Below are 72,089 nucleotides of genomic sequence, written 5' to 3'. Positions count from 1 at the left end.
TTTGTTACTGTTTGATGTGTCTTTTGATTTTCTTTTTGTGTTGTTCCAATAAATCACAAAACCACTTTAGAGATTGTGAAAATGCCATATAGCAATTTTCGCACCTCTTACCAGAGGTGGAAGACTCAGAAAAATAATTTCGAGATTTTTCATAATACATTTCTATTTTTCCCCAATTTTTGTAATTATAATGGCCTAAAAATAGAAAAAAAATATTTCTGATCATCCAAAATTCATGAAAAATTACCAGAACCTCTTGTTGTACATTAGGAGCCTACATAAACATTTTGATGATTTTTCTCTTCTGTATACTATTTTTCTCCTATTTTCTAAGGTTAAATACACTTAAATACACTTAAATACCCAAAACCGGATTATACAATATGAAAACCACCTTTGGTATTTTTCCCAGATTACTTACACTGTAAATGATGTTACAAAATTTTTAGGGAATTTATTTTAACTCTTTATTATTTATTCTTCAATTAATGATTATTTAAGGGGATAAAACAAAGAAAAATAGAAATACCAACTGAAAAATATCTTTTATATTTTTTCCAGCTCCTATATGTATAATAACAGTAAAATAAAAAGTTTGAGTAATTTTGGAAACTGTTCTCTATTTATTTCAATTTTTATTGGAATAAATGTTCAAAAATCATAAAATTGGGTTAAGCAGCTTGGAAATCCATTTTTTATATTTTTCCTAGCTTAGTAATGTGTAATAACAGTAAAATAAAAAGTTTGAGAATTTTTAACCTTTGAATGCTATTTTTCGTGAATTTATGTGGTTATGAAGGCTTAAAAACTTGGAAAAATAGTTAACCATATCAAAAATTCAAGGAAAAATTTTCTGAAAACCTCTATTGTATTTAGAATGAAAATACAAGGTTTGACAATTTTTGGAAACTGTTTGATGATATTTTACATTTTTAGGAATCTAAAACACCTTTAAATGTGTTGAAATATTCTCAAATTATATTACTAAATCTGGAAAATTAATATCCAAAATTGTCTTAATCACATGACTTATAGAATTTCACCATTTCAGAAAAATTGGAACCAATTAATATAAAACCGATATTAGAACATAAATTTGGCATTTCTCTATATGTAGAGTTTAGTATATTAGCATTAGATTTCGATTAGAGACTCACTAGCGAATACCATTATTGTAGGAATCGGTAGTGGTACACGTGGAACGTAGTTCAAGGCACCATTTGCATCATCTAAATGCATTGTGAGTATTCACGCACTCCCCTATTTTCAGTTCTTATGTTTTGGGGTGGAAAAGCATGTCCCGAAAAACTATTATTTGAATGTTGTATTTAAATTGATTTGTATCAAACATGATTGCTATTTTATTGCTATGTCTCTCTATGTATGTCTATGCAACACGGAACATGAGAACTTATCGTACTAAGGCCCTTCCCTTATCTCTAACCATTAACTCTTTGAGCCAATGGTCATTATGGATAGCGCTATTAGGAATTGACAACTCCTCACTCGCCCTATTGCTGGAGTGCATGATACCATATTCATCTATGGAACGATAAGCATAGATCTTGATAGGGCTTCAGTCATAGGTTTGGTTGAGACTCATTGTTTGCTCATACACATACAAACTCGTTTCTCGTTATAGCAATAAACTTGTTATTAATTATAGCAATGAACTTTGTTTCTCATTACAACAACGAACTTTTATTACTGAAAACTTATATACATGTTTTAGCAATGAAATTGTTTGCTCCTTGTAGCAACGAAATTGATTGCTCATTTTAGCAATGAAACTTGCTTACTCGTTTGCGTAACGAACTTTATCTTCCATGAGAATATGAATGTTGCATCTTATTTGGGCAACATACTTTATCTCTCATGATGACAAAGAACTTTGTTTTTACAAACTTATTTACTCATTTTAACAATATACTTTTATTATTGGAAACTTTTATCAAAACTTTGATTTCAATTCATGGAACCAATATTATTTTGTTTATCTGTGAGTACTCACCAACTATTTTTATAGTTGACGCTCGTTTTACATGCTTTTTCAGGAATCATCGAGTAAGTGGCACTTAGGGACACTTCACTTTTAGGAGCATTCGCATGTGTTGTATTTCAATTTACATTGTAATTTCTTTTAAAAGTTGTTCAAACCCATTGTAAAATTGTAATGATTTTTAATACTATGGTTGGTGTTGTCTTTTAACTTTTGCTATGAAACCCTTTATACTGCCACGCCTCGTGTTTCCGCTTTAGCGGGGTGGGACAGTCAAGGACCCAAGACAGCGGCAAAAGCAGTAGGAGTTGATGCGACAACTTTTCCTTTCAAGCCGGTTTCAGCAGTTCTTAACAACCCTTGAAGTTTGCTTAAGGTCACCTCGTCCTTGTTCATATGATAAGTCATCTTGAACTGCTCATAACAAGGAGGTAAATAGTGGAGGATAATATCAATGGCCAGCTCTTCATCGAAGTTGACATTCAACTTGAGCAAACGATCCATGTATCTTTGCATTCTTTGCAAGTGGGTCGTGATGAACTCTACATCCTTCATTTTGGTCGTGATTAACGAGGAAACTATCTCGTACCTTTCTTGACGTGCACTTTGATGGTACTTTTCCATCAAATCTTGGTGCATGTCATAAGGCCAATTGTCCTCGTAGAACTTTTGAAGCTCGGGAGTCATAGTGCCCACCATGATGCATGACACCTTTGTCGCTTCTTTGCATCGTGCCCTATACTCGGTGATTTCTTCGGGAGTAGCAGTAGATTCATTGATCTCGATGAGTTCTTTGTCGAGATTCTATTCATTGTCCTCGTACCTTATGGCCATACAAATATTGCGAATCCAGTCGTTAAAGGTGGATCCATCAAATGTGACCCTTCCACAAATGCCCAAGAGAGAAAGTGGGTTCGAGGAGTTGGTGTTGGAGGAGTTCGAGCCTGACATCTGAAAAAGAAAAGAGACAAAGTAGATTAGATAAGAATCCTTAAATGAAATATTAAGGCTACCACCCAACACAATATTCTACAATTCGGAAGAGGGATGTCGTAGTCCAATTGTAAAATATTTGAAGGTAGGTTAATGACGATTTATCAATTTCCACCATGAAAAACGAAATTGAACATTAGGTTTTAAATGAATTGAAATTCATAGATTTTTTGAGATTCATTGAACTTTTCAATGACATATTTAATCTCGGATATACCCTTCAAGTTTGTGACTGGGATACCGAAGATCACAAAAGGTGTGAATAACCATGTAAATGTGCTCGGTACTCTCGATGTCATTTATCACCTAATCAATGTGTCGGTTAAACATACACGCTCCATTGATCTATGATAAACATAGAGCTACCCTTTGCTACCCTTGTTACTCTAAGTTAGTGTGCCGGTTAACCGCATACGCTCCACTTACGACTTGGAGTGCAAAGTGCAATTTCATGGAATAGCATCTTTTTCACATTTTGCCTAAAGTAACTAAGATTGGGAATTTTATGAAAACATTTAGTTACTTCATAATAATTATTATACTTATTAATGAGGAATTAGTTGTCCTATCCTACCCGTTCGGCTAACGACCCTCCACCAATCAAGGAAGCGGTGGGTGAGAGTGGACACCTATTCAACCGCCATTTTATAGGCAGTTTCCTTATACCCCCTTATAGGTCGGCTTCGTGAATGAGGCCTACTAATGGTAAGACTGACTTATCTTATATATATATATATATATATATATATATATATATATATAATAATAATAATTAAGCTTGTAATATTATAATAGTATAAGGGTTGTATTTTAAACTTTGAAAACACTAAGAGTTTTTAGAATTTAATATTTCAAAATTAAAACTTTTAATCAAATTTTAAATTCCAAAACTTGAGGGCAAATTTTGAAACTTTTCAAAATATTTTAGATCAAATTTTAAAAAGAAGTAAAATAATCATATAATTTTATCTTTTACCAATTTGACCTAATCTAACTTTATTTGGCAAGATAATTACAATTCAAAATTTACAAATAATTAGTTTATAATATAATCTAGTAAGTATCTTAAATTTTGACCATTTTCTTCCAATTAGATTAGGATATCCATTACCATAATATAAAAATCGGATTTTGACAGAAAAAATGTTTTATGGTAATTATCCAAATCTAATTTAGGCTAAAATTCCAAAAATCCTGCAGTCAGACGAGTCAACTCGTCGGGTCAGGCTTTGGACTCGTCGAGTCCCAATATGGACTCGTCGAGTTCATTTGTCAGGGGCCAGAAATTGATTTCATTCATCTTTGAACAATTGAACCTAGCATCAAATACAACAGAAAAACAACCTAAGCTCTAATACCACTGATGGGTTTTGAGCACTACAACATCCCTATGGTGTACATGCAACCCTAATGTTTCGGATATATGTTTTTCTCAAGTTATACATGCAAATCAAAATATCCAAAGCATGAACCCTAACTATCATACAATTTTCAGAAATCAAAACACAAAACTAAGTTAGAAGAATACCTTTCACTTGTAGCTTGTAGATCTTGACCTTCAAGAGCTTAGTGCCTCAATTGTTGCACCTCAAATGGATCACAAACAGGAAGTAGCAAGTTGGAAGAATATGAGAGAGGTTTAGGAGACTCAACATCGGTTGGTATTCCTTTTAGGGTTCTAGTGGCCGATTTTAGGGATCCAAGGGGTTCCTTATATAGTTGAGCTACTAGGGTTTCAGGTAAAACCCTAATCCAGTCGCTTAATCCTCAAGTAGCCCACAAGATCCTTCCAGAAGGCCCTATGGATGAAATCTATGTGGACTCCCTCATAGAATTTGTCCATCCCTTCCTTAGGGATCCATAAGCCCAACTTTGCAATTATCTTATAATTACAATATCAGTCCCCTTAATTCAATTAGTCTCTTTTGATCACCAAATTAATTTCTGATCAATACGAATTAAATAATATGATTTCTCAATTAATATATTATTCTTATAATATATTAATAAATCATTTATCAACCTCTTTCTCATAATTCATCTTATCAAATTGCTATGGTGAAGGCAACCCAAAAGGATCATGCTACTATCGGGTCAAGTACATACCAATTATAGTTATGGGCTTAGACACCTAATCCAACACGATTTGCCGACACCGTGGTCTGATCTCCGAGGTATGTGATTCGCTGAACCATAACAGGGAGGGCCCTGTCTGTCGGTCCTCCGTGACTGAGGTTATAGAAACCTCGCTCTATGTCGTATGGAGAATGCTGATGTTGCTACTGATGGATTTTGAGCATTCTAACACTCCTATGGTGTACATGCAACCCTAGAAACCTTGGATCTATTTTTTCTCTAAGATACATGAAAATAATAATTTTCCAAGGTTTACTTCCTAACTAGCATGTTATGAGGTACTTGAATCAGAAAACACTAGTAGAAGAACATACCTTTTGTTGCTTGGATTCCTTGAGAACCTTTTGAGCCTAGCACCTCAAGTGTGATGCCTCAAATGTCTCACATAACACCACAACTCTTGGAATAACCTTGAGAGAAGTTCACTAACACTCAAAATCGGCTAGCCCTCTAGTTCTTTTTTTAGTAGTCCGATTTTGCTAGTCATGGGGTCCTTTTATAGTTGTGTCACAAGTAGGGTTACAACATGTAAACCCTAATTGACATGGCTTTCCATATTCCATGATCCATGGGTTTATAACCTCCATGGACTATCCATGGAGCACCTTATGGGTTTTAGCCCAATTCATATAAACCATGGATCATTAGCCCACTATAAAAGAGTAGATGATTTACACAATCAACCCAATATATTTAATTAGTTTCTTTTTGATCACTTAATTAATTCCAAATTAATTCTTGATCAATACTAATTAAATAATATTATTAATATATTAGAACTTATAATATATTAATAAACCTTAAGTGTCCTTTCTCTCATTTAGTCTATCCAAGTGTTGCAATGTCATGCAACCCAAATGGACCATGCCAACCGGGTCAAGTACATTCCAGAAATAGTTATGAACTTAGACACCTAATCCAACAGTCTCCCACTTGGATAAGTCTAATAACTATAACTGCAAGAATGACTTCAGGAACCGATAAGCAATCGTAGCTCTTTCAAGGTCTCGCGGAACTGAGATGATGATGATACGCCATTTAAGATAAGTGATCATATAATCCTCTATTCTAGATATTAGCCAGACAAATACATGGAACATTGTCTTACTTATTGTCCAGCAGTTTGTTTCCCGATTTCCGATTTGTTTGGCAAAGAACTTAATCGAACACATCAATTTAGTTCTGACCGGGCCCGGTACATAGGTCACAACAAAATCATCGAGGGGCCCAGATATCATTTCTAATCCAATAAGGAACAGATAAACTTCGACTCATATGCTTGTTCTACTACTTGTTGAATTATACACAAAGGCACGTTTTATAACATCGAGTTACCAATGCGTTTTCGTACAATCAATGTATAACCAACTCATAGTCAACAACTCATATCTCTAGGTTTGAAGACTTATATGATATTACCATCTCACGATCACTCGAGATAAATTCCATGAAGTGATACAAGTGAGTGTGGGTTGAATCCAATACTCAGAACTTATGAGCACTCATGAGTGTTGTAGCAACTCTTGCAATGTCCAACATCTTAGACATCTACAAGCCAACTCATGACAGTCTTGATTCATATCTACTTCCAACATACGACCGACTGTGGAAAATTTGAATAATATGATATACCATAACATAATTATTCTGGAAGTCAAAACATGCAAAAATGAAATGATAGTAAACGATTGACAGAAGATAGCAACACTTTACTTATAAATAAACAACAACTTTTATTTATCATCAAATGTCAATTACACTTTACAAATTTCAAAGCTATCCAACTACTAAAACTAATATCATCCTTCAGCCCTATGCGCCTCACATGCTGGAGATGCTTAACCCTACCCAGTCCCTTCGTGAGGGGATCTGCTAGGTTCTCATCCGATGATACCCTCTTTGCCACGAGGAGTCCTTCTTCTATTCGATGTCTGATGAAATGGTATTTTCTGTCAATGTGTCTGGATCTCCCATGATCCCTTGGTTCCTTGGCTAAGGCAACTGCACTTTCACTATCACAGAAAATCTCCATAGGCTCCTTTATAGCTGGTACAACCCCAAGGTCTCCAATGAAGTTCTTTAGCCATATATCCTCCTTTGCTGCCTCGCTTGCCGCTATATACTCTGATTCGCAAGTTGAATCAGCCACTGTCTCATGCTTGGAACTTTTCCAAGAAATTGCTCCTCCGTTTAAGGTAAAGACCTAGCCTGACTGAGAGCGGAAATTATCCCTATCAGTCTGAAAGCTAGCATCACTATACCCTACTACTCTCAATTCATCACTCCCACCGAGGGTAAGGACCCAATCCTTAGTCCTTCGCAGGTACTTGAGAATGTTCTTTACCGCAGTCCAGTGAGCCTTGCCAGGGTTCCCCTGATATCTGCTGACCATGCTCAACACAAAGGCCACATTAGGACGAGTACAAGTCATAGCATACATGATCAAGCCTACAGCAGAAGCATATGGCACTCGACTCATCTCTGCTATCTCAGCCTCTGTACTCGGGCTCTGAGTCTTACTCAATCTGGCGTTACTCTGGATCAGTAACTCTCCTTTCTTGGAATTCTGCATGCTGAACCTATTCAGCACCTTATCCAAGTAGGAACTCTGACTAAGTCCAATTAGTCTTTTACTCCTGTCTCTCAAAATCCTTATCCCTAGGATATAGGCAGCTTCTCCAAGGTCCTTCATAGCGAAACACTTCCCAAGCCATGACTTCACTTCCTACAGAGTTGGGATGTCATTTCCTATGAGTAGTATGTCATCCACATACAATACCAAAAAGCTAACTATACTCCCACTAGCCTTGACATATACAAAGGACTCATCTTCGCTCCTCGAAAAGCCAAACTCTTTGACTTTCTCATCGAAACAAAGATTCTATCTGCGAGGTGCTTGTTACAATCCATAGATGGATTTCTCAAGCTTACACACTCTATTAGGGTACTCTGCGCTGACAAAACCCTCTGGCTGACTCATTTAAACATCCTCAGCCAACTTTCCATTAAGGAAAGCGGTTTTGACATCCATTTGCCATATTTCATAGTAATGAAATGCAGCAATGGCTAGCATAACCCTAATAGACTTAATCTTCGCTACCGGTGAAAAAGTTTCATCATAATCAACTCCCGGAGTTTGAGAAAAGCCCTATGCAACCAGTCGCGCCTTATAAGTGTGTACATTACCATCCATGTCGGTCTTCTTCTTGAAGATCCATTTGCACCCGACGGTCTTTCGACCTGGTACATTGTCAACCAAGTTCCAAACTTGATTATCACACATGGACTGTATCTCGATGTCCATAGTCTTTTTCCATTTAGCAGCCTCAGGGCCTGCCATGGCTTCCGTTTAGCTGTTAGGTTCATCCAGACTTACCAGTGTATTATCACTGATAAGTGTATCACCTTCCGTAGTAATATGGAAACCATAGTAATGCTCAGGTGCATTCCTAACTCTCGTGGAACGCCTCGGAGGTACAGACTCGTCAGTCGGATCAACAGGAGTTTCCTCATCAGGTTGATTGCTAGGGTTTGAGGTTCCTTCACCACTTGACTCTTGAACTTCTTCAAGGTCAATTTGCCTCCCGCTGTTTCCTTGGCTTATGAACTCTCTCTCTCGAAAGACTCCCCTCCTCGCTACAAAGACCATATTATCACTGGGTCTGTAGAAGAGGTAACCAAAGGATTTTTGTGGGTAGCCGATGAAAATACACCTCTCACTTCGAGGTTCGAGCTTATCGTGAGTCTCGCGCCTCACGAAAGCCTCGCAACCCCAAATCTTAATGTGGTCCAGATTGGGAACTTTTCCAGTCCACATCTCATGAGGTGTTTTGACAACCTTCTTTGTATGGACTAGATTAAGGATATGGGCGGCAGTCTCTAAGGCATACCCACAAAATGAGATTGGTAGAGAAGCTCGACTCATCATGGAATGAACCATATCCAACAAGATTCGATTGCGCCTCTCAGCCACACCATTCAACTGCGGTGTCCTGGGAGGTGTCAATTGCGAGACAATCCCACATTCCTTAAGATATTCAAGGAACTCTGTACTAAGATACTCACCACCTCGATCGGATCGAAGCATCTTAATGTTCCTGCCCAACTGATTCTCCACTTCCTGTTTAAACTCTTTGAACTTTTCAAAGGTTTCTGACTTATGCTTGATTAAGTAGACATATCCATATCTACTATAATCATCTGTAAAAGTCACATAGAAGCGGTTAGCATCCCTTGTGGCGGTTCTGAAGGGTCCACACACATCGGTGTGTACAAGATCCAACAAACCTTCACCCCTAGCACAAGTACCAGTGAAGGGTGACTTTGTCATTTTTCCAAGTAAACAAGATTCACAACTATCATCCGACTTTAGGTCAAATGACTCCAAGACTCCATCCTTTTGGAGTTGGCCTATACGTTTCTTGCTTACATGTCCAAGACGACAATGCCATAATGATGCTTTATCCAACCTAGTGGAAGAATCGATACACAGCACATTATTTCCTAGGTTATCTACAACCGACACAGTTTCATACACACCATCACAAGGTAATGCTTTAAAATAAAGAAAATTATTAAAGAAATCATTAATACCACCACATTCATTATCAAACGAAAAGGTAAACCCTTGTTTGTACAAACCATGAAAGGAAATAATATTCATCGCCATTTCAGACGAGTAACAACATTTATTCAAATCTAATGTAAACCCATTACTTAGCAACAAAGAGTAAACTCCAATCTAGGTGACAGGTGAAGCTTTCCTATTCCCCATGATTAAGTTTATCTTCCCATGCTCCACATTCTCACTTCTTCTTAGTCTCTGCAAATCAGTACATATGTGAATACCACAACCTATATCAAGGACCCAAGAATTAGAATAGGGTTAGTTATTAGACAATATAGTGTAAATAACTGCATGGTTGGGTTTCACTTTCCCATCCTTAACATCTTGCAGGTACTTTGGGCAGTTTCGCTTACAGTGCGACTTTTCATGGCAATAGAAGCATTCAACCTCTTTAGGGTTAGCAGAAGGAGTGACAGAACCTTTCTTGGTTCCACTTGAAGAGGAGCCATCAAGGGACTTTCCCTTGGTACCCTTCGAAGGGCTCTTCCTCTTCTTTCCTTTGCCTTGCCCGATTGCCAAGACAGGGGCCGCAGTAGGAGTAGGAGTGGTAACAACCGATTTACCTTTAAGACCACTTTCGGCGGTCTTCAAGAGTCCTTGAAGTTTGCTGAGTGTAACGTCCTCCTTGTTCATGTGGTATGTCATTCGGAATTGATCATAACACGAAGGTAAGGAGTGCAAAAGGATATCAATTGCCAACTCCTCGGAGAAGTTCACATTTAGTTTCAGCAAACGGTCCACATACCTTTGCATTTTCTGCATGTGTCTCGTGATGGGTTCACCATCCTTCATCCGGGTTGTTATCATGGAGGAGATGATTTCATACCGCTCTTGACGAGCACTCTGATGGTAGCGGTCCATCAAGTCCTGGTGCATCTCAAAAGGGTAATAGTCCTTATAGGACTTTTGGAGCTCGGCTGTCATTGTGGCCAACATGATACATGCCACTTTGGTGGCATCTCTTTCATGAGTCCGGTATTCAGCGATCTCCTCAGGAGTAGCAGACGACTCATCAAGTTCCTTAAGCTCCTTGTCGAGGACATATTCCGTGTCCTCATACCGAGTGACCATCCTGATGTTCCTGATCCAATCCATAAAATTGGATCCATCAAAGAAGTCTCTCACAAAGGTTCATGAGAGAGAAGGAGCCGGTAGGATTTGAGCCAAAAGCAGCATTGTTGGAAGACATCTGAAAAGAAAAAAGGACAAGTTTAGATTAGATATAAAGATAGTCCTTAATAAGACACCCAAATGTAATATTAAGGCTAGGACCCAACACAATATTTTATAACATAGAAGAGGGATTTCGTAATCCAAGCTATAAAATATTTGAAGGTAGGTGAATAACGATTCACCAATTTCCACCATGAAAAACGAAATAAATTATTAGGTTTTAATTGGTTTTGAAACTCCTAGATTCTTTGAGATTCATTGAACTTTTCAATGGCATGTTTCAATCTCGAGTGTGCCCTTCAAGTTTTGTGACTGGGATGCCGAGGATCACAAAACAAGGTGTGAAGTAACCATGCAAATTACTTGGTACTCTTAATGTTTATCACTCAATCGATATGCCGGTTAACCACACGCGCTCCACCGACCTATGATAAACCTTAAGCCACCCTTTTCCTACCTTGTTAAGTCCAGGTTAGTGTGTCGGTTAACCACACACGCTCCACTAACGACTTAAGCAAAGTGCAAAGTGTAATTTCATGGGTTAGCACCTTATTAACATTTTCCTAAAGTAACTAAGATTGGGAATTTATAAAAACATTTAGTTACTTTACATTCATCATACTTTTAATGAGGATTAAAGTCATTGTCCTACCCGTTTGGCTAACGACCCTCCACCAGTCAAGGAAGCGGTGGGTGAGAGTGGACACCCATTAAGCTGCCATTTTATAGGCAACAACCTTATATCCCCCTTATAGACCGGCTTCGTGAATGAGGCCTACTAACGGTAAAACGACTTGTTCTTATACATATATATATATATATATATATATATATATATATTATTAACTTATAATATTATAAAGTATAAAGGTTGAATTTTAACTTTTAAAATTCTACGGGTTGGAACTAAAGTTTTTTAAAGTGACTTTACATGTTCCAAAACTTGAGGGCAAGTTTTGTAGCTTTCAAAACTTTTCATATTTCATAACTTATGAGTTAATGGTTTATTAAAATGAGAGTCTTTTCATTTTATGTAACCTATGTGTTTATTAATGGACTTTAAAAGGGTGACTTTTGGTAATCCATAACTTGAGGACAAATTATGAATTCCATTAAAACACATCAAGATCAAGAATTAAACTAACAAACTATTTGCAAATAATTCCTATGATCTTCTAAACTCATAAGTGTATGAACATTCATATCAACAATTTCAAGAATCATAAATAAACCATACAAAGCTTGAAATTTTGATAATGACCTTTGAAATTGTATTAGAATAATCATTACCACATCAAACACAAATTTTAAGGTTCAAAAAACAGTTTAGGGTAATGATCCTCATCCAATACCAAGCAAAACCCCGAAATTCTGCATATTGGGGCATCACCACGTCGTGGTAAAGACTGCCACGTCGTGGTGAGCAGTCAGATGCAAAAAATGCAGAATTTCAACTTTTGAAAAAACATGTAGCATCAAGTATCAAGAAAACAAACCTAGGCTCTGATACCACTGATGGGTTTTGAGCATTCTAACACTCCTATGGTGTACATGCAACCCTAGATACATTAGATCTATGTTTTCTCTAAGATACATGCAAATAATAATTTTCTAAGGTTTACTTCCTAACTAGCATGTTATGAGGTACTTGAATCATAAAACACTAGTAGAAGAACATACCTTTTATTGCTTGGATTCCTTGAGAACCTTGTGAGCCTAGCACCTCAAGCCTGATGCCTCAAATGTCTCACACAACACGACAACTCTTGGAATAACCTTGAGAGAAGTTCACTAACACTCAAAATTAGCTAGCCCTCTAGTTCTTTTTTTAGTAGTCCGATTTTGCTAGTCATGGGGTCCTTTTATAGTTGTGTCACAAGTAGGGTTACAACATGTAAACCCTAATTGACATGGCTTTCCATATTCCATGATCCATGGGTTTATAACCTCCATGGACTATCCATGGAGCACCTTATGCGTTTTAGCCCAATTCATATAAACCATGGATCATTAGTCCATTATAAAAGAATAGATGATTTACACAATCAACCCCATATATTTAATTAGTCTCTTTTTGATCACTTAATTAATTCCAAATTAATTCTTGATCAATACTAATTAAATAATATTATTAATATATTAGAACTTATAATATATTAATAAACCTTCAGTGTCCTTTCTCTCATTTAGTCTATCCAAGTGTTGCAATGTCATGCAACCCAAATGGACCATGCCAACCGGGTCAAGTACATTCCATAAATAGTTATGAACTTAGACACCTAATCCAATAGCTACTTGCTCCACCTTTCCACGTCCTCCGCCAAGTGGGGCGTGGGTCCCTGGTAGCGCACTCGATATGCGGGAACTTGGCGATGTAAGGAGGATTTTATGACTTCGGACTCTGCGTCCGAGTCCTCCTCTCCTTCTTCCTCTTCCCCTGGATCCTCTTCGATCCACCCACCATTTCCCTGGTTAGGGAAATAGGGGTCTCCGGGCATGTGAAATCTTGCCATGATGTCCGTGCGAGAATGGATATATGAGAAATACATGGAAGGCTTAAGTGTATGATCCTATAGTATTCTAAAATACTCCTATAGTATTTTTAATCTTTTTGTTTGATTCTAGGGTTTCTTGGTATTTAGGGTTGGTAAGTTTTAGATTTGTTGCCCACCACGACCATTTCCTAAACACATGTTGATCATATCTCGTATAAATATAGTTGATCAGGTTATATTTATCCCAGATATGATTACATAACTGTCTAGGCTTAACCATAGTGTTTAACTCCTCTAAATACTTTTATACGGTTCTTATTATGACATTGTTTCTAGTATGTATGCATGTACGTATACTTTTTAGAAAAATACTATTATATTTTAAAGTATACTTCTTAGTCAGAGTGTTTTAGCCCCATTGTATTTATAGTTGTATATCTTACTTGGTTTGATATACTTAGTTCACTATAAACAATGCTCTGATACCAATCTGTCACAACCCCAAACCAGAACGACGGAAATGTCTGGGAGCGGATGACTTTCATGTACAGTATCATAACAATTGAATAGTAGTGATCAAAGCATTACAACCATTGTATTGAATATTTAATAAGTTTACATTGTGCTCAAAACATTGTTTACATGATATCATATGCATATGACAAAAGTAAATAACGTGATACGACGACGTCCCATCCTCCAAAAACTCTCTGCATACCTGTTTACTGATTTCCTGAGAATACAAGTGATTTTGAAAAGTGTCAACAATTAAGTTGGTGAGTTCGTAAGCGTTTTTGTATGAGAAGGATTTGTAACTGTCTCGTGTAAAAAGGATGGTGTACTTCCAGAAAATCCAATATTCTCTATAAAAATGAACTGTAAGTCTTGAATACAAAGACTAAAAATGTGAGAAAATGTTGTACTGGGAAAATAGTATTAGTAAGTTTAAGATTTATATAAAACTACTTGAATGTATGTTATCCTCGTTGTAAGTCATAAAATCCCAAGACTAAGAATGTAAGTAATGTTGTACGGGAAAGTAGTATTAGTAAGTTTTATCTTTATATAAACCTACTTGAATGTGTGTTAACCTCGTTGTAAGTCTTAACCCAAGACTAAAATGTAAGTAATGCAGTACTGGAAAATAGTTTTAGTAAGATTTATCTTTTGTGAAAACTATTTGAGTGTACGCTAGCCCATAAACCAAATGTTTTGTTAATACCCTATGTGAGTTATTATAACCATACTAATGCGACTAGTTGCCTGAATGACGTGCTTCGGACGTCGGAACTGTTACGACATTTGTCACCCTAGACTTGCTGGTCTAACTGTAGCTAACAGCTGAGGTGTGGGGTTGTCAATCCCATATAGATCTATACATAAGTGTCACGCTCTCCCTCCAAGAGACTCTGGTTATAATGCAGTTCTTAGTTGTGTACTGTGGTAGGTACGATGAAGCCAAATGTCTCACAACCAGTATCAACCGGTTTACGCCTATTGTACTGAAAATTTGTTTTCTTGTAAATGAAATAATTATACCTTTAAATAATTTTATGTTTCTTCTGAAATGGTAGTGTAGTTTTGTGACTCCCAAACTATACCAATTATAGTTTATCATGTTTGTTTGTCAAGAACATTTATATAATCATTTATATAAATACATAGTAATTATCTTGTCTAGTTTCAAAATGTAAGGTCAAACATCATTTTTTGGGTGGTAACCCACGAAATGTGGGTTGTTTGAAGAGTTGGTGTGAAGATTTCCAAGCCTAAACACTTGGATGTGGTTGATGAACCCTTTGAAGATGATATTATCCTAATAGTTTTAACACATAATAATGTGTGTAAATATGATGGAACTAGCATGATAGTGTATAAAAAACACTAGATTAGCAAGAAAAACTTACCAAGATACTAAAAATAAGCTTGGAGATTTAAATCCTTGGAAGCTTGGACTTGGTTCTTTGAGAGAAGGGATGAAGGGAAATGGAAGAAGTTGAAGAATGAGATATGGAGTGGGTGCTTTCTGTCGTGTATAAAAAGGAGAAGATGAGGTGATGTTTACTTGGATATTTGTTGGATAATAGCATAGATACCTTCTGGGTGAAAATTAGTGTTGGAAAAGATGAAATATCCTATCACGAAGTCAAACCTCCTTTTTCTCTTTATTCCACCGAAATCACCTTGGGAAGGGGTCAAATGGGTGATTTCGGCCAAGGCATGACCGAAATCACCATGTACACCATGTGATTTCGGTCCTAGTGGTTTTGGTCTTGGTGATTTCGGCCTAGGTGTGTTCTAGGCTTATGATTTCGGTCCTACACCATTCTCTCATGCTATTTTCGGTTTTGGTATCACCTATTAAAGGGGTTTTCGGTCCTAGTGGTCTTTAACATGGGATTTCGGTTTTGTGTTACCCACTAAAGGGTGATTTCGGTCCTAAGCAAACGGAAATCACTAGATTGGTGGGGTCCTAGGCCTTAAATACTGTAAATGCAAATGGAAATTTTTATAATTCTTAGTCTATCTTGTCAACTTTCAAGTGTTTGTTACGATTATGATTTTCAATATATATATATATATATATATATATATATATATATATATATATATATATATATACTTATACAACCAATGCCCTTTTGGCTTTCAAAATTTTATTGCAACAAGGTTACATTGTGGTCGTACTTATACATAGATACATTTCAAACATTGCTTGACACAAAATTTGCCAGTTGTCACAATTTACATCGAAATGTCATGTTCCGGATCTTAAAATTTCATTCTGGAAGCCTCTGGAACGCGAGGAACTGTTTCGAAACACGATGAACTCGTCCGGAACATGAGGAATAGGTCCGAAACTGGTCTGGAATATTGGTCATTTCCATTTCAGAATGAAGTGATAACACCTTTTTTATTTGTGCAACACGACATGATTTTTTATGCATCAATTACACTCTCATGTAAACCCAAAATCGGCGGGGAAATTCTTGCGGCATTTAGAGACAAACCCGAATGAGAGACTATGTTCTGGAATACATGTTTTGGGAGGTGGTTAGACATTCCTAATGTAGATGGGGATCCTTTGCTTCTACATTACGTCTTTTGCCACGAAGTTGTCACCGACCCCCGAAGCCAAGTACATGGAATGGTTTTGAGATTGGGGTTATGAGCTGTCTTTTGGGAAGAAAGAATTTTGTCTCATCACCGGCTTCCGGTTTGGTGATTATTTTCCTGCTTCTGCATCTGGCGCCGCCTTCCGTTCTCATGTCTTTCCTATGGTCCTGACGAATGTCTCGGTCAAATTAGACCTTGTTATGAAGGTGTTTAAACATTCACTTAATGAGTTATCGGACGAGAATGCAGTCCGTGTATGTCTTCTATACCTGTTAGAGAAAGGTTTCAATGGGCGGTTGGCTAAACAGCCTGTTACATAAGAGTATTTCGCATTGTTATTCAACCTTGATGAATTCAACATGTATAATATCGTTTATTTTATAACTACTGATTATAATTACTTGTCGTTGCTAATATTTTTTAGAAATTTAATTGTAAACTAATTTTTTATATGGCAGATATCCATGGAGGGAGGGGGATAATTTGGGATCAATTGTACAAACAGCTATTTATTGTATTCAATAAGGTTGACAAGCTTATACATCGAGATGAACCGAAAGAGAACGGACCTCAAAAATTGACCTACACCCTATAGGGGTTTTTATACGCTTTTAAGGTAAATATATGATAAAAAATTATTATTTATTTTTGTTTGCTAACATTCTAACAGATTTTATTTATTTGCTTGCTAAAATTATTATTTATTTTTGTTTGCTAACATTCTAATAGTTATTTATTTTTGTTTGGTACCCGGCAACAGAATGTGATCTGTCACTCCCCAAAACTGAAATGGCGGAAACGTTCTGGGGTGGAGGACGTCATGTGTAGCATCACAACTAATGAATAATAGCAATCATAGCAACACAATCATTACAGTGAATACTTAAATAAAAATGTTTACATCAGTTTGAAACCTTGTCTGAAACTTGTTTGAATTACATCAAATGGCTTTGTAAGGTATAAACATAAAACTCTTATTGCTCCAGCTTCTCAAAAATCCAGCAAGTACCTGTCTACTGATTTCCTGATAATACAAGCAGTTTAAAAATATCAGCATAAAGCTGGTGAGTTCATAAGCGGTATTTTGTAATGAAAACTTGTTGATGAGATCGCAAAGGTGTTTGTATCGTTTCAAGAAAATCCGATATTTTCTTTAGTGAAAATGTAGTGTTTTCAATTCTGTATAAAACCATGAATGTTCGTTACTGAAAACTATAGTGATATGTGAAAATAATGCTTCATGTGACTAGCTAATGCTAATCATGATGCATAAGTATTTCGTACGTGAAACCATTGTATGATCGATTCTGTTTAAAAACCCTGGAAATTCTCCAGTTGTAGTGTGTATTAGTTCTATTTAGTAAAATAAAATTGTTGAAGAATGACAGTTTGTAAACCAAGAGTGATTTATACATATTGTGAGTCGTATAACCATACTTGATATGACTAGAGACCTTTCCAACGTTCTTCAGGCGTCGAGTTAAATGACATTTGTCACCCTAGGCATGCCTGCCCAACTGTAGCTAGCAGTTCGGGTGTGGGATTGTCAGTCCCGAATAGATCTATTCACAAATCTCACGCTCTCCCTCCAGGAGACTCTGGTTATACTATGATAGGATTTATCCCTGTACACCTGAGGGTACAGTATTGAAGTAGCGCCTCACAGTATCGTACAATCTAGTTTACATGTAGTGTAGTAGCGTTCTACCGTAGTGAAAATCCGTATGTATACCGTATGTAGTGATAATTACAGTTATGAATACCATGATAAAGTAGTGATGTAAACTGTAAACTGTAAACTGTTTCTGTCTTAGTGCATATGTTTAGTAGTGAAAGTTTCTGTACTTGTTATGTTTAGAAAATCCCAAACTATACCGATTATAGTTTGCATGTATAACGTAGTAAATATCGAGTCCGGAAAAACTATGCAATTTTAGTGAAAACGTCCCTTATGCTCAACACAGTACAAAAGGGTTAAAGTATGAGAATTGCATGAGTTTTGAAAACATTTATGTTTAGCTTGTATTCCCCCCTGAAAACATTAAAAACACGGAAAATGTAGGGGTATGAACTCACCTGCAGTGAGTAGTTTGGATGAAAGAGTGGTATAGGATGCTAGATGCCAAGTGGAAACTTGAGCACACACAGATCCTAATAAGCATACAAGGACACAAATGAATATAATTAGTGTTTACACAACTAATCAAGTGAGTGAAACACCATAGGGGCTAGGAAACACTCATATAGAAGTGTTATAACCACAAAGGATTGCATCTAAGGAGTTTAAGGCCACCCTATTGTGTTTACGGCCAGGTGTTCACGGCCACCAGGGTTTACGGCCAGGTGTTTACGGTCACCAGGGTTTACGGCCATGAGTTCACGGCCACAAGAGTTTACGACCGTAAATTCATGATGATTTGTGCTCGAAAGGGTGTTTTTAAGGTCTTACAGTCCACAAGGAAGTGTTCTAGCCTTAAGTCCAAGCCTTAGGAAGAGTTACGACCCCATTTGCACCTCTAATAAGGGTTTACGGACAAGGGAGATGCTCTTGGCCGTAAACTCACTTTAAACAGTGTTCTTGGATGAATTCAAGGTGCTAATCATGGTTTCATACTAGATATCAAGTATAAGGAAGTCATACTTACGATTTGAAGGCAAGAAAGGGTGTTTTCAGCCCAAAACACCTAAGTATTCTTGATGTTCATGAGAATCTTCGAAGATCTTGACTCAAAGATGAAATCCATGGATGAAATCAATGATGATTCATGGAGAAGAGAAGTATTAACACTTAGATGGAAGGATTTACTTACATTATGAGAGTTTTTAAAGCAAAATCCTATGATTTCTTCAGAGAGTTTTCGAGTTCCAAACCTTAGAAAGGAAAGAGTGCAGAAAATGAACCAAACATCCTACTTATAGGTGGAGTTTACGGCCATCAGAGTTTACGGCCAGCATGGGTTTACGGCCGTAAACTCATGGGTCCTGGCCGTAAACTCCTCACTTGAGGGTTTATGGCTTGATTGATGGTTTGGAACTTTAGTTGACCCATTCTAACACTTGGTCCCTTGATGTACTAAGCTTAGAACGCTCAAATAGACTCTAAACAGTGCAAGAAGTCAATAAAAACAAGCTTAGCATTGATAAAGTTGACTAAATGTACAAGGTAGAAGTTCCGGGTTGTCACATCATCCCCCCGTTAGAGGGAATTTCGTCCCGAAATTCAAGGATAGAGTACAATCATGAATTTGGAAAGAGGTGAGGGTACTTCTGCCTCATTGAATCCTCGCGCTCCCAAGTGAATTCAGGACCTCGCTTGACATTCCAGCGAACCTTCACTATCGGGATGCGGCTCTGCTTCGTACGCTTGACTTCCCGGTCCATGATTTCAACAGGTTCTTCCACAAAGTGTAGACTCTCGTCCAATTCGATCTCGTCAAGTGGAATCACAAGTGTCTCATCAGACAGACATTTATTGAGGTTCGATACGTGGAAGACGGGATGGATGTTGCTGAGCTCTCGGGGTAACTGGAGTTTGTATGCTACGGGACCGATCCTAGCAAGGATCTCAAACGGTCTAATGTACCTTGCGTTTAGCTTTCCACGTTTTCCGAAACGTATCATGCCTTTCCAGGGTGAGACCTTCAAAAGGACGTTGTCACCCACCTGAAATTCCAAGGGTTTTCGTCTCTTATCGGCGTAGCTCTTTTTTCTATCTCGCGAGGCCTTCAGTCGTTCCCGGATTTGTATAATCTTTTCAGTTGTCTCTCGGATGATCTCAGGACCAGTGAGAGTACTGTCGGGGACTTGACCCCTGGCTAGTTGCGTGTCACCCACTTCAGCCCAGCACAGAGGGGATCTGCACTTACGGCCATAGAGGGCTTCAAACGGCGCAGCCTTGATGCTGGTATGGTAGTTGTTGTTGTAGGAAAACTCGACTAGAGGAAGGTGAGCGTCCCATGACGTGCCAAAGTCAATGACACAGGCTCTCAACATATCTTCCGATGTCTGGATTGTTCTCTCACTCTGTCCATCTGTCTATGGATGATAAGTCGTGCTCATATCCAACTTAGTTCCAAGAGCCTTCTGTAGCGATTGCCAAAATCTCGAGGTGAACCTGCTATCTCGGTCGGAGATAATGGATACAGGTACCCCATGAAGGTGAACTACTTCTCGAATGTAGATCCGCATGAGTCTCTCCATCTTGAAATTTTCTTTGATTGGCAGGAAGTGGGCGGATTTAGTCAGTCGATCGACAATTACCCAGATGGCGTCGTGCCCACTCGGAGATCTGGGTAACTTAGTGATAAAATCCATTGTTATCCTTTCCCACTTCCACTCAGGTATTTCTGGCTGCTGAAGTAAACCTGAGGGCTTTTGATATTCCACCTTCACCTTGGCGCAAGTCAAGCACTTGCCCACGAAGGTTGCAATTTCCGCTTTCATGTTTGGCCACCAGTAGAGTTGTTTGAGATCCAGGTACATCTTATCTGAACCTGGGTGAACGGAGTATTTCGTCTTGTGAGCCTCATTCATGACAACCTCTCTGTACCCGCCGAACTTTGGGGTCCAGATCCGGTTCATGAAATAGTACACTCCGTCTCCCTTGATCTCCAAGTTCTTGTCCATTCCCCGCAAGGCTTCATTCGCCACCTTCTCTGGTTTCAAGGCTTCCAGCTGAGCCTCTCTGATTTGTGCGGATAAATGGGAATGAATAGTCATCGTTAATGCTTTCACCTTTCGCCCTGAATGCTCCTTCCGACTGAGGGCATCTGCTACCACGTTGGCCTTGCCGGGATGGTAGCGAATTTCGCACTCGTAGTCACTGAGTAACTCTACCCATCGTTGTTGCCTCATGTTTAGCTCCTTCTGATCGAAGATGTGCTGCAAGCTCTTATGATCGGTGAAAATAGTGCACTTGGTTCCATAGAGATAGTGCCTCCAGATCTTTAATGCAAAGACCACGGCTCCCAACTCTAGATCGTGAGTTGTGTAATTGACCTCGTGCGTTTTCAACTGCCTCGAGGCATAGGCGATAACCTTTCCTCGTTGCATGAGCACACAGCCTAGGCCCTGATTGGATGCATCACAGTAGACAACGAAGTCTTCTGTCCCTTCGGCCAGGGACAAGATAGGTGCGTTGCATAGGGCCTGCTTCAATGTTTGAAACGCAGTGTCTTGCTTGACTCCCCAAATAAAGGTTACATCTTTCTGTGTCAGGGTAGTTAAAGGCTTAGCGATTTTGGAGAAGTTCTGGATGAATCTGCGATAATAGCCTGCGAGACCCAAGAATTGTCGGATTTATGTGGGTGTCTTTGGTGCAGACCAATTCTCGATCGCTTTGATTTTGGAAGGGTCCACGTGTATGTCTTCCTCTCTTACCACGTGACCAAGGCAAGCTACTTTTCGGATCCAGAATTCGCACTTAGAGAATTTTGCATAAAGCTTCTCCGTCCTTAGTGTTTCTAACACTAGCCTCAAGTGCTGTCTATGATCTTCTTCGCTTCGGGAATAGACGAGTATATCATCGATGAACACAATTACAAACTTATCTAGGAAAGGGCGGCACACCCGATTCATCAGGTCCATGAATACTGCTGGTGCGTTGGTTAGACCGAAGGGCATTACTACAAACTCGTAGTGTCCATAGCGAGTTCGGAATGCTGTCTTGGGCACATCATTCTCGTGAACCCGTAACTGATGATACCCTGATCTTAGGTCTATCTTCGAAAAGTAACTGGCTCCCTGAAGTTGGTCGAAGAGGTCGTCGATTCTGGGTAGGGGATATCGGTTCTTGATGGTGAGCTTGTTCAGCTCTCGGTAGTCGATGCACATCCGAAAGGATCCATCCTTCTTCTTTACGAATAAAATCGGGGCTCCCCAGGGTGAGGAACTCGGCCTTATGAATCCTTTCCTGATCAGCTCATTGAGCTGGCTGGATAACTCTTGCATTTCTGTCGGCGTTAAACGATAAGGGGATTTAGCTACGGGAGTAGCTCCGGGGATTAAGTCGATGCGAAACTCGACTTGACGCTCGGGAGGGATTCCTGGAAGATCTTCGGGGAAGACATCAGGAAAGTTGCAGACTTTGGGAAGACTCTCGAGGTCTTTAACTTTTTGTGTCTCATCGACAACATGAGCTAGGAATGCATGGCACTCCTTCCGCAGATACTTCTGGGCCTTGATGCATGAAATGATACGAAGGCTCGAACTGAGTTTATCACTGAAAATAGTGAGGGCTTCGCCAGAGGGAAGATTGAGACGGATAGCCTTCTCGTAGCAAAGGATATCAGCACGATTGGGGCTTAACCAATCCATGCCGATAATGACATCAAAACTCTTAATGGATACCGGCATAAGGTTGATGGAAAAGGAATGACCGTCTAGAGTAAGAGTACAGCCTATGAATATGTCGTTAGTGCTCTCTTTCTTTCTGTTAGCCATCTCGACGGTAAATGTTTCGGTTAGAGGTTGGGATTTACATTTGATTAGATGTTTGAATGCATGACTAACAAAACTCCTCTCCGCACCAGAATCGAAGAGAATGCATGCATAAGAGTTGTCAAGGAGGAACGTACCCGTAACAACGGTAGGATCAGCGACTGCTTCCTCTTGGCCCATCGCCAGCACTCTTCCTGTATTGCCGCTCGTTGTCACTTTGGGGCAGTTTCTTTTGAAGTGCCCAACCTCTCCACAACCATAGCAGGCTTGACCAGCACCGGACCCAGGAGCCTAGTTGGTTGGTTGAACAGGTGTCTTGCAGTATCAAGCTGTGTGTCCCTTCCTTCCATAGTTGTTGCATTTCAATTCACGGCAGGGTCCGTGATGATGAAAGTTACACTTGTTGCACAGGGGTAGGTTTCCAGTATAGCCACCGGTAGGAGCTTGGGTGGTTGGAACAGCAGTGGGAGTAGCAGTAGGAGTAGTAGCAGCGTGAACTACCACTGTTTGTTGCTTCTTGGAGGGCTCCTGAGGAGACTGGACCTTGCGTTTGTTCCAAAATTTCTTCTTCTTCTCGCCACTCTCCTTTTGTGGCTCGACGACCACTGATGCCTCGTCCAGATCGATCCCATGATCGATCAGAGTCTGTGCCAGATCCTTGGCGCTCTCAAACGTGGTCGGTCTAGCAGCCAAGACATTTCCTTTGGTTGGTTGTGTCAGTCCCCAGATGTACCTCTCGATTTTCTTGCTTTCCGGGGTGACCATTCCCGGACAGAGGAGAGCCAGATCACAGAATCTAGCGGTGTAGGCAGCGATGTCGGAACCCTTCATCTTCAAGTTCCAGAGTTCGTGCTCCAACTTTTGCACTTCTCCCCTTGGGCAGTATTCCGCAAGCATGAGTTCCTTCATTCTTTCCCAACCCATGGCATTAGCCACTGGCAGGGTTAGGGTTTTGACTCGACCATTCCACCAGGTCAAGGCTCTGTCGGTAAAGGTGCAGGCGGCGAACTTCACCTTGTTGGCTTCGGAACAGGCGCAAATTTCGAAGATGGATTCGATCTTCTCGAACCATCGAGTTAGAGTGATAACACCTCCATTCCCGTCGAAGGGCTTGGGTTTTGCGGTCATGAAATCCTTGTAGGAACACTTCTTTTGATGTCCCTGACTTCCGTCTTGCCGCTGGGGGTCGGTTCCACCTCCAGCCCCACCAGAGTTCACTTGTGTCATTGCTGCGGTTACAGCGGCGGTAACTGCTGCCTGGAACATGACGGGGTCGAACTGAGGAGGCGGTGGTGGTGGTGGAGTGTCGTCGTTTCTTCTGATGGGTCTTGGTCAGGGAGGCATCTTGTTCTAGAAACAATCAGGAAGAAGAGGATGGTAAGTCCTCGAGATATATATAGAACAAGATATATCTCATCCTGATAATAAAATGTTCTACCAATCGATAAGCACAGAAAATTTACTAATGCAATTAAATTATCGCTTAAGGAAGAAGAGGTAGTAACACTTGGAATGAATCTATATACAGAATTTGGCTCTAGCTAAAATACTCCTATAGTATTTTATGATGAATGTTGGTCATGTCTCGACTGAATATAGTTGATCAGGCTATATTCACCCTAGACATGATTACATAACTGCCCAGGTTTAACCGCAGCGTTCCAACATCCAACTACTTTTTGTTTTGATCTGCTAATGTCACGAAGCCTGTTATGTATGCATGCTCGTATACTTTTTATAAAAATACTTATATTTTTGAAAGTATACTTTTAGTGTAGAGCACTTAGGCCCCTTAGTGTTTATAGTTGTATACCATGTAAGGTTTGGTATACTAGTTCGCTATAAACAAGGGCTCTGATACCAATCTGTCACACCCCAAAACCGAAATGGTGGAAACGTTCTGGGGTGGAGGACGTCATGTGTAGCATCACAACCAATGAATAATAGCAATCATAGCAACACAACCATTACAGTGAATACTTAAATAAAAATGTTTACATCAGTTTGAAACTTGTTGATGAGCTCGCAAAGGTGTTCGTATCGTTTCAAGAAAATCCGATATTTTCTTTAGTGAAAATGTAGTGTTTTCAATTCTGTATAAAACCATGAATGTTCGTTACTGAAAACTATAGTGATATGCGAAAATAATGCTTCATGTGACTAGCTAATGCTAATCATGATGCATAAGTATTTCGTACGTGAAACCATTGTATGATCGATTCTGTTTAAAAACCCTGGAAATTCTCCAGTTGTAGTGTGTATTAGTTCTATTTAGTAAAATAAAACTGTTGAAGAATGACAGTTTGTAAACCAAGAGTGATTTATACATATTGTGAGTCGTATAACCATACTTGATATGACTAGAGACCTTTCCAACGCTCTTCAGGCGTCGAGTTAAATGACATTTGTCACCCTAGGCATGTCTGCCCAACTGTAGCTAGCAGTTCGGGTGTGGAATTGTCAGTCCCGAATATATCTATTCACAAATCTCACGCTCTCCCTCCAGGAGACTCTGGTTATACTATGATAGGATTTATCCCTGTACACCTGAGGGTACAGTATTGAAGTAGTGCCTCACAGTATCGTACAATCTAGTTTACATGTAGTGTAGTAGCGTTCTACCGTAGTGAAAATCCGTATGTATACCGTATGTAGTGATAATTACAGTTATGAATACCATGATAAAGTAGTGATGTAAACTGTAAACTGTAAACTGTTTCTGTCTTAGTGCATATGTTTAGTAGTGAAAGTTTCTGTACTTGTTATGTTTAGAAAATCCCAAACTATACCGATTATAGTTTGCATGTATAACGTAGTGAATATCGAGTCCGGAAAAACTATGCAATTTTAGTGAAAACGTCCCTTATGCTCAACACAGTACAAAAGGGTTAAAGTATGAGAATTGCATGAGTTTTGAAAACATTTATGTTTAGCTTGTATTCCCCCCTGAAAACATTAAAAACACGGAAAATGTAGGGGTATGAACTCACCTGCAGTGAGTAGTTTGGATGAAAGAGTGGTATAGGATGCTAGATGCCAAGTGGAAACTTGAGCACACACAGATCCTAATAATCATACAAGGACACAAATGAATATAATTAGTGTTTACACAACTAATCAAGTGAGTGAAACACCATAGGGGCTAGGAAACACTCATATAGAAGTGTTATAACCATAAAGGATTGCATCTAAGGAGTTTAAGGCCACCCTATTGTGTTTACGGCCAGGTGTTCACGACCACCAGGGTTTACGGCCAGGTGTTTACGGCCACCAGGGTTTACGGCCATGAGTTCACGGCCACAAGAGTTTACGACCGTAAACTCATGATGATTTGTGCTCGAAAGGGTGTTTTTAAGGTCTTACAGTCCACAAGGAAGTGTTCTAGCCTTAAGTCCAAGCCTTAGGAAGAGTTACGACCCCATTTGCACCTCTAATAAGGGTTTACGGCCAAGGGAGATGCTCTTGGCCGTAAACTCACTTTGAACAGTGTTCTTGGATGAATTCAAGGTGCTAATCATGGTTTCATACTAGATATCAAGTATAAGGAAGTCATACTTACGATTTGAAGGCAAGAAAGGGTGTTTTCAGCCCAAAACACCTAAGTGTTCTTGATGTTCTTGAGAATCTTCGAAGATCTAGACTCAAAGATGAAATCCATGGATGAAATCAATGATGATTCATGGAGAAGAGAAATATTAACACTTAGATGGAAGGATTTACTTACATTATGAGAGTTTTTGAAGCAAAATCCTATGATTTCTTGAGAGAGTTTTCGAGTTCCAAACCTTAGAAAGGAAAGAGTGCAGAAAATGAACCAAACATCCAACTTATAGGTGGAGTTTACGGCCATCAGAGTTTACGGCCAGCATAGGTTTACGGCCATCATGAGTTTACGGCCGTAAACTCATGGGTCCTGGCCGTAAACTCCTCACTTGAGGGTTTATGGCTTGATTGATGGTTTGGAACTTTAGTTGACCCATTCTAACACTTGGTCCCTTGATGTACTAAGCTTAGAATGCTCAAACAGACTCTAAACAGTGCAAGAAGTCAATAAAACAAGCTTAGCATTGATAAAGTTGACTAAATGTACAAGGTAGAAGTTTCGGGTTGTCACATCATCCCCCCGTTAGAGGGAATTTCGTCCCGAAATTCAAGGATAGAGTACAATCATGAATTTGGAAAGAGGTGAGGGTACTTCTGCCTCATTGAATCCTCGCGCTCCCAAGTGAATTCAGGACCTCGCTTGGCATTCCAGCGAACCTTCACTATCGAGATGCGGCTCTGCTTCATACGCTTCACTTCCCGGTCCATGATTTCAACAGGTTCTTCCACAAAGTGTAGACTCTCGTCCAATCCGGGTTGTCACGTGATCCTTCGGGCTGTTGCATGGTCAAAATTGAGGTCTTTACAAAAGACTCACTACAACCAGTTTTTACAAATCGGCGACGTATGGTTACTTTATTATTTAAATATTTAGTTATTTTATAATTTATGTTTATTTATAATTTTATAATTTATGTTAGCAGGATAATAGACTCGTACAGAAGTTGGAGCCGACAGAAGATGAGATGCGTGCTGAATGTGGATAGTTAGCTCGGTATGGATTGATTGCCTTGATTTTCCCGACAATGAAGTTCACAGGGCACCTTCACTAACACCATCACCCAAAAACTCCCCTACCCATGAGCCTCAAGAAAAGAAGGCACATATAGATGATCCATCTCACCGGCCACTACCACCACCGTCGGCCGCTGACCCATCAACTGACAATGACCGAATTATTAGTGACTTGCAAAATGAGGTCCGTCAGTTGAAAAATGAGGCCCGTGGATGTCACTAGCAGTTGAGATCTCAGGATGAGCGTTTAGCAGAGCATGGAGCTATTTTAGCCATGGTTCTAAAAGGTATCAATAAGACTCACGGAGACGATGTTGGTACCTCGAAGGGGATGGAGGTACATTTTTAATTATTTCATCGTTTATGGTCGTTATGTTTTTGCATCGCTTACAAGTATACATTCTTGAACCGTACATGAATACTACAATGACAATGACTTATGGGAGCATAATTATGTCTTAAGCACCCCCGAACACCTGCTGAATGACGGCACGAGTAGCCGTCTCCGGTATAAGTCCCCAAAAAGTTATGTCCATATGGTATAAGTCGTCATGGACACAAATGAAGAGGAAATGTGTTACACGGCAACAACCAACATCGTTGGACAATCTTTTAGATCCTACCATACACACTGTATATAAAGAATGGGATGGTTCGTTGTTGTTTGGTCACAATTATTTGATCGGTTTTCCTACGCTTGAGTTTTGGACATGGTTATATGCGGATAGTCATGGAGGATGGTTGTCATGTGATGTAAGTAATATAATTATTTTCTCATTACGTACTACACTTCTAATAACAATACTAACTTTACTGCAAAAAATTTAATTGGCAGCACATCATGATGTGGATCTTATTGCTGCTAGAGCGTAGAACGGATGATGATCGATGGATGGTTGTGCCGTCAGCTTACAACACTGATACATTTGACTGGAGTGACATGGCTAATGGATCTGTTTACCCAGCTTGGGCAGAGTGTGATACGGTATAATTTTGTTTGGATTACATTACCTGAGTATTTGTATACTAATTTATTATTTCTAAACTTTTTTGTAGCTTTACATCCCAATCAATATACTACATACTCATTGGTTTTTGGGTGCTTTGGATTTTAAGACATTCCAAATGACTATATACGATAGTCATTGGAAGGGTGGCTACTGTTCGGAAAATGATGATTGATTTATAGGTATGAGAGCCCGCATCCACAAACTGCTAGTGGGAGTCAACTACTGGGGTACCGAACCAACTGATTCAATCCCACTTGAGAGTTTCAAGATGACCCTCGAAAAGGCCCCAGACATACTACAACAGATTGGCAGCAGAGGGGATTGTGGTGTGTTTTTGTTGGTTCCTGGAGGCGTTGATTACCGGGAAATCGATTTATGTAGAGGGTAAAACCACCGGTCCATGGGCTATGGGTTATACAAAACGACTAGCGGAAATTTTTTATGGTACAAGGACAAAGATAATTTGAATATCGTACTTGTAATATGACCTACAAACACATCCTTTATTTAGTTTATGTATTTATTAGTTGTTTGTTGATTTTAATTGCACTTTATATTTTATAAAACCAAAAGTTATACATTTTATGAAAGCAAAACTTATACATTATATTTTTTTTATTCATTTTTTATTTATAAAATCAAAACTAATCGAAAAGCCACAATGTTACACGCACACACACACACAAAAAAAGTCAAATGTGTTTCGGAACCATTGGTTTGGAATCGTACTCCGGAATTCCACAGACCTCTCCAAAACAATGTGTTCCGAAGAATATTGTTACTTTACAAACAAAAAAATAATAATAATAAAATGGTCATTTTTGTCAAAAATGTCATTTATAAGGGTTAAATTACTTAATTTCCCTTCCATTACACCTGATACCGCTAGGCTACAAGCCCTTTGGTAATTAATTTATGATGATTTGATGACAATGAAGGTCAAAGATTATTTTTAAAACAAGAACTTAATAGTGAAATTTATAATTGTTTTTATATTAGTTTTTTAACAAACATGAAAATATAGTGATTTTTTGTACTTTGTCATCTATTATAATAAAGTATGAAAACGGGAACATTTTAATTGTCATGATTATTGTCTTTTTTTAATTTAGATTAAAAAAAATCAACAACAACAACAACAATTGCACCATTCTACTAAATTGGTATTCATGACAAAATTGCAAAAATGGTCCCCATGGTTGTCAAAATCATGTGGTTTTGGTCCAAAAATGTTTGATGGTGCACCAGTGGTCCAATTTTGGATACCTTGTGCAGATTTGGTCCCTATGTCGTTAACTTTAACAGTTTGACTGTTAATTTTTTTATAATGATTATTTTACCCTCAGAGACCATTTCTGCAATTGAGTCTTTTTACCAAACTGATGAGTTGAAAACTCTTTTAAGATCGAATAGATTCTTAACAAGCAAATCAAGAAATCAAATAAAAACACACTCACGATAGATCAAACAAGTGCTGAATGATTAATCTGTCACACCTCAGAAGAGCTCGATAAAGAACTTCTACTATAGAGGTGTGCTACGGTTACAGTACAATCAAGAGAATAATTAATTCAAAAGCGTAATGAGAATGATGCATGCATGCACCTTTTATACTAAACCCTAATAAACTAAGCACGACTGGACAGGCCCAGAACGTGACTAATATGGACCGAAGTAAAGGCCCAATGACACAACTTCTCAAACCCAACATTCTCCCCCTTTGCGTCAATTGAGGCGAGAGATTAGTTTGGCACAACCTGAATATTCTTCTTAACGGTCTTAAACAGCTTCGGTATCATCGCTAGAATAGTACGACGAAAGTTGAGATACCACGAAATCATGTCATTGAAGATCTTCTTTGCAGCATCGTCATTAGATTTACATTTGTTGACTATGTCCAGAATGTGTTCAAGGGCGACAGTTGAGAACAGATGCTTGTCAGATAAAGCGAACAGGCACTTTATTGGAGTAGCCGAACTTCCAACATTTTTCGTAAACATCACCGTTAGGTGTTCGGTGTCAATCTTGCCCATACTCATTTTGTTCACATCACTGACCTTGCCAATGGGTTTGATAGAAGATTTCTTCCTTAGAGCAGCATCAATTGCCTGATCAAGCTTCGCTACTTCATGAATATACGAAACCAACATTCTCTTTATGTGATCAAGAATGGCTTCGTACTTCTGCTCATTTGACAGCAAAATGTTAGCCAATAAAATCCAGTCATGAGGGTTGAGATTCGGCAGATCAGCAAGAGAAAATTCATAAACCGAATCATCTGATCCACGAGTAACATGGAATTTCACATTGATGAACTTCCCCGCAGCGACTGGTTTCAAGACCCTAACCGTGGTAATTTTCTTTGCACTCCAGGTCAAATGCTGAGGTTGCGAGAAAGTAAGGTAATAATCGATTAGATCTCTATCAACCTTTGGGTCTGGTGAGGGAACAGAAACGATTGACTCAAAACAGTGAAAGACGAAAGCCCTTCGGGTGATAGGCATATCGAATTGCATGTCTTTGGAGTTAACCAAGTCAAAGGACATGACTGGAGCCAATGAGTACTTGGGGATTCAATCGCTTCTTTCAGTAGGTTGTCCAAAGTCCATAATGGATAAAGAGTTTTACTTCGTTCCAAAATGTCATGGTCCTGTTTAGCTTTTCTCTCCCTCTCTTCAGTTTTGCGGGTTTGCTTTAACGACCCTTCTTGATTCACATCTTCTTCTTCTCCACTTTCATTAACAATCCCTTTTCCCTTGTCTTGAACAGTAGAACCCGAAGCTTCATTAACCTTCGGTTATGTGCTGACACTTGGTTTAACTGGAGGAGGTTCGGTTGTTGAAATTGGTTTTGGTGGAGGTTGAGTTGCTTCTCCCCCTTGTTTTGGAGGGACATCTTCCTCTGAAACACCCTTGATTTTACAAAGAAGGCCAAGAGCTGGACGCAGTTTTTCAGCTAAGCGCCTCCTAACGGTGATTGTGAGAACAACATCATGGGCATCCAGAGTATCAAGTAAATAGCATGAACATCAGCAACAGAGGGTTTTACCAACGCTCATTCGGTTGTGAGATCATCAATCTCCTTTCGGGCTTGGGTGAGCTTGAGAGACTTTGTTTTGAGCGAAGTGGCTTGTTGGGCGAGCTCATCCATCACTTTGTTTTCCATGGCGAGGTCAGCCTGGAGTTTGTCTAAATGAGAGTTGATGGACTGATGGAGCGCCGAATGATCAGATTGGATTGCAGAGCGAATGGTATCAAGCTTTAGCAGTTCGGCTTGGAGAGAAGAAACAAGCTTCTCGACAGAAGAGTTCATTGTGGTCACCTGTTGCTGTGACTCAGCTTGTAGAGACTGCAAAAATTGTTTAGCATCAGCCATTAGTTTTTCGACTTTTTCGGTCGCAGTCGTAGTGGATTCCTCGACGGCTTGGGTTGCTTTCTGGATATAACTGTCATGCTGTTGAACCAAGGTGGCTACCAAGGCTTGAATAGCAGCATCAGAATAAGCCGGAGTGGAAGACTGAGACGAAGAAGCGAGCAAAGTGTCAAGCTTTTCATTTAATTCCTTGAGATGCCTCTTGGTGACAGGGCATCATCATCACCATCATCACTTTGAACTGTGTAGGGACTGTAGTGAAAAGAATCAAAATCCATTTCCGTCCCACCAAGAACAATATCAGATTCTTCGGATTGGAGTGGAGAAAGTGGTTTAGAGGTAACAGGAATTTCGAAATCAGAAGTCGTTGCCCCCGCATCAGATGCGTTGACATCAACAGGTGGTTCGGTTGTGGTGGTGGTTGTTTCGGTGGAGAGGGGTGGAGGTAATGGTGAAGAGAAGATCATTGTACTCCATTTTGTAAAACATCTCGAAAAGTTGTGCAGTCGTAATCGATTATGGGTTCACCGTTGAGTCACCATAAGGAAGCTTCAAAAGAGTACAAAACCTAACTTTTGACACCGAAGACTTCTTATCAAATATCTCGAACGTAATGCGTTCCTCCGCCTTGAGATACTTCGCAGAAGAATAAACTTGAGAGAGAAGAGACATCGGCACACATTCGACTGTAGAAAGAGCATGTACCAATGACGAGTACTTGAGACAATCAACCACCTGCAACATAAAAGAATCATACTTGTGCGGCGTCAAGTCAATGATTAGGTTTTGGTTAGGATTGATTGTGAGGAATGAAGACTGAGCGGTTTGTTCGTGAACAGAAGATGAGTCCGCCATTGTTGAAGCTTGAAGAGGAAGATGAACAGTAAAGACAGTTTTCGCCGTTTGAATTCTTGAGAGAGTATGTGAATGGTAAAGTAAAAAGGAATAATAAAGAATCCTTTTATACGATATCCATGAGAGATAAAATCAATGATGATAACGTAGCTGAGATGTCGGAAACGACGCCTAATTGGGCGTGATTTGACAACTGTAAACCCCCAAAAAGCGTTTCAGTCGGCGTGACAATAGGTGACGATCCATCTCTCACGCGCCTTTATTTGAAACTTATCCATTATGCGTCTCTTCATATTATTGAGATGTTTCAACTTCCAAAGAAACGAATCTTGCTTCCTTTCTTAGATCAAATAAATGAACCAGGCTCCTTTCGCCTTTTAACATATAAGATCACCAGTGAAGAAGAGGCGAAATAACATGAATGAAAATTACCATTAGTACCTCGAACTAGACATTTGAAAGATCATAAAGATCTTCATGCAAGAGTGTGCCAAAGAGAAAGAAATAAAGCAAGTTATTTATGTGGGATGTTAGTGATGTCTTTTAAAGACACAAAACTGTGGATCCCGGGCACGAATCTCTTCCTTCAAAGTCAAGAGAGACTGAGAAGTGTCTGTGTGGTTTCCCGTTGAAGTACGATCAAATGCTTGTTAAGAAGCAATGAAAGGCATCTTTTCAAGATTCGGTTATAAGGGTGGCTTTCGCGTCAACTGAACTACGGACCTTGATATAAGACCGAAAGTTGAGTGAATTACTTGTGTGGCCAGTGTAGCCAAAAACATCAAGTAGGTGGGTTCATTTTTCAGTGACTTGGTGATAAATTTTAGAAATCTCAAAACAAAAATACAACTGGATCTTTTGGGTAGAAATGTCCTTGTGTTGGTGCATTTCGTAAAGATCTCATAAAGTAAAATAAAAGAGATTTCATGTTACCGACCACAAAAGTGGTTTCGTTAATACATGGGTGAAAAACTAGAATGTTTGATTGGTCACCGTCAATTCAGTTAAGGTATTAGATTGTGGGTTTCACTTAGTACATGGTGAAACGAAACTAAGATCATTAACACAGATTTTTGTGTAACCATAAACCTCAGTGGTAAACGCTGAGAGTCTCAAGGGTTACGATTATGAAGCGTAATGAAATGGAGAAAAGTGTAAAGGTGTTTAAGGAACCGAAAGTACCTCTGCTATATAGTAAGGACCGAGCAGATAACTCTTAACTCAATATGAGAAGAGTAAGGTAGCTCATTACTTAAGTGATTTTCCAGCCTGATTGGGAAGAAACGATTTGTATATATCGAATCAGTAAGGCTTCACTTAGAGTTTGTGAGGCTTTGGTCAACATGCAGCAGCATGCTTCTAGGGACACTTAGCTAGTATATAGAGTAAGAATGTATACCTTCCCCATGTTTCATGGTTGAGCCACGCAGTGAGTTTAATAGAATCCAAATAAGAAATACAAGAAAGTATTTGTGTGTTTTGATAGATCTAAAAAACAGAAAAAAAAATATTTTTGTATTTTTTGATAATTCAAAAAAAAATGACATAAAAACAAAAGAAGAAAAATATTTTTGTATTTTAGATTTTTCTGAAAAGGATATAAAAACAGAAAAGAAAAAATAAGTGTACAAAACATACAACCGAAATTTCACCTTTGCAGTAATGAAGCGAAATGGACCGAGCGTTCGGTTCATTTCGGTTCCCGAAAAATCCGGAACGGAAATAGACCGAGCATTCGCTCTATTTCGCTTGTCAAATTTAAATGAGGCGAAAAAAATTTCGGTACCGATTCAGCTTCCATCACTCCCAACCCGTGGAGTATTTTATTAAAGCTTGCTTCAGGTAAGGCTTTTGTGAAGATGTCAGCTAATTGATCAGTAGATCGAACAAAGTGGATTTCAACGTTACCATCTTCTACGTGATCCTTGATAAAGTTGTACCTTAGTGCTATATGTTTCGTTTTTGAGTGTTGCACTGGGTTGTGACATATTCGAATAGCGCTTTTTGAGTCACAATAGAGGGGAATCTTTTTCATGTTCAGGCCATAATCCCTAAGTTGGCTTTGTATCCATATGACCTGTGAAGTGCAAGATGTTGCGACGATGTATTCAGCTTCGGCCGTAGATAAGGACACGCACGTTTGTTTCTTGGACTGCCAGCTGACTAGTTTTCCATCAAGAAATTGACACCCGCCAGTTGTGCTCTTTCGGTCCAGACCACACCCTCCAAGATCAGCATCGGAGAAGGCTTGAACAAAGAAGCCTGATTTCACAGGGTACCAGAGACCGAGAGACGAGGTTCGTTTCAAATATCTAAAGATATTTTTAACAGCCACCATATGAGGTTCGCATGGATTAGCTTGGAACCTGGCACAATAACAGACAGAAAACATAATGTCTGGTCTACTAGTTGTTAGATACATTAGAGACCCTATCATTTGACGATAGAGGGTCATATCAGCAGCCGGTTTCTCAAGAGAAGGTGTTAGCTTCGTTCCGAATGCCATTGGAACCTTAACTTTAGAATCTCCCATCATACCGAACTTCGTCAATAAGGTCTTTGTGTAAGCCTCTTGATTAATAAATATGCCTTCTGGTCCCTGTCTAATGTTCAAACCAAGAAAAAAGTAAATCGGACCCATTGAGCTCATCTCAAACTTAGTCTCCATCAGCTTCCGGAATTCAGCCGTTAGGCTAGGATTCGTAGAACCGAAGATGATGTCATCGACATAGATTTGGACGATCATTAAATGGTCACCCTCTTTCTTCCGAAAGAAGGTTGCGTCAACCGAACCTTGTTTGAATTTTGACATTTTAAGAAAACGAGTTAACGTTTCATTCCAGGCTCTAGGGGCTTGCTTCAGACCATAGACTGCTTTGTCCAGAATGTAGCAATGATTAGGATACTTTTCGTTCACAAATCCCGGTGGTTGCTCAACGTACACGGTCTCTTCTAGTTCACCATTTAAGAACGCACACTTGACGTCCATTTGAAAAACTTCAAAATTTTGTGAGCAGCGTATGCCAGAAAGATCCGTACTGATTCTAACCTTGCTACTGGAGCGAAGGTTTCTTCATATTCTATTCCTTCTTCCTGACAATATCTCTTCACCACAAGCCTTGCTTTGTTGCATATCACATTCCCTTCTTTATCCATCTTGTTCCGGAATACCCATTTTAATCCAACCACGGATGCATCCTTTGGTGTACGAATTAGTCTCCACACTCGGTTTCGCTCACATAGCATGTACCCAATCAGAGTGATCAAGTGCCGTGTTAACTGTTTTCGGTTCGATTTTGGAGACAAACGAATTAAACATGCAGAATTCCACTTGAGAGAATAAAGCAGTTTGCTTCGCTTTCAGTTGAGAGCGTGTAAGAACTACCTCAGATGATTCACCAATAACTTGAGTTTTCGGATGATCTCTTGTCCATTTTGTGAGTGGATGGAAGTTTGGATCATAGGCAGGATCCAATTCAACATTTATTTCTTCTTCAAATTCTGATTGAACATCTTCGTCATTTGTATTATGAGTCTCCCCCTCGAATGACGAAACAAGTTCAATTTCAGGTTCAGAATTCTCCCCCTCGATTGGATTTCCATTGTTTATAGTTGGAGATGAGTTCTCCTCCTGGAAGGGCAAATCAGTTTTCTTTGGTGTAGACGAACCCTCCCCCTGGAATATGGAGCGTGCTTGTGTAGGTTCGCTTGGAACTTGAGGTTCGCTTGGACCTTGAGGTTCGCTTGGACCTTGAGGTTCGCTTTCCATAGCTTTTGTGGCTTCGTCGATTATCTTTTTCAAGTTGTCACCCTTATTATCAGCTGCTTTTGCTTCAAAGAGAATGGTGTTCTCCGGTTCATCAAAGAGCAACATATATTCTTCAAAGAGATTGGATATTGGAATCGAGACTTGACATGTTTTTGGAAAGATTTCTTCCATTGAGCCTTCGATGGATGGAAGTTTCTTAATGTAATTATCATCAAATGTGACATAATATGTTTCCTCGATTTTCTTTGAACGTTTATTCAGAACCCTATATGCCTTGGAGGTGAGAGAGTAGCCAAGAAAAATCCTTTCATCAGCTTTTACATCAAACTTGTTTCGGTTCTCTTTAGAGTTAAAGATGAAGCACCTGGAACCAAAAACATGGAAAAACTTGACGTTAGGCTTGCGATTATTTAGAATTTCATAAAGAGTGATAGAAAATCGATTATTGAGGAATGTTCGGTTCTGAGTATAGCAAGCAGCAGAAATTGCATCAGCCCAGAAATATAGTGGAAGAGAAGCGAAGCTAAGCATGGTTCGGGCGGCTTCGCACAAGGAACGATTTCGTCTTTCAACAACGTCGTTTTGCTGTGGAGTGTAGGGAGCGGAGAAGTTGTGACTTGAGTATTCCCACAAGCTTCGCCAGTGACTTGAGTATTCCCACAAGCTTCGCCAGTGAATAGGTTTTGAACTGTTCATGAGCTTTCACAGTCGAAACCACCACCATCCATTCGGGTCTTAGGCTATTCATAAAAGTGACCTTCTTTTCGACCACTTCTCTTCCGATTCCGTGCTTGATTATCTTGCTGAGAAGATGATTGAAACGATCGAACGCCTGAATGAGTTTTTCTTCTTGCTTTTGCTTGAAGTCACCGAATTCCGAAAGCAGAAGAGTTTGAATTGAATGCTCCAGATCCTCATCGGTGGAATATAGCTCCTTAAGCCTATCCCAGATTTGTTTTGCCGTCGTGAATGAACTGACCAGACGAAAAGTATCAGATTGTAAGGTAAATCTGATCATTCTCATGGCTTTGATGTTGCTCATCAGTTTGTCCTTCTCGTCTTGAGGAACTTTCTCCACGTCGATCATAAGCTGATTATATTCCTTTTGCGTCTTGATGGTTTTATTTGTTCCAGAATGAACAAACGGGCCCAAGGTAATAGCCTCCCAGATTAGATACCCATTTTCTTCTGAGCCAAGAACATAGTCTTCAAAGTAATGCGTCCAGACTTCATAATCTTGAGTATATAAAATCGGGATTCTCGTGGTAGATCTGTTGGAGATGTTAATGGAGTTGGAATAAGAGTCGTCGTGTGACATGATGATTTGTTTTGATAACCTGTCAAGAATCAGACTTGTAAAGCGGTATTAGGGTAATATCGAGATCTATGAACAACGTCAATGAAGAGATGACGGCTTCAACAGATTCAATAAAAGCGGAAACCCTAAAAATATGCTTCAAACAGAAGAGATGCGTATGATTTACACAGCCTTCTGCTCTGATATCAATTGATGAGTTGAAAACTCTTTTAAGATCAGAATAGATTCTTAACAAGCAAATCAAGAAAGCAAATAAAAATACAAACTCACGATAGATCAAACAAGTGCTGAATAATTAATCTGTCACACCTCAGAAGAGTTCGATAAAGAACTTCTACTATAGAGGTGTGCTAGGGTTACAGTACAATCAAGAGAATAATTAATTCAAAAGCGTAATGAGAACGATGCATGCATGCATCTTTTATATTAAACCCTAATAAACTAAGCACGATTGGACAGGCCCAGAACGTGACTAATATGGACCGAAGTAAAGGCCCAATGACGCAACTTCTCAAACCCAACACAAACCATATGGACCATTTCTGCATATCTTCTTTTTAACTTAATTGAAGTATTATATATTAGTTTTTTTTAATTAATTTTTTTATTTCTTTTTTGTGGATTAATTCTTTTTATTGGATTATTATATATTAATAAATATTATTTTTAATATATAATATTTAATATAATAATAATAATATTTTATTGGAGTATTGATTTCTTTTAATTAATTCTTTTTTAATTTTTTTATTGGATTAATTCTTTTTTATTGGATTATTATATATTAATAAATATTATTTTTAATATTATATATATATATATATATATATATATATATATATATATATATATATATCTTATACTATATGTAAAGCATATTAGTCATATCTTGAATTTTAAGAGGTACAAAATACAAAGCTTTTTGTACAAATCAATTATGCATAACAAAATCATTAATACTTACCAAAATTTTGAACACTTGAATTAAGGAAAGTTATTAAAAAATTAATTTAAAGCAAAATAACAATTTTAAAATATTAAATTCATCAATATAAGTTAATTTACATTTCTTCAACTAGATACAGATAATATTTAATTTACATCAAATGTATAGACACAATATAAAAATAAGTTCTAAACGTAAATATTTTAATTAAAAGTGGTAATTTTTCTTATTACATAATAACTAATAACATAATCTAATAATTATTTTCCCGTAAGAAAACTATTCGCTAAAAAAACTATTTATCGCCGCTGCTTTGCGCGGGCACACATCTAGTATATATATATATATATATATATATATATATATATATATATATATATATATATATATATATATATATATATATTAATGAATATTACTTTATGGGATTAATATGATTTATGGGATTAATATATATTAATGGATATTACTTTATATTTCTATTGTATTAATTCTTTTTGGTCGGACCGAGTTTGAAACATATTTTGGACAAAACCACAATTTTCGGACCGAGTGATAGTGGTGGTGTTGTCCAAAATATGCTATTGTCCGGAATGCCCATTCCGGACGAAGTGGTTATTTTTGCTAAAAAAATTGGTTAATTTCTTCAAATACACATTAAAATGTTGTTAGATTACTTAATTTCCAGTTTATTAATATACGATAATTCAAATAAATATTAAAAAAATAATTATAAATATCAATAGTCTGATGAACTAAGATTCATTAATATATTAGTATTATATATTTAAAATAATATTTATTCATATATAACAATTTAAAAAAAAAAAGAATTACTATAATAAAAAAAAGTTAAAAAAAAAGAAATTAATCCAACAAAATTTCAAGAACAATGCCCAAAAACCCTCATCTTCTAATTTATTTTAAATATATGAGAAATAGCATATTTTGGATAACATCACCACTATCACTCGGTCCGAAAATAGTGATTTTGTTAAAAATGTCTCAAGGGTCTGAAAAAAAAAGAATTAATACAATAGAAATTAAAAAAAATAACTAAAAGAAGTTAATAATCCCATAAAGTAATATTCATTAATATATATAAATATTTAATATTAAAAATAATATTTATTAATATATAATAATCCAATAAAAAAGAAATTAAAAAAGAATTAATTAAAAGAAATCAATACGCCAATCAAAAATATTATTAATATATTAAATATTATATATTAAAAATAATATTTATTAATATATAATAATCCTATAAAAAGAAATTAAAAATATCTAATATAATAGTTCAATAAAGTTAAAAGGAAGATATACAAAAATGGTCCCTATGGTTTGGTAAAAAGACTCAATTGCATAAATGGTCTCTAAGGGTAAAATAATGATTTAAAAAAGTTAACAGTCAACCTGTTAAAATTAACGACATAGGGACCAAATCCACAAAGGTATCTAAAATTAGACCACTAGTGCACCATCAAACCTTATTGGACCAAAACCGCATAATTTTGACAACGACAGGGACCGTTTTTGCAATTTTGTCGGTATTCATTGTATTCCCCATATCTGTAGGGTATCTTTTTCACCCCACTTGTTGCGGCTTAGCAGGGACATGGATGGTATTGGGATTGGAGGTGGGGTACGGGGATGGAGATTGCAGCCTCCGCCAATATCCACCCCCATTTGCATCCCTAAATGTATATCACTCGACCGCTTAAACTTAAAAAAAAATAATAAAAAAAAATAATAAAAAAAGCTTCAGCCCCTATACTTATAAATTTTCAAATATACCAACTTGGGAACTTATGTTTAATTTTTTGGCACTTCCATGAGGTATTTCATTACACCACAATCACATCATGACCCTGAATTTACATATTTATAAATGGAACCAACAAAACAAAACAAAAATGCATATAGCTGCCTGCATATTAAAAAAAAAAAAAAAAAAAAAAAAAAAAAAAAAAAAAAAAGACTAATGACAAGCAATAGAAGCAGAGAAGTATATCAAAGTTAAGTTTCAGTCTTTACTTAAGTATGCTGGGGATTTTTAAAAAAGACCCCAAGAGAGTAAGGAGTTTGAGGTCAGATTTGCGGATTAAATCCATCAAATGCATATGTACACCAAGTAAAGTAAGGTACAAAGGTCTATTAGTTTGATATTGATATATTTATAACCAACATATATGCAAGAGAAGATAAGAGAAGAGAAGCAGGTGGTAATGGTATCACCTCAGTTACCAAACCCCAGCTCAGAAGCATTACTGCATCTAGGCATGTACTCATCCTACAACAACATTACAACATGGAAATGGAGAGTCAGTCATGTATGTTATTATGTAACTACTCACGATACAACAGCTTCTTCTGTTGTACAAACTTTGTGCAATTGACACACTACAAAATTTCCCACCAAACCAAAATAATGTAATTACGCATAATTCTATGATTCTTAAAGTGTGTGTTTGTGGGTGGGTGGGTGGGTGTGAGGGGGAGATAGTGATAGTCTTCTTTTTATGGATTTAACGAAATGGTCGTTAACTTAAATGAGCCATAGACGAAAAACGTTAAGAAACAGTTAAATAGGGACCAAAATGAAAAAAAAATTTAAATTAAATACTCTTTTTTAAGAAGAATATCCAAAAAACAATGATATAACACGGGGATCAACACTGCAGTTTACTTGAATCAAATATTCAACAACTTGTGGTCCTTTGTCATAGGGCGTGTTTGGTTTGCAAATTCCACCAGAATTGGAATTTGAGATTCCATTCCATGGTGTGTTTGGTTGTCAAATGGACACAACTAGGGGTGCAAACGAGCCAAGCTACTCGTGAGCTACTCGAGATCGAATCGTTAAAAGCTCGACTAGAGATCGATTTTAAACGAGCCCGAGCCGAGCTCGAGCTTAATATTAGGCTTGTTTATTAGACGAGCTCGAGCTCGAGCCTCTGTTACTTGGCTCGATTAGGCTCGCGAGCCTAAACGAGCCTACATATATATAATAAAAAAATTATTTTTATTTTTATATATTAAAATAAATAATAATTTAATAAATACCATTTTAGGAAATTACAGTATACCGTATACGAGCCGAGCCCAAACCGAGCCCGAGCCCGTACAATTCTTAACGAGCCGATCTCGAGCTTTGTACCACAAGGCTCGAAACGAGCCGAGCTCGAGCTCGAGCCTATAAATATTTAAACGAGCCGAGCCCGAGCCTGGTCAGGCTCGATCTCGGCTCGGCTCGTTTGCAGCCCTAGACACAACTCATTTCCATCAAAATCTTTTGAACTCCATATCCAATGGATTTCACCATTCCTAGGTGATGGAAGGAACCCAATTTCAGTATTTATTTTTTTATTAAAAGACAAAAATACACTCAGTGTATATTGTAATAAATAGAAACAAAAACTCAATTATAGATGAACAACATATATCTATAAAAATAAAATTTTAAATTTTATTAGTAAATTCCATTCCATTTCCTGCCAACCAAACACTCACAAATTGTGATTTCTTCAATTTCCAATTTCTTTAACGGATTCCATTTCTTAAAAAGAACATTCTACAAACCAAACGCCACCTTGGTATTCTTGGAGATAGTTAGAGGCAAAAAGAGATTTATTGTATGAGCAGCATAATAATGGTGATATGTGTAAATGGCCTAGCAAGGAAGAATTATAGTACCTTACAATTGTAGACCTGTTGAGCTAGAGAAGAAGAATGATCACTGGATTTCTTTGAAAGGTCCCTCATTGTGCCCTGTCAGGAAGTTTTTTAAATCATAATAGTAAGTTTGTACTCAGAGACCAAAATGCAAAATATATTTGTGTTTAGTTGTTAAAATGTACACCGTGTGTGTGACCTCAATCCCCAAATAGGAAACTACATAATGCTACTTTTATGTATTATAATTACTATAATAATCACTTTAATGAATTATAAATAATGCTATGATAGTTTAAGGAAACTATATATATTTGATTTGTATTAACTTGTCGCTAAACATGAAATATTTCATCGTTATGGCTGTGCTACATAGTACAAAAATATTTGTATTATAGTAAATTAGTATGATAAATAAATTAATAAGTAAATGTGATGATCAATTAAGAGATAATAATTTATTTTTGTTTTGTTGTAGGATATCAAAATACACATATACATGGTATTGCAATTTGCCAGGCTTGCAAGCCTAAATGTGGTTGGTATAAAGAAAATTGGTACTTTGTTTGCAACCATTAGGAGCATGGGGAAGAAGATGATTTAATTATGGTGGGTGGTGTTTGTTTAGGCTCACTCTTAATTTCCCATGTGTGCAAAAGATCTTATCATTGGCATAATAGTAAAATAATTTATTTAAAAACCAGGAAAAATGAAAGATGCGAACCCTGTTTGCCCAGAAAAGTCCGCAGGCATTGCAAAGAGTCCTAGGACCATCTGGGCCTCGTCGCATCATAGGGGTGTCCTTGGACCAAATACCACAATGACCACATGATCTGAACACCAACACCCATTCAAATTAGTATTAATATTCTGACATTCCCATTAACTTATACATGCATGGATAAATAATTAATGAGGCAAAACTTATATAACTCACATAGTTGTGACTGCCATCTCATCTTCTGCTCCACCCTCAGCCTCTGCAGCAGTGTTCCAGGGACCAGATTCCTTTTCCTTTTCCTTTTCCTTTTGGGATGTTACAAATTGGCCTTTCTTACGCTTCATCCTGAAGTGAAGACAACACAGATCAACTTTACATGAATATCTACCAAATGCTCCCTCGTCTATATAAACAATACAAAATTTGTAACTATTATTAAGGTTAAACACAATAAATAGTCATTCATATCTTTATTACTTTTATTTCACGAATCTACCCAATTATAGCAATGTCACTAAACTACAAAGTATATTTCAGTCCTACAATTGAGTAGATTTTTCCAAGTATAATAAGCAAAATATCAAGTACAATGCTATAATTGGGTAGATAACAACAAATTAATAAGAAAAATATTTGAAAGTACAATGTTGTAATATAATGAAACTAAAATGTGATGTTATAATACACAAAGAACTGAAGAAGTGAAAGTTAGTGAAGCCAAAATACAGGAAATAATAATATCAACCAAACTCCATGTACAAGATACAACCTTCCGTAAGAGACAAGCAAATCCTACTATAAAAACATCAAACAAATGAAGCATCTATGTTTCTGCTAACAATCAAATAGGAGCTTGATTGAAACATATGCACAATTAGTAACTAAAGTAAAAAGGAAACCATAACTTTATATCATTCATCGGGCATATATTTAAACTCTAAATCAAGTAGTGATATATATATATATATATATATATATATATATATATATATATATATATATATATATAACTTCAAATAAGCAGATATGGTTTCTGCAATCAGTTGTGTTGTTTTTGTGTCTAGAATATTATAAAGTGCAAAGAACCAAGTCCCTTTCAGATACAAGATACGTCTTTATATTATTTAAAATTTGAGAGCTAATGAATGGTTTTGAATACTATATGTCATGTTATGTTATGTTGTTACCTAAGAGCAACTTCTTGACGAACATTGTATCTGATCTTCTTCTCAAAGCAACGTTCTTTCCTCTTTTGACGGAACCTGCTCAGAGAAGCAGCTCTGCGAGGGTCGCTACAGCGAGCAAGATAATCAAAATCCTGAACCGCAAAACAAATTCAATTTTAATTTTAATTACACACGTCACACATGCCAAATGCCAAATGCAATTAAGAATTATTACTCTCTCATTTTGGTATGCTAATTCTGCACCTTGCTGACCAACTGGGAATTCGCATCCCCCAAGATGTAAAAACACCTTTTGCACCTGTCAATTGTCATCATCAATCAAACATTTCAAACCCACAGATAAAAATAAATAAACTCATATTTCAAGATTGATCGCTCATCAGTATAGAGTTTTCTTTGTCAATCTACCCTAACAAAACATTAATTACTCTTTCCAACAACCACATCATCAACGTTCATAAATACAAAACCCCCACGTTTTACTTGTGTTATACAGACTAACTCAAAAACTCCATCAAGGAACCCAAAAGCGAATTCAGCTTGTCAAAACCAACATAACCAAGTGAAAAAAAAAGAAGCTCCAAATTTCTATTTTCTTCTCATTCTAGTTTTCAGTCAAAAATACAATTATGATCCCACATACAAATTTTATTGCATAGAAACATTAACTTTACACAGTAAACGATGAAAACAAGAGTCAATATTTTGACCTTGTCCGTTGTGACATTGTCGAAGACGTAGACTTGGCCACAATAAGAGAGAGTGAGCTGGTCACCGGCGTCTCCCCTCGGCATTACGGAGAGGTCCGAGTAAACAACCCCATCGATTCCCTCAAAATCACAAATGTCATCACTCCCGCCGTCCGCGTCGTCGAGCCCGTATGAGACATTCCGGTCGTCAATCGAATCAACTCCATTGCTACCGACTCCATCGGGATGGCCCCGAATTACTTCCGACTCGGTGGTGCTACTAACCACAGGCGGATTCCCACCAAACTCACTCACAGTCGACTTCCCGTACATTATAGGTTTTGAAGAATAGTTAGTACAAGTGACTACCTCTGTAATGTATAGGTTTTGAGAGGGGGGCAAACTAAAAACCAATTACCCTTTAAAAAAAATGTATTTACAAAAAAAAGGCAGGATTCATGCTACACCATTTTATATATACCAAGGTTGTCAAGATCGGGATCGAGGTCTTAATATCCCATAAAATAGAATATAATTTTAATTTATAATATTTAATCATGAAAAATATTTCAAACATTTAATTTTTCGTTCAAAAGTTATAAAAACTTCAAAATATTAGTCATAAGTCACGATAAAAAATGATAAATGGTAGATTGGTAAGGGTAAAAGACATAAAGTGGTAAAAAAGATTATTTGCAAAAAAAGAAAAAAAAATTCAAGGGAAGGTAGGATCGGATCGGATCTCGATCCTACGATCCTACCTGCGATCATACCCCAAATACGATCTTTTACAATTCGGATCGTTTTTCATACCTAGGATCATAGGATCGTACGATCCTACGATCAGGATCGCGATTTTGACAACCATGATATATACAATTTTGTTCTGTTTTAATTCATATTTTATTTTTTGTTCCTCATTTAACATTTTATTTTAGAAAACGTTTTATTTTCGGGCCTTTGACCGGCCACCAACAGGTCATTATGACATGTCAGTTTTGCATTTTTCTCGTTTGTATTTTGCCCCAACATTTATGCATGGGTTTTCATTTAGCCCCAACATTTACACATGAGTTTGCAATTAGACCCAACATTTTTTCCCCATTTGCCATTGCTTTTTAGAAAAAAATTCATTTTAGCCTTTGGCCAGTCACGAATAGGTATTTTAAATATTTGGTTTCTCAACAAATGTCATTAGAAATAATCAATTGTTTCTTAGATGAGTTACAAATGAATTAACAATTTTGATTGACTTAAAGATTAGAATGTCATATTAGATGTCACAGACTTATACTAGGTCTTTTTTCATTCATTTTAAAATACATGTGTACACCAAATACAACTAACACTGATAATACAAAAAGAAAAAAAAAGTCATTGGCTTACTAGCTAACACGCCCCGCCTCTTAAAGAGAAGTCGCAATTTCGACTCTTTAGAAATATTTGGTTTCTCAACAAATATGTCATTTAAAATAACCAATTGTTTCTTAGATGAGTTACAAATGAATTAACAAATAATTCTTCTTGAGAAGTGTGGCATGTCACATAATTTATTAGAAATAACCATTTGATTAACTTAAAAATTAGCATGTCACATCGTTTATTAGATGTCTCGAACTCGAGACTTACACTAAGTTTTTTTCCTTCATTTTAAGATACATGTTCACATTAAATACAACAAACAATAATAATACAAAAAAAAAGTCATTGGCTTACTAGCTAACACGCTTCACCCTCAAGGAGAAGTCACAATTTCGATTATTGCCTTTGTTTTTTCTTTTTTTATTTTAAGTTATTACGTTTTAAAATAACTATTCATGACTGATCAAGGGCTAAAATGAATTTTTTTTCTAAAAAGTAATGGCAAATGGGGAACAAAAAAATGTTGGGGCTAAATGCAAACTCATACGTAAATGTTTTGGCTAAATGCAAACTCATGCGTAAATGTTGGGGCTAAATGCAAACTCATGCGTAAATGTTGGGGCAAAATGAAAATTGAGAAAAATGCAAAATTGACACGTCATCATGACATGTTGGAGAACGATCAAAGGCCCGAAAATGAAACATTTTATACAATATAATAGAAAATGAGGAACAAAAGGTAAAATTGTGACTAAAACAAAACAATATTGTATATATAGTGGCTTTTGTGGCATAAACCCAAAGTAAAACAACAGGGTATGTGATTCGTTAGAATCTAATGAAATTTTAGGAATTAATAACTTTCCACTGTTTAGTTTAACTCTAATTGGATTTTTAAATTAGAATATTTTTCGTAAAATGAATGAAAGTGATTTTTCTTCAAAGTTTGAATGAAATTAATTCCAATTTATGAGGAAAATGCAAGAATGTCATATTACCCTCTACCACCATCACTACCAATACCCACCACTACCGCCATCGCCACCACCACCACCCGTCACCACAACTATCGCCGCCACCACCACCACCATCGCCAATGATTTCGCTACCGCCATCGCCACTACCATTACTCGCCACCACTATCGCCGTCACTAGCCACCAACGTCGTCGTCGCTACCACCATCACCGCTATGACCACCCCTCGCAGCTACCATCACCATAACTACGATCACCACCCACTGCCACCACCACCGCTACGATTACTACCACCACTTACGACTACCGCTAGCATCCATTGCCACCACCACCTCTACGGCCATCGCCAACATCACCCACCACTGTCTCCACCACCTACTACCACCACAACCACAACCATCACCAACCAACACATATAACTTATGAAACAATATAAAATTAAGAAAAAAAAAGCAATTATATCATTACATCATTCCAATTTTATTTCCTTCCAACCAAACAAAATATAGAATTGGATTCCAATTTCATTTTATGTCAACCATACAGACTATGGAATTTGAGTACAATTCGTGACAATTTCCAATTCCTTGATATATTTCAATTCTTTCGTAAACATTCTATGAACCAAACACCATTATTTGGGGCAATTTTGTAACACTTGGTCCAGGTATGAAATAAATATATCAATTTTCAAGTTTTTGGAATGGAACTCGACAAGTTGGGAGGCTCCAACTCGTCGTGTAGAGAGCTTTCCAGCCGCGTATCTTTTAGGGTCTACTCGACGAGTTGGAAGGTCCCAACTCGACGAGTTGAAGGCTGAACATGAAACCCTAATTTTTAGGGTTCGCACCTTATTTAAAGGCCTTAAGCCTCATTTTTAGCCTCCCTTATCGCCCCCTTTGTCCAGAGAAATCCTAGTTCGTGTTTCATCCCTCATTTTGTGTGTGTGTGAGCTTGGAGTGTGATTTTTGGTGCTCTTTTGGAAGGAACTTGAAGCTTGAAGAGTGTTGATTGAGAGGAAGGTTGTAGATACGATGTCTACACTGTTGTGGCAACCATTGTGAGGAATAAAGTCGATACCTTGGCCTTTTATTGCTTAGATCTCCTTCTACGAAAGTACTTTGCCAATTTTGGTTCATATTGGAGTCACTTTTGGAATGATGCATTACTTGAAGTTGCCACTTCAGATCTGGATGTTTTGTGGCCCCTTGGGCCTAAAGTCTCAAGCTTTATCAAGTATTGGCCCTCTTCCATGCCCTAAGTTCCTTAATAAAGCTTTAATGGAGTGTTTTAGCCCTTTCATACCATGAATGGACGTAAAGTTGGCAACTTTACGTGGTATCTCAATCCTAGGGGACCAGATCTATAGTTTGGGGCATTAGACTCGCATAAAAGTGGCTGAATAAGTTAAGACAAGAAAAACTCGACGAGTTGCCTTGCCAACTCGGAGAGTTGGCTTGGGGTTTCCCCGATCTTTTGGACACTGTTCAAACTCGATGAGTTGCTATGATAACTCGACGAGTTGACTAGGGTTTTTCCTGGTTTTCTGAGGAACTAAAGGAACTCGACGAGTCAGTAAGTGTACTCGACGAGTTGGGTCAACATGGACTGTTGACCTTTCCTATTGACTTTGACTTTGACCATGGTTGACTAAGTTTGACTTTAAGGGTATCTTTGGTATTTCGGGATTTTGACGAAGTTGGTCACATGGTGGTTGTAGGCAGTTGAGTTCGGAGCTGTGAGTCGGGATTTGATCGTATCAGTTCAGCATTCCTTGAGAGGTGAGTCTTCTCACCATACCAAAGGGGTCGAAGGCACCAAGGCCGGCCCATTCAGTTAGTTTGTGATGGTTATTGTGGAATCATTATTGATATGCCTAGTATGTATGTGAATGTGCTAGTACCTTATTGGTTAGGCATAGAAGACCCCGGGGGAGCCTGTGGCAGTTGGATATCAGATGGGGGAGCCCATGGCATTCCAGGTAAAGACCATGAGGGGAGCCCATGACACATAGGTATAAGACCCTGGGGGGAGCCCACAACATCCTGGAGTAAGACCCTGGAGGGAGTCCACGACATCCCTATATGTTTATATATGTGTTATGTGGTATGCTAGTTATTTTTGTGATATGTGGTATGCTATTTGACTCTGTGTTATTTGCATGGAAGACCCCGGGGGGATCCCGTGGCAGTTGGATATCAGACCATGGGGGGAGCCCATGGCATTCCAAGTAAAGACCATGGGGGAGCCCATGACATTCCAGGTAAAGACTATGAGGGGGAGCCCAAGCCACATAGGTATAAGACCATGGGAGGAGCCCACGGCATCGTGGAGTAAGACCTTGGAGGGTTTCTACGACATCCTTACATATTTATATGCATGGCTTATGTGATTATGTGGATTATGTGGGGTATGCTCTGGGGAACTCACTAAGCATTAGCTTATAGTTTATTGGTTGTTTCAGATACTTCAGGATCTAAGGGCAAGAGCCCGACGTGATGGCGCGGCATGCACTCTCTGGCATTTTATTCGGGACACTCTGATATTATGAATAATTTATCTAATGTTATGGATTTTGAAAACAAATGTGAATGGAATTTTATATCTTATGTAAATGATTTGGTTATTTAAAATGAAAATTTTTATTGGAAATTTGGGTTGTTACAAGTTGGTATCAGAGCCTTGGTTTGAGGGATTCGGCACACTCTCGGGTGTGTCAGGACTCAAACTGAGGAAATGGTAAAATTGTTTTCAAAAATCAAAAGTCAAAAACTTTTTAAAACCGAAAAAGGGAGAGTGCAATGCGCGTAATCGGCCGACCTCAAGTAAGTGGTTCCCCAATATGTTAGCCATGCTATATTGATATTTGGAATGTGATAGTCGGATGGATTTTGCTACATGTATGCTTAAAAAATTGTATACGATTAGGATCTTATAGCCTTAGAATAATTGATTTGGCCTTATTTCCTGTTCCTTGTTTGGTTGTGGTCCTAGGGTAGAGTTTGTTATTCGACAGTCTATTTGATCCTGTTATGTGTATAATTTGCATGCATAGGGCAACCTGTTATGATTGATTTGAGTTATGGATTGATGGGGTTGAGCAAATCTTAGGATAACCTAGGATTTGAGTTATGCGGTAGCCTGTGAGATATGTTTTGTTCTGGGAAGAATTAGAGTTATCAGGTAGAGCCTTGGGGAAGGTACAAGTAGGTGTGGAAGGTAGTATTGGGCCCGTACTACTGAAAGCACAGGACTTGTACCCAAACCAATGTTAGATCTGGAAGCTCTAAGGATACTGGTGCGGAGGGATCCCCTTTTGAATATCTTAATCATTTTATTGTATGGTATTTCTCTTCGGTTCAGAATGGTGGTGACACGTCATGGAGCAGGGGGATTAGGATCAGGATCTGGGTCGGGCTATGGTACTGAGCCTATTGACGAGAGGCTGTGCGAGCTTATTGCAGCCGAGGTTACGAGGGGCATCCTTGACGCTACCCCAGTGATTTTCGGGACCGCCAAGGAGGGAATGATGGAGATCATGGAGGAGCGGCTCGGGTCTTTCCGAGCCGAGATTGCTGTGGGCCAAGTCGGGGCCGGAACTCCCTCGTTCCGGGAGTTCAAGGCGTGTGGGGCGCCTGAGTTCTTCGGGGCCAGGGACCCCATAGTTAGTCGACGATGGGTGGCATACATGGAGAACACCCAGCGCACAAGCTCTTTCCCCGAGGCAGCAAAAGTGGGGTTTGCTTCGTGCATATTGAGGGACCGAGCCAGGGACTGGTGGGAGGAGGTGACCCACCAGGTGGGATCAACTGGAGTGGTTGAGATGTCATGGGAGGAGTTTGTCAGGCGTTTTGATTTGGAGTTTGCACTATCCATTGAGGTGCAATGGTTAGTGAGGGAGTTCCAGGAGCTCCAGCAGACCACCGAGACTGTGGCGGAGATCACCGCCAAGTTTCGGGAACGAGCACTGTTGATTCCGCAATATGCTGCGGATGAGGATATGAGGAGGACGAGGTATTATTCCATGCTGAGGGATGATATTCGTGAGTTTGTGAGCTTTTCGGGGTGCAAAACCCTGAATGAGATGGTGGAGAAGGCCCGGGAGCGGGAGATGGAGTTGGAGCACCGCACCAAGCGGAAGCCAGAGCAGGTCAGCTGTAGGTCAGGCTAAAAAGCCTAAGACCTCTGATTCTTCAAGTAGGGGCCAACATGGTCGTGGTCGGTATGCCAAGTGCAGTAAGTCGCACGGTGGGGCTTGTCGAGCAGTGGGCTCGGGATGTTACGTGTGTGGCCAGCCGGGCCATATGAGCAGGGATTGCCACAAGAAGGGCTTGATTTGTTTCCACTGCAACCAGACCGGCCATAAAAAGGCCGATTGTCCGAGGTTGCAAGGATGAGGAGGAGCAGTGGTGGCGCCTGCGCCCGCCACAATGAGGATCACTGACGACCGCCTTGCCAAGGTGGACGCTCCCGCGATGAAGAGCCGCACTTTTCAGTTGATTACCGAGGAGGCTCGGGCAGCGCTAGACGTCATGGCTGGTATGTAATTTATTTTCCTACTTGATATTGATTTGTTATGCTTATGTATTTATGTGCTCCTGTATAGGGACATTTTTGGTCAATGGTATATCGTCTCATGTTATTTTCGACGCGGGAGCTACCCAATTATTTGTATCTCTTGCGCTTAGCAAGAAGTTTTGGGATGCTCCGGGGACTTTGGATTCACCGCTTGAGGTTGAGATTGCGGATCTGTCACACCCCCGAACCAGGACGGCAGAAACGTCCGGGGGCGGACGACGTCATTGTATAGTATCATAACAATTGAATAAAAATGGACATAGCAACGCACACACATACATTAAGAGATACAAACTTACATTGTTACATAGTGTATTTGTTAAAAGTTTACACAACATTAACTAAAAAAGTAACAATTCCAAAATGCAACAAAAATCCAGTTCCGATGACTTAAGTACCTGCTTACTGGTTCCCTGAGAATACAAGTCATTTGAAAATCGTCAACATTGAATGTTGGTGAGTTCATAAGCATTTTGTATGAAAAACGGTTTGCATCTGTTTTGTTTGAAAAGTATTGTATGTTTCCAGAAAATCCGATATTTTCTATGATAGTAAATTGCATGTCTTATACCAAAGATAGAAAATGTATGTATGCATGTTTCTTTGTATGTTCCCAGAAAATCCAATATTTCCTGATGTATGAAAAATCTGTAGTCTTAAACCCTATGACCGGAATAGTATCTTGAAAAGTAGTATGTAGTTTTATATTTTATAAAACCAATGAAGTGTAAGCTTCCCGTAAACCAAGATAGTATTGTTAATCCCTAAGTGAGTTATTATAACCATGCTAATGTGACTGTTATTCCCGTACGATGTTCTTCAGGCGTCGGAATCGGGAAGATATTTGTCACCCTAAACTGGCCCGTCTAGCTGTAGCGAACAACTCAGGTGTGGGGTTGTCAATGTCGTATAGATCTATACACAACTATCTCGCTCTCCCTCCAGGAGACTCTGGCTATAATGTAGGACTTAAAGTGTATGCTAGGTAGGTACGGTGAATAGTACGTCTCACTAGAGCATTAACGGATTTACTCGAACTACGACTCCCTTTTTCTTGTGTAACAAAGTACTTGTACTATTTGAAAAACTTATGACATGAGTTTTATGACACACAAATTATGTTGGGTTTTGAGCATTCTAACACTCCTATGGTGTACATGCAACCCTATAAACCTTGGATCTATGTTTTCTCTATTATACATGCAAATATTAACTATTCCAAGGTTTCATCCTAACTAGCATATTATGAAGCACCTATACTACAAAGTTCTAGTTATATGACATACCTTTTGATGTAGCTTGATGTCTTCAAGCTTTAAGAGCTTAGCCCCAATAGTGTGGAAGCCTCAAATGGAATCACAAATCACCAAAACACCTTGGAAGAACTGGAGAGAATATGTATGCATACTAAAATCGGCCCACTCTTATTTTCACACACTTGTTCCAATTTTGTGAGCCAAGGACCCCTTTATATATTATGGAGGATTAGGGTTACATCCATGTAAACCCTAATACCCATGACCTTTCATTTACATAGGATCCATGGGTTAAAAGCTCCATGGACCATCCATGAAAGCTTAGCCCAACCTAAATGAACTTGGCCCATTCCATATATATAAGAGTCCATATTTAATTAGTTCTTTTTGATCACTTAATTAATTCTAAATTAATTCTTGATCAATACTAATTAAATAATATGATTCCATATTAATATATTAGAACTTATAATATATTAATATAAATCATAAATATACTATTCTCAAAAGACTATCCATATCAATTGTGCCGGTGAAGTGCAACCCAAATGGACCATGACGGGTCGGGTCAAGTACATACCAAATATAGTTATGGACTTAGACATTAATCCAATAGTCTCCCACTTGGATAAGTCTAAAACTATTATTGAGTATGACTTCAAAACCTAACTGGCAATCGTAGCTCTTAAAGCCGTTGTCGAACTCTGACCTTGTCAATGACTTGTCCATTAGATAAGGGATCATATATTCCTCCATTCTAGATATCATATGGACTGAGACATGGATTATAATCATTCTCTCTGTCCATTTGTTGTTTTCCGATTTTCGATTTATGATGACTGACTGATTGAACAAATCAAATCAGTCCTGGCTTGGCCAAGCACTCACATGTGTCATCGCTAAATCATCGAGGGGCCCACAGATATCGCTTTTATCCCGAAGGTAAAAGGAATGGATAAACTTCGACTCATATGGCTTGTTCTACTACTTGTTGAATCATACACAAAGGCACGTTTTATAACATCGAGTTACCAATGCGTTTTCGTGCAATCAATGTATAACCAACTCATAGTAACAACTCATATCTCTAGGTTTTAAGAATATAAGATATTATCGTCTCATGATCACTCGTGATAAAATCCATGAAGTGATTCAAATGAGCGTGGGTTGAATCCAATACTCAGATCTTATGAGCACTCATGAGTGTTGTAGCACCACTTTGTCCACCAACTTGGACCTCTACAAACCAACCCATGACAGTCTTGATTCATATCTACTTCCAACATATGACCGACTGTGGATGGTTTGAATAACTTAATCATTCAGGAAGAGCGACTTAGTTATTCTGGAAGTCAAAACATGCAAAGTGAAACACAAGAATAAATGGATCAAATATGGTATCAACCCTATGAATATAAATAAACACTTTTATTTATCACCATACTGATTACTCATTATTCATTGTTTCGGTTTTATCAACTTTATACTTGAATTAAAAACACTAGTTGTCCCATGCTCCAAGCATGTACACTATGTTTTTCTTAAACAATAGCTTTGCCATACACCAAGTATACACTCTATGTTTGTCTATGATCCTTACTTTGTGAAATAAACCAATTGAACATAGTTTCAATGATTCTAATTTCACACTCCCAAATCCTTATCGAAAAATGTGAGAATTTCAAATTCCTATCATTTATCGAAATCTGTTTAGATTTTAAACTTATATACACTGACCCTCCTGTAATGAATATGTACAAAGTCACAAAGACTTGTCAACAATCATTATAAGGTATTCCAATGGAGATCAAATCCATGGAAACTAAGTCTCATATTCAAAATACATTGCTTTGGACATGCTTCTTGCATTAAGTTTCTAATCTTACACAGATAACTTCCACCTATGGAGACAACTCCATATTCTCATTTTGACTATCACTTCTGAATAAGAGATGCCTCTTTTCAGAATATGTCAATATGGTCCTTCCAAAATTAGCACTATACTTCCAACTGTCCCTGAGCAACCAATCTTTGGTAAACCTCAGATTGTCCTCGACAATTGCTTAATCATTTTAGTCATATCCAATTCTAGACCTTTTCCCTTCTTAATGCCTCTGGGCATTTGGAAAAATTTAGAAATGACAAATATTATAGCACATGCAATCGATCCTGTACCCAAAGCAAATGGTACACGATTCATGATGTCTCACATAAAGACATGATTCTAGACCAGTCTTTTGCTACAATATTTTTATTTGCCATGTTTTCAAAATTTGACTATGAAGAGGGATGCCGTAATCATAATCGAATTTTGAGAACGCAATATATAGAATTTCCTTAAGTTGAACCAATCCAACATGAAATTCATATATATATTCTTGACTAAAGATGATTAAGGTCTCAATCTAAGCCTTTAGAACTGAAATGAAGTATATCATCTCCCTTAATTATAGCAAAACAACTTTTCCAATCCCTGCAGCCTCACGAATTGAAACTTTTGTTTTCTATAATTAACATTGCTAACTTGCAACACTAACAATAATTATCATGCTCCCACTAACATGATGATTATTAGCATAACACTTATGCTCCCACTAGCTTTGACATGTACTCAGAAATCAGCTGGACTTCTAGAAATCAATACTTTATTGACTTTCTTACCAAAGTTCAGATTTCTGATACGAGATGCTTTGATAAAACTTTATCAAAATCATACACCTTTCCTTAGATAGTATGCATGTGTGTCTAAACAATTTCAGAACTATGAAAAGGGATGTCGTAATCATAGTCTCAATTGTTTAGACCTTTTGCCATCTGCTTCAAATCTACTTGGTGGAAGTGTTTCATCACCATCATTTTCATGAATCGGAGAGAAACCTTATGACCCTTAGATTTTATGGTGTATGTGTTCTTATCCATGTGAATCGTCAAAACCATAGTCATACGACAAGGATAATGACAAATCCAAACTCATATGGACTGAACTTATGCAATCTTAACTTCTTGCCACCTGGCAGTACAGGGCCTGCCATTGCTTCCAAGTTGTTATGCAACCAATTGAGAACTTTCAGAACTCCTATACAAAGCCAACTTTAACTGGAATGGGCACAGAATATGTCAACACGATAGGTTATAAACCTCAAGTCGTGTGCTAGTGAAGAACCTAAGGTTTTATTCTTGATTAGTTCTTGAAATTCTTTTTAAGATCTTTAGGACTCCCACTATCCTCTTGACATATAAGACTATCTTGCCAAATATTCAAGAGATAGTGCGGATTCTTTATCAAGACAAACACTTCACACAATTGGCCTTAATTGGTCTTTGTTTTATCCAAAACATCACAACTTACCAATTTCAAATGTACAAGAGTAGGACACTTTTACTCTTACATTTGACAAGTGTTTTAAACCTTTCTTTAAGATATGTCACTCAAGTTACAATCTTGGAGTATGACTCTAAGAATTGTTTTGGAACGAAGTATGACTCATCTTCCTGATCTAACCATTTCAACAATTCATGACTCCTCTTCTTAGTCATAAGAATGCACTAAGATGACCTTTAGAGGACTAATTGTGATATGATTTCTAAATCATTAAGATGATCACAAACATGATACTAAAGTACTCTCCCATCTTTTCAGATTTGAGAAACTTTTATCTTTCTGCCTAATTTGATTCTTCCCATTCGTTCTGCCATACATTGAGACTTTTCCAATGTTTCAGAATTATACTTAAACTTGTAAGTATAGCCATATTTACTAAACTTTAGTAAATCAAATAGTCTTAACGAGCTTTGTGGTGGACATGACCAGTGCACAAGAATGTGTACTCGATCCCTTTAGTCCTTCACTTGACTCACACATCCATATGAACAAGTAATTAGTCTTGATTTTCCAATGCTTGAAAGTTCTCATTCATCATACTATTCAACTTGCATGATTCCAAGTTTCGGTCCAATTGAAACTTGGGCGACGAGGAATTTTCTTGATTTGGTAAATTTAGACACTACCACAAATGAAAGAATCAAATCCATTTTCCAATATTTCTGTCAGTGGAATCATATAAGCAACAATTTTCCACAAATGCCATTGTAAGGATACTTCAAATAAATAAAATCAAAAATTTCCTTTTATTTTAAAAACTTTGCGGAAAAACTTATCCTTACAATGCATATGAAAACCTTGTTGTTATATATTCCTAAGCAATGTGTCATAACTCCTAAGTAACAACTTCAAACTTCTGATGCGATCGAAGTCCATCTTCGCGATCAGAAGCAGCATATACTTCCTTTAAGCTTTCTCTCTTTTCTTTGATTCTTATAACATCACCATGTGACTCAGTCACATTATGTAATAAGAATCTCCAAATAGGAGCTTAACAGAGTTAGACAATGGACTTTACCTGAAGTAGATTCAAACTTATTGACTTTAACATACTTAGGTAAATTTGGCAGCTTCGCAAACAGTGCCCCTTCCTTTGGCAATTTTAACAAATGGACCCTTTGGTAATGGTACTATCTCAGACTTAGCCTTTCTCTTTACCATTTGGTCAACCGGGTTGACTATGGCCAACCCCTTTCCATTGGGAAGAGAATGCTTTTTCTGGATTTCCAGTGTCACCATTGTCACTGTCCATAAAGTTTTTGGGAGGTTGATCTTCTAATCAAATTTGCTTTACTATCGTTCCAAATCATTGTTGATTCAGCAGCACCAAGCAAATAGATATGATCATTAAGGTTCATGTCATAGTCTGTTTCATAGTAGTCCCAAAGGAACTCACTATGTGACTTAGAAAGTGATTGAACATCCAACTTTCTCAAGACTTTGACACCCAACTCTCCCGGCTTGTCAATATGTGACTTCATCTCTAAGATGTGATCACACATAGACCTTGCTTGCCATTAAGGCTTGAGTGACCTTGAACTTGTGGGTTAGGGAGAATAATTGGAGGAGGTGGAGGAAGAGAAGTATGACTTCCATGAGCCAAACTCGGGAAGTCATATTCATTAGGAAAGCTTGGTTTGGGAAGATCATTGTTGTCTAAACCAGACATCAACAATGGGAGAAATTCACGTAAAGTTGATTTAAGTCCTTAATATAACACCCAATATGATATATTAAGGCTAGGACCCAACAAACTATTCTATAACTTGGAAGAGGGATGCCGTAATCCAAGCTATAAAATATTTGAAGGTAGGTGAATGACGATTCACCAATTTCCACCAAGATAAACGAAATGTATTATTAGGTTTTAATTGGTTTTGAAACTCCTAGATTCTTTTGAGATTCATTGAACTTTTCAATGGCATGTTTCAATCTCGAGTGTGCCCTTCAGGTTTTGTGACTGGGATGCCGAGGATCACAAAACAAGGTGTGAAGTAACCATGCAAATATACTTGGTACCCTTAATATTTACCCCTCAATCGATGTGTCGGTTAACCACACACGCTCCACCGATGCTATGATAAACATTAAGTTACCCTTTGCCTACCTTGTTAAATCAAGCTAGTGTGCCGGTTAAGCACACACGCTCCACTAACTGACTTAAGAAAGTGCAAAGTGTAATTTCATGGGTTAGCACCAAATTCACATTTTCCTAAGTAACTAAGATTGGGAATTTATAAATGTTTAGTTACTTAGTATTTGTCATTAATACTTTTAATGAAGGTAGAATTATAGTCCTTGTCCTACCTGTTCGGCTAACGACCCTCTACCAGTCAAGGAAGCGGTGGGTGAGAGTGGACACCCATTAAACTGCCATTTTATAGGCAGTAACCTTATACCCCCCTTATAGACCGGCTTCGTGAATGAGACCTACTAATGGTAAGACAACTTGCTCTTATACATATATATAAATATTATTAACTTATAATATTATAAAGTATAAGGGTTGAATTTTAACTTTTAAAATTCTAAGGGCTTAACTTGGAATTAAAGTATTCATGGGAAAACTTTACAAATTCCAAAACTTGAGGGCAAGTTTTTGAAACTATTAAAAAATTTTCATTTCATAACTTATGAGTTTAATGGTTCATTAAAATGAAGACTCTTCATTTTTTATGTAACCTCTTATTCTTTAATAACACTTTTAAAGAAGTGACTCTTAAACATCCATAACTTGAGGACAAGTTATGAAGTCATAATACTATTTAATGAAAAAGACTTCATTTTTTTTATGTAACCTATGACACTTTTATCAGTTTTAAGATTCATAAATGTGACCTTTTATGTAACTTGAGGACAAGTTACAAAAACACATTTTATGAACTACCTCTAGATTAATTAGGATTGAAAACAACTAAAACACAATTTTTTTTTTCATTAATCTAAACTAACTCATAAATCAAGGAAACACAAAAAAAATAACTTTTGGATTCCATAACTTATGGAGTTTAATGTTTTGTTTTATGATGAAACTTTTCATGTTTCATAACTTAAGAACAAGTTATGGAATTCTTTAAAACATTAATACCAAGTTTTGTAACTCCGAATCAATTTTTTTTAAACCTTTTCATATCCATAACTTATGGAGGTTTCAAAAAACTCTTTAGATCAAACTTTTAAAACTAATAAAATAATCATATCATTTTATCTTTTACTAAATTTGACCTAATTCAACTCATATAGCAAATGATTCAAATTTTACAAATAATTAGTTTTTCACAAAAACAAGTAATTATCTTAAAATTTGACAAACGTCATGTTTTTTTTTTCTTTTTTTTTCAACTTTGAAAATAAAACATTTGCATCAATATAACAGAAAACAACCCATGGCTCTGATACCACTGTTGGGTTTTGAGCATTCTAACACTCCTATGGTGTACATGCAACCCTATAAACCTTGGATCTATGTTTTCTCTATTATACATGCAAATATTAACTATTCCAAGGTTTCATCCTAACTAGCATATTATGAAGCACCTATACTACAAAGTTCTAGTTAGATGACATACCTTTTGATGTAGCTTGATGTCTTCAAGCTTTAAGAGCTTAGCCCCAATAGTGTGGAAGCCTCAAATGGAATCACAAATCACCAAAACACCTTGGAAGAACTTGAGAGAATATGTATGCACACTAAAATCGGTCCACTCTTATTTTCACACACTTGTTCCAATTTTGTGAGCCAAGGACCCCTTTATATATTATGGAGGATTAGGGTTACATCCATGTAAACCCTAATACCCATGACCTTTCATTTACATAGGATCCATGGGTTAAAAGCTCCATGGACCATCCATGAAAGCTTAGCCCAACCTAAATGAACTTGGCCCATTCCATATATATAAGAGTCCATATTTAATTAGTTCTTTTTGATCACTTAATTAATTCTAAATTAATTCTTGATCAATACTAATTAAATAATATGATTCCATATTAATATATTAGAACTTATAATATATTAATATAAATCATAAATATACTATTCTCAAAAGACTATCCATATAAATTGTGCCGGTGAAGTGCAACCAAAATGGACCATGCCGGGTCGGGTCAAGTACATACCAAATATAGTTATGGACTTAGACATTAATCCAACAAATTATACTATCAATAATTTGTCTTGTATGTTTTTGTATAAAACTATTTATATAAACTTTATATAAATATCAAGTTGAAATCTTGTCTAGTAGTAATATATGTTGTTAAAACATAGTATTCTTGGGTTTTGACCCACTAAAAAGTGATGACTAAAATATGATCACTTCTACTAGAAAAACTATTTTTAGCAAAGAGGGTTACCAAAACTTGCAGTTTTACAACTCTATTTTCTTGTTGGTACTAGTATCACATAATGAGTTTTATTTTTGTACATCAACTTCTATACACGATTTTTGTGTAGATAAAATAGTGTTAAGCATATCTTATGCAAATATTATTTCATATTCAAATAATAAAGATGAAACTAGCAAATATTCATAAGATAAACATGTTTGACTTGTATTCCCCCCCTCCCCCTAAAAGCATGAAAAACTCAAAAAATGGGGGTATGAAGCTCACCTTGGGTTAGTTTTGTGGATGATTTGAAGAGTTGTGAAGAGACTTTGAGCCTAAACACTAGGATGCTCTTGATGAACTCCTTGAAGCTTATAATACCCTAAGAAGGTTAACACACGAATTTTGTGTGTAAAGAGGATGAAATTTACATAATAAGTTGTAAAAACACTAGGAGTTGTCGAAATTACTTACCAAAAATCTAAGGACCACCTAAATGATGAAGATTTTTGGAAAGGACTAAGCTTGTTCTTGAGAGAACTTCTTGTGAAGAATGGAGATGATGAGAGGTAGGATAGTGAAAGAAATGGTGAAGAACTTGCCTTCTGGACGTGGTTTAAATGAAATGAGTGAGTATGGATATTTGGTAGGTATTTTAGTGTTGTGCATGGTAGTTTGCTGGATAAATCATGTAAAGCTGAAGTATCAACTTTTGAGGTCAATACCTTTTTATTTTAAGTTGTCACCATACAGGAACTTGCTGGAACTCCTTTATGTGACCGAAATCACCCCATCCCTTGGGGATTTCGGTCCTAATGGTTCTAGAATGGAGTTTGCGGCCAAACTATGGTCCATTAGGGGTTCGGCCAGGCTATGGTCCATTAGGGTGTTTTCAGCCAAGCTATGGTCCATTAAAGGTGTTTACGGCCAAAGGGGTGGCCCATTGAAGTTTTTTTGGTCTTGAATGATTCCCATGGATGTGTTTACAGTTCTAGTTAATAGGAAACTCAAATATGGTGGCCTTAGAATTCGAGTGTTCAAGGTTGTGACCAAATTACAATTTTTTGTGTTAACACCATTTGATTCTTGTTTGATTGCATTTGATTACTTAAGGCTTATATTGCAACATGAGTTCCAAATGTATATTATAAAACATCATTGTATCAAAGTTAACATTGCATATACACTGACATACAAGACCCTTTAGTCTTGGTTTGACCCTAAATTTTTTAGTTGCCACATTATCCCCCCGTTAAAGGGAATTTCGTCCTAAAATTTGTTCTAGAGTGGGCCCTCAAGAACTAGGGAAGAGATGTGGGTACTTCTGCCTCATCTAGTCTTCGCGTTCCCAGGTGAACTCAGGTCCTCTTTTGGCACTCCATCGAACCTTCACAATGGAGATGCGACTTTGTTTTGTTCTTTTCACTTCCTTATCCATTATCTCCATGGGTTCCTCGACGAAATGGAGATTTTCATTCACCTCAATCTCATCAAGCGGGACAACGAGAGTTTCATCAGATAGACATTTCTTCAGGTTTGACACATGAAAGACAGGGTGTACATTGCTGAGTTCTAGTGGCAACTGTAGTTTGTAAGCCACCAGACCGATCATGGCAAGGATCTCGAATGGTCTGATGTATCTTGGATTCAATTTTCCCAGCCTTCCAAAGCGTATCATCCCTTTCCAGGGAGAGACCTTTAGTAGTACACGATCACCGACTTGAAATTCCATAGGCTTCCGTCGTCTGTCTGCGTAGCTCTTCTGTCGGTCTCTGGACGCCTGGAGCCGTTCCCTAATCTGAACGATCTTCGCAGTTGTTTCCCTGATAATCTCGGGCCCAGTGAGTGTGTTGTTTGGTGCTCGCCCTTTTGCTAGTTGTGTATCCCCCACCTCAGCCCAACAGAGAGGTGATCTGCATTTACGTTCGTATAGAGCCTCAAAGGGAGCGACCTTGATGCTTGTGTGATAGCTATTATTGTAGGAGAATTTAATCAGTGGTAAGTGGGCATCCCATGCCTTGCCGAAATCTATCATACAGGCCCTGAGCATATCCTCCAAAATTTGGATGGTCCTCTCACTCTGACCATCTGTTTGGGGATGGTAGGCAGTACTCATATCGAGCTGAGTTCCCAACGATCTCTAGAGTGACTGCCAAAACCGAGAGGTAAATCTACTATCTTGGTCGGAAATAATAGATTTTGGCACGCTGTGTAATCTCACGATCTCTCTTATATAGGTTCTGGTTAACTTCTCCATTTTATCAGTTTCCCTTATTGGTAGGAAGTGGGCGAATTTTGTTAATCTATCGACAATTACCCAAATGGTGTCGATTCCATCCTTTGTCTTGGGCAATTTGGTGATGGAATCCATCGTTATCCATTCCCACTTCCACTCGGGTATTTCTGGTTGTTGTAGTAGACTCGAGGGCTTCTGATACTCTACCTTTACTTTGGCGTAAGTCAGACACTTGCTCACGTAGGTAGCAATTTCGGCTTTCATATTCGGCCACCAACAATGTTGCTTGAGATCCAATTACATTTTATCCGAACCTGGGTGGACGGACTACTTTGTCTTGTAGGCTTCATTCATAACCACGTCTCTGAACCCACTAAATTTTGGGGTCCAGATTCAGTCCATGAGGTAGTAGGCTCCGTCCTCTTTGATCGTAAGATTCTTGTCCATCCCACGCAAGGCTTCATTTGCGATGTTTTCCGGCTTCAAGGCTTCCAGTTGAGCCTCTTTGATTTGTGAATACAAGTGGGAATAAATGGTCATTGTTAGCGTTCTTACTCGGCGACCCGAGTACTCTTTCCGGCTTAGGGCATCAGCCACCACATTGGCTTTGCCCGGATGGTACCAGATCTCGCACTCGCAATCGTTCAGCAACTCGACCCATCGCCGTTGCCTCATATTCAACTCTTTCTGGTTTAGGATATGTTTGAGGCTTTTGTGATCGTGAAAATGGTGCACTTTGTACCGTAGAGGTAGTGCCTCTAAATCTTTAGCGCAAACACGACTGCTCCCAACTCCAAGTCATGTGTGGTGTAGTTCACCTCATGGTTCTTTAGTTGCATTGACGCGTAGGCTATGACCTTCCCTCGCTGCATGAGTACACACCCTAATCCTTGATTGGATGCGTCGCAATAAACCACGAAGTCTTCTGTCCCTTCTGGGAGAGACAAGACAGGGGCACTGCATAGAGCTTGTTTCAAAGTTTGAAAGGCAGCCTCTTGTTTCTTCTCCCAGATGAAGGGTACACCCTTTTGAGTTAAGGCGGTGAACGGCTTGGCGATCTTAGAGAAATTCTGTATGAACCTCCTATAGTAACCTGCGAGGCCTAAGAATTGCCTAATCTCCGTTGGGGTTCTTGGGGTTGGCCAGCCTGCAATTGCTTTGACCTTGGAAGGGTCCACATGTATTCCCTCCTCATTGATCACATGGCCCAAAAAATCCACTCTTCAAATCCAAAACTCGCATTTAGAGAACTTTGCATACAACTTCTCCGCCCTTAATGTTTCCAGAATCTGCCGCAGATGTTGACTGTGTTCTTCTTTACTTCGTGAATAGACGAGTATATCATCGATAAAAACAGTCACGAAGTTGTTGAGGTAGGGTCGGCAGACTCGGTTCATCAGGTCCATAAATACCGCAGGCGCATTCTTTAGACCGAAGGGCATCACTACAAATTCGTAGTGTCCATAGCTGGTTCGGAATGCAGTCCTGGGGATGTCTTCTTCTCGGACTCGTAGCTGGTGATACCCAGACCTTAAATCTATCTTTGAGAAGTAACTTGCTCATTGTAGTTGGTCAAAGAGATCATCGATCCGGGGAAGAAGGTATCGATTCTTTACGGTGAGTTTGTTGAGTTCGCGGTAATCGATGCACATATGAAATGACCCATCCTTCTTCTTTACGAATAAGACCGGAGCTCCCCAGGGTGAGAAACTTGGCCTTATAAACCCCTTGTCCAGTAATTCACTTAACTTAATGGAAAGCTCTTGCATCTCTGCAGGAGCTAATCTATATAGCGACTTGGCAATTGGTGTGGCTCCGGGTATCAAGTCGATCCGAAATTTGACTTGTCGTTCGGGAGGTATTCCCGGAAGGTCTTCGGGAAACACATCAAGAAAATCGCACACCTCCGGGATATCTTTAATGTTATTTTCTTCTTTCTTTTTATCAACCACATAAGCTAAGAAGGCGTGGTTTTTCTTGTGTAAACACTTCTGTGCCTTGATACACGAGATGAGGCGAAGATTCGTACCGGGTTTGTCACCATATATAACTAGGTTTTCATTGTTGGTTAGGTGAATGCGAACGACCTTCTCATAGCACATAATATCGGCACGGTGGGGGCTTAACCAGTCCATGCTGATGATCACATCAAAACTCCTAATAGTAACCGGCATTAAGTTGATTTGAAATGAGTGATTATTAAGTGTTAACGTGCACCCTATGAATACGTCGTTGGTTGTTTCTGTTTTCCCATTATCCATTTCCACCGTGAAAGTTTCGTTTAATTTTTGGGGATTTTGATTGAGTAGATATTTAAACTTATGACTAACAAAACTTCTTTCTGCCCCACTATCAAACAAAATGCATGCATAGATGTTGTTGAGGAGGAACTTACCAGTGACTACTGTCGGATCCTTCACAGCCTCCTCATGTCCTATTGCTAGGACTCTGCATGTTCCCCCTGTGTTTTTTTTGTTGGCCTTTGGACAGTTTCTTTTGTAGTGACCAGTTTCTCCACACCCATAACATGCTTGACTTACACCAACATTGTTAGGTTGATTGGTTGGTTGTGTTGGCATTCTGCAATATCGGGCGGTGTGCCCCTTCCTATTTTAGTTAGTATAGTGCATCTTTTGGCATGCACCGTTGTGGTGGAAGTTGCATTTATCACACTTTGGGAGATTTCCCGCATATGGCTTGGTAGGTACTGGTGTGGCAGGGGTGGTAGCATCATGAACCGCCACAACCTGTTGCTTCTTCACAGACTCCTGAGTTTGTTGCCCTTTCCTTTTGTTTCCCGAGTTTTTCTTGTTATCACTTCCTTTCTTCGGTTCAGTGACGGAAGTCATCGTGCTCTTTTGTACCCCATGTTCATATAGCTTTTGCGCGAGACGTTTGGCGCTGTTGACCGTTTTTGGGTTTGCAGCAATCACATTCCCTTGAATCGGGGGAGTTAGCCCCCAAATGAAACGTTCGACCTTCTTACTTTCAGAGGTGATCATTCCCGGTGTGACAACCGTCAAATTCAAGTCAAAGTCAAACAAGTCAAACCGGTCGAATTTAATTAGTGCTTGTATGTTAAAAGTTATTCTATGTATAAAAATGTGCATTTGTATGTCAAGAATTCAAATGTCTCGAAGAATCTATGTGTTAACAATGTAAAAACCCTAAAAAGGGAGTTAAACGCATCAAAACATGACTAAGGACCCTTTCGGGGACTTAAAACAATCATAAACGAAGCATAACGGGGTTCACGAACCTTGCATTACGAGATTATACGATAATAATGGCTAAGATCAAATCTCTCCCAAATCTCTCCAAGTATGTGAAATCTCTCCAAGTATGTGAAATCTCTCCAAGTATGTGAAATCTCTCCCAATTCTCTCCAAGTATGTGAAATCTCTCCCAAATCTCTCTCAAAATCTCTCTCAACTTTTATAGTCATCCCGACCCTTAACTTGGCCAAAAACCGCTTAAAACGGGGAGTTATATCGAAAAACAGTTAATTAGGGCCGAAACCCTTCTTAGGAACCGAACCTCTTAGGAACCGAACCTCTTAGGGCCGAACACTTCTATTAGAACCGAACCCTCTTAGGAACCGAACTTGTCAGAAGCGAACCTGTCAGAAGCGAACCTACCCTTCTCGGACCGAAGCTCAGTAGACCTAACAAGCATCCGAACCGAAACCCTCTCAGCCGAAATAGACCGAGCCCTCGGTCTATTTCGCTTCCATAGCCACTTCGGACCGAGCCTGCCACCTTCGGTTCCTCACCTCGCACCTTCGGTCCCTTCTCCTTCTCTCGGTTCCTTCTTTCCCTTCTCTCGGTTCTCACTCTCCTAAGAGCCGAACCTCGCAGGTTCGGTCTTTAATGCCGGTTTTTGACTACTTTCGCTTCCAAAGCCTGTTTTTGACGGGATTTTTTCACCAAATTCATATTTTTACCATTTTTAACCCCCATAACTCATATTTTATTTATTTTTCAGGGATTATTAATTAAAAATCATTATTTTAAATTAAGAGGAGTGTTCTACCCCACAAGTGGGTCAAGTGTGCCCACTTGCCTTCCATGTGTCATCTCCTCATTTGTCCAACCTTATCCACATCACACAAACCAATGTATACATCCCTTCAACCTTGCCACTTGCTCCAGCAACATCTATATAAAGAAATCCCTGGAGGATTTCTTTGCTCACTTTGATCAAATCCTTCACGTACACACTTCTCAAACCTTTAAGAGAGCCTCATTTTCTCTCTACTTCCCACCACTTTGTGCAAGTGTTCTTGAGTTGCTACTGCACTTTTTGGTAAGTATTCCATCTAAACTCAAGTGTTATTCCATAATTTCGTAACACTCTTGGATCATCGACGCATATCTTAACACCAAAAATCGTTCTTAGGATCATCCAAGTCTTCACGTGTTCATCAAGTGCTCTTGACTTGACACTCCTCGACTTAAACCTTCCACTCCTTTAGAAATACTCAAGGTGAGTTCATACCCTTACATTTTCTCGTTTTCTTTAGTTTTCAGGGGGGGAATACAAGTTAAAACACCAAAACATATTTGAAACTTAACTTGACAGCTTACAACAGAAAAGTTGTGACCTGTTCACGAACTGTTTTACCCAACTTAAACTTAATATTTTTCAAAACTGTTTAATATGAAAATAGTTCAGGTTTATACCTTTAACTACTTGCACATCTCCATACGAGTTTTCTACAATTTATGGTGATTTTTACAAAACTGCCTGTCACTGCAGCATCAAAGTCGGACCAGGTTGTGAAGATGAACATTTTCACCCTGGTTTGAGACCACCAAAAATTATAGAAAACTTTATGGATATAGTAGACTCTTTTTCCAAATATTCAGAGTTTACGGATTCAGTTTTCGACTTACGATGATTTTTTCTATAAATATTCTAAAACAGTGACAGTTAAGGGTAAAATTGTCAAATACATGTTTAAGAGTTATTCACACCTTGTAACATGTTGAGCAAGGTGTGTACGATTTACACGTAGTATTTTAAACGTCATTTTATGGAAATACAAAGACATGAATAACAAGGTTTCATTCAAACACACAACACTTTTGATAAACTATAATAGGTATAGTTTGAGCACTTCGTTTGACAAAGAAAACAATAACTCAATCGACTTACAAAAAAAGTATTTCATTACACACTACGTGAACTTGTTAATAAATAAATTTGTGAGACATTCTCCTTCGGGGTACTCTTAAGTACCACAGTAAAGTCCTGTAGTTATAATCAAAATCTCCTGGAGGGAGAGCGTGATAGTTGTGTATAGATCTATATTGGGTCTGACAAACCCGCACCCTAAGCTGCTTGCAACAGCTAGACCGCCAGGTCTGGGGTGACAAGTGTCATAACATTCCGACGCCTGAAGAACGTCGAGTACGAGGTCTTCGAGTTTAGTATGGTTATAACATCTCACATGAGAAATTAACAAAACACACAGTTCACGAGGATTTAAGGAGTTTTATTTTAAATATAAAACCACACACACACACAATCGTAACAATTTACTTACATACACTAAGTCTTGGTTTAGTTAAGACTATAACAAACCTTTAGAAAATATTGGATTTTCTGGAAACGAACTCGTAACAAACAAAAAGGAACAACTTTCATTTTTCATTCATAAATTGCTTATGAACTCACCAGCTTTATGCTGATACTCTTTCAAAACAACTTGTATTCTCATGTAATTAGTAAAACAGGTAATCACAAGATTTCTGAAGTCAAGACGCTAAGGCGTAGATTCTTTTGCTATATTTTGACATCCTATGTAATTTATTCGGAAACATATACTTTTGAAACGATGTAACCTTTTAAATTATATTTATGATGGTTGTGTTTACTTTCTTCACTATGGTTATGATACTGAGCATGACGTCCTCTGTTCCCGAACGTTTCCGCCGTTCTGGTTTGGGGGTGTGACACCCGGAAACAAGATCGCCAGGTCGCTGAATCTGGCAATGTAAGTTTCAATGTCGGAGTCCTTCACAGTGAGATTCCACAATTCTTACTCGAGCTTCTGTACCTCACCTCTAAGACAGTACTCTTCAAGCATCATTGTCTTGAGGTACTCCCAAGCCATTGAGTTCACCACTGGAAGTGTTAGGGCCTTGATGTGGCCATTCCACCATGTAAGGGCTCTATCGACAAAAGTAAAGGCTGCGAATTTTACTTTGCTTTCTTCCGAGCAGCCACAGATCTCCAAGTCTGACTCCGTTTTTTCGAACCATCGAGTTAGGGCTATAACCCCTCCGTTTCCGTTGAGCGGCCTTGGCTTTCCGTTTGTAAAGTCTTTGTATGGGCACACTCGTTGAGGCCTTTGATTACCCCCATGGTTGGAACTGCCAGTTCCATTCCTCTGACAACCGTCAATTTCTGGCCAAGTCAAAGTCAAATAAGGTCGACAAGTCAAACCGGTCAACTCCGTTAACCCTTGTATATTAGGGTTTACAATATGTTAGCTACGGTACAACTCGCTATTTTAATAAGAAGTTATCACTTGGAAAGTTCGTATGATCGAAATTCTTAAACCCTAAACGGGGTAAGTGAGGTAACAAAACGATAAAACACTAATGCATACCCTTCGGGGGTGTGTAAGACTCTTAAACATGGCTTAACGAGGTTTACAAACCTTGCCTTACGAAGTTAAACACTCACAAAGATCGCAAACAAAGTCTCTCTCAATCTCTATTTATAAACCTCTCTCTATCTAAAATCTCTCCCAAAATCTCTCCCAAATCTCTCTCAAAATCTCTTTTAACTTTTTATAGTCATTCGGGTCATCTCGACCCTTAACCGGGTAAAAAATCACTTAAAACGGAGAAATTATTGGTAAAACAACTTTAAGGAACCGAAGCCTCTCTTAAGGAACCGAAGCCTCTAAGACCGAACCCGAACCCTGCTGGACCGAAACTACATTGGACCGAAACCGAACCATGCGAACCGAACCCGAAATTCGCCTTCGGTTCTCTTCCTGCCTTCGCCTTCGGCCCATTTCGGTCTGTTTCGCCTTCGGGCCCAACAGCAGGGACCGAACCTTCGGCCCAATCCGAGAAGCTTCGCAGTTTCACTCCTTTCACCCGGTTTTCGACCATGACTTCGTTTTAAGCCCGTTTTTCATGATTTTGACGTGGGATTTTCACCCAAACTCATATTTTGACATATAAAACACTATATAATCATAATTTAAACACATTTTAGGGAAAATCATTGCCTAAGAATAAAATCTAGTAGGTAAGATTTATGGGTGGAGTGTTGACTTTATCTTTAGGTTATGACACAAGCAATCCCACACACACACTCCATGGCCATCCCCAGTCACTATTCATCACTATTCAATCAATCATTAGTCCTTCCACCCTCTTTCTCCAGCATATGAGGGTGATCAAGGCTGAAAATCTTTACTCCACCTCCCACATTCTACACACTTTCACCAAGGATCAAACCCATTTCTCTCTCTCACTTTCTCTCTCTAAAAACTCGAATTTGAAGGTGGTTCTTGAGCATTTCCCTCCAAGTTTGGTAAGTAAATTCATCCTTCACTTGATTATCTTGCATCCTTTCACTCAAATCATGGGTTTCTTACACAAACATCATCATAATTGTTGCTAGATCTTCAAATCTTCAAGCATCTCCCAAGTGTTCTTGACTTGGAAACTTATTTCCTTCATCATCCATCTACTGAAATCACTCAATGTGAGTTCATAACCCTACATTTTCATGTTTTCTTCAAGTTTTAGGGGGGAGGGGGAATACAAGTTAAAATACCAAAAACTTAACTAAATTCAAACAACATCTTTCATCAGAAAAGTTGAGTCCTATTCATGGACTGTTCTTACTATCTTAAACTTAATATCTTTCAAAACTGTTTAATATGAAAATAGTACAGGTTCATACCTTTAAAATTACTACTTGCACATCTCCATACGATGTTTCTACAATTTATGATGATTTTTACAAAACTGCCTATCGTTTCAGAAACGAATTCGGACCAGTCTGTGAATATGAACATTTTAACACAAGTTAGGGACTTCTAAAAATTATAATAAAATTTATGAATAATCTAGACACATTTTATAAACTCTCAGAGTTTACGGATTCAATTTTCTACTTTGTATGATTTTTCTATGACTTTTCTAAAACAGTGCAGATAAGTTAAAGACTACTTACATAGTTTACGATATTAACAACACTTTGTAGTATGTTGAGCAAAGTGTATAACAATAAGTTTCTAAATGTTGAATATATTTCTTGTTAGTTTATCATCATAAACAGAAATTAGTCATTCATGATAAGGTTTTTCCATTCATTTCGAACAAATATAATAAACTACAATAAGTATAGTTTATGGAGTTTACGATAAAAGCACACCACAGAAAAGGTTTTACTCTCAAAACAAATGGCTTTTCAAACACTACATGATAAACTATAATAGTAATAGTTTAAGGATTCATATCACTAATTTATTCATAAAAGGTGATTTCACTTCCACTACAGAAGAGGTTTTATACTCAAACTATATGTAAACTAGTTAACGTAAGTAGTGAGACAATTCTTCCATCGTACTCTTAGAGTACGAGTTAAAATTCCTGTAAGTTATAACCAGAGTCGCTTGTAGGGAGAGCGTGATAATTGTGTATAGATCTATATTGGGATTGACACCCCACACCTCGCTGCTAGCTAGAGCCGGACCTGCAGGTCTGCGGGTGACAAGAGTCATAGGATCTTGATGTCTGGAAAACGTTGTTGCAGGTTAAATTCTCGTTGTAGTATGGTTATAACTACTCACATAGGGAGTT

The 72,089-nt window shown here is 38.2% G+C and overlaps 1 protein-coding gene across 4 annotated transcripts; it reads right to left on the bottom strand.

Moving 5' to 3' along the window:
• Positions 1-17,546: 17,546 nt before the first annotated feature.
• On the bottom strand, positions 17,547-45,528 carry LOC145136194 (GATA transcription factor 25-like). Of its 4 annotated transcripts, none has more exons than XM_079070374.1 (8): positions 45,159-45,528; positions 44,663-44,746; positions 44,449-44,579; positions 43,478-43,606; positions 43,265-43,373; positions 42,562-42,636; positions 41,104-41,158; positions 17,547-17,564 (listed from the first exon to the last, which is right to left on the bottom strand). In XM_079070374.1, the coding sequence occupies exons 1-7, from the start codon at positions 45,468-45,470 to the stop codon at positions 41,105-41,107; spliced, it is 894 nt and encodes a 297-aa protein (XP_078926500.1). In that variant the 5' UTR covers positions 45,471-45,528; the 3' UTR covers positions 17,547-17,564; position 41,104. The 4 variants fall into 4 exon arrangements, with proteins under 4 accessions (XP_078926500.1, XP_078926499.1, XP_078926498.1 ...); XM_079070373.1 differs by lacking the exon at positions 17,547-17,564 and adding an exon at positions 37,882-37,938; XM_079070372.1 differs by lacking the exon at positions 17,547-17,564 and adding an exon at positions 40,664-40,795.
• Between the last annotated feature and the right edge of the window lie 26,561 nt (positions 45,529-72,089).

This window comes from Lactuca virosa, chromosome 9 (genome assembly GCF_052849685.1).
Source record: "Lactuca virosa cultivar CGN04683 chromosome 9, Lactuca_virosa_CGN04683_v6, whole genome shotgun sequence".
NCBI lineage: Eukaryota > Viridiplantae > Streptophyta > Magnoliopsida > Asterales > Asteraceae > Lactuca > Lactuca virosa.
This window is presented reverse-complemented; position numbering and strand designations above follow the sequence as displayed.

Bases quoted from the DNA above. Each gene is read 5' to 3' on its own strand.
- LOC145136194 (XM_079070374.1), bottom strand. From the start codon at position 45,470: ATGTACGGGAAGTCGACTGTGAGTGAGTTTGGTGGGAATCCGCCTGTG. The intron at 44,580-44,662 runs GTAATAATTCTT...TTTGCGGTTCAG, and splicing joins TAGCATACCAAAATGAGAGA to GATTTTGATTATCTTGCTCG. The intron at 42,637-43,264 runs GTTCGCATCTTT...ACTTCCTGACAG, and splicing joins GACTTTTCTGGGCAAACAGG to GGCACAATGAGGGACCTTTC.